This window comes from Bos indicus, chromosome 4 (genome assembly GCF_029378745.1).
Source record: "Bos indicus isolate NIAB-ARS_2022 breed Sahiwal x Tharparkar chromosome 4, NIAB-ARS_B.indTharparkar_mat_pri_1.0, whole genome shotgun sequence".
Classification (NCBI taxonomy): domain Eukaryota; kingdom Metazoa; phylum Chordata; class Mammalia; order Artiodactyla; family Bovidae; genus Bos; species Bos indicus.
This window is the reverse complement of record NC_091763.1, coordinates 109,751,831-109,823,919: the sequence shown is the minus strand read 5'-3', so window position 1 is coordinate 109,823,919 and position 72,089 is coordinate 109,751,831.

The window sequence follows — 72,089 nt, the reverse complement described above, 5'->3', positions numbered from 1 at the left end:
TTTCACCCATCAGTTCAGTTCAGTTGCTCAATTTTGTCTGACTCTTTGCGACCCCATGGACTGCAGCATGCCAGGCCTTCCTGTCCATCACCAACTCCTGGAGTTTATTCAAACTCATGTCCATTGAGTCGGTGATGCCATCCAACCATCTTATCCTCTGTCATCCCCTTCTCCTCTCGCCTTCAATCTTTCCCAGCATCAGGGTCTGAAACTTACTTTCATCAGTATGATGCTTTTCATCATAACCGACAGCCAAATAAAACTTCTTCACCAAATAGTAACACCCATGCATACTAATTTCTATTAGTACTAAACTAATTTTTTGAACTGTGGTATTGGAGAAGACTCTTGAGAGTCCCTTGGACTGCAAGGAGATCCACCCAGTCCATCCTAAAGCAGATCAGTCCTGGGCGTTCATTGGAAGGACTGATATTGAAGCTGAAACTCCAATACTTTGGCCACCTCACGCGAAGAGTTGACTCACTGGAAAAGACCCTGATCCTGGGAGGGATTAGGGGTAGGAGGAGAATGGGATGACAGAGGATGAGATGGCTGGATGGCATCACCGACTCGATGGACAGGGTTTGGGTGAACTCCGGGAGTTGGTGATGGACAGGGAGGCCTGGCGTGCTGTGATTCATGGGGTCGCAAAAAGTCGGACACAACTGAGCAACTGAACTGAACTGAACTGAATTTCTAAATAGTACTAAATTAGTACTAAAGATAATTTTTATTAGAAATTATCATTTCTTGTTCTTGAACTTCGTGTAAATATATATATATATATATGACTGTCCATCTTTGCTCATATTTCATATTTGATAATACCTTCTGTTGTAAACATGAGTAGTTGTTTATAATGGTGAGTTGTATTATTTTATATGAATTCAGTGCTATTGGGTTATCCACTCTCTTGTTGATAGAATCTTGTGTTGTTTCTATTTAATGTTTCTCTGAAAAATGTTGTTACAAAGATATTTTCACATTTTGTGAACACATGCTTTTATTTCTACTGAATATATACTTAGAAGTGAAATTGACAGGTAAGAGGGTAACTGAATACTTGTTGGTAAAAGACCATAAGCTTGTAGTTATAAGATGAGTAAGTTGTGGGATCTAACATAGAGCGTAATGAATATAGTTAACACTACTGTATCATATACTTCAAAGTTGACAAGAAAATAGATCTTGAATGTTCTCACTACAAAAAAATAGTAGTTATGTGAGATGACAGATGTGTTAACTACCCTTATTATGGTAATTGTTTTACAATTGATATGTGTGTCAAATTATCATACTGTATATCTTTAAACTTACATAATGTCATAGGTCAATTATATATCAACAAACCTGGGGTAAACTAAACTAAAAAAAAAAAATATATATATATATATATATGAAACAACCCAAAAGATTTGCACATTTTCTGTACCATTTTTTTTTATCCCCACCAGCAAACTGTGTGAATTCAGCTTGCCACATCCTCAACACTTGGTATTATTAGCCTTTATAATTTTAGCAATTCTAGTGTGTAGTTGCATTGCTTTTTGTTTTAATTTACATATACCCAATGAGTTATGATACTGAGTAGTCTTTAAATGCCTATGGGCCATTTGTTAACCTTTGTAAACTGCCCAAGTCTTCTGCTCATCTTACTTATGCTATCTTCTTATAATTGATTTGTAGGAGTTCTTTACATGGCCCAGATAAAAGTCCTTTGTCAAATATATGCCATGTGATCATTTTCTCCCATGGCTTACTCTTTTCATGCTCTTAATGGATTTTTCTGAGGAGCATAGTGTTTTTCTTTATTGAAATATACTTTATGTTTTTTAAAAATGTTATGGCTAATGCTATCTGGGCCTTTGCTTTGAAATCTTTCCCTAGTCCAAGGCCCAGAAAATAATTTCTTACATTTTCTTCTAACTGAGGATAAGGTTTTATATTTGGTCTATATGCTATTGAAGATTTTCTTTTCAATATAGATATCCAGCTTTCTAAGTATAGTGGCAATATCTGTTGGATCATAGAAAAAGCAAGAAAATTCGAAAAAAATATCCATTTCTATTGATTTTGCTAAAGCCTTTGACTGTGTGATCACAACAAACTGTGTAAAATTCTGAAAGAGATGGGAATACCAGATCATTTTACTTGCTCCTGAAAAACCTGTATGCAGGTCAAGAAGCATCAGTTAGAAATGGACATGGAACAATGTACTGGTTCAAAATTGGGAAAGGAGTACATCAAGGCTGTATATTGTCACCCTGCTTATTTAACTTATATGCAGAGTACATCATGCAAAATGCCAGGCTGGATGAAGTACAAACTGGAAACAAGATTGCCAGGAGAAATATCAATAACCTCAGATATGCACCACCCTTATGGCAAAAAGCAAAGAGGAATTACAGTCTCTTGATGAAGGTGAAAGAGGAGAGTGAAAAAGCCAGCTTAAAACTCAACATTCAAAAAACTAAGATCATGGCATCTGGACCAATTGCTTCATGGCAAATAATGGGGAAACAATAGAAACAGTGACAGACCTTATTTTCTTTGGCTCCAAAATACTGTGGATGGTGACTATAGCCATGAAATTAAAAGAAGCTTGCTTCTTGAAAGAAAAGCTATGACAAAACTAAACAGCATACTAAAAAGCAGACACATTACTTTGCCTACAAAGCTCCAAATAGTCAAAGCTATGGTTTTTCCAGCAGTCATGTATGGATGTGAGAGTTAAGACCATAAAAAAGGCTGAGCGCAAAAGAATTGATGCTTTCAAACTGTGGTGCTGGAGAAGACTCTTGAGAGTTTCTTGGACTGCAAGGAGATCCAACCAGTCCATCTTAAAGGAAATCAGCCCTGAATAGTCATTGGAAGGACTGATGCAGAAGCTGAAGCTCCAATACTTTGGCCACCTGATCCAAAGAGCCGACTCACTGGAAAAGATCCTAATTCTGGGAAACACTGAAGGCAAGAGGAGAAGGGGACGACAGAGGATGAGATGGTTGGATGGCATTGATGGACATGAATTTGAGCAAACTTCAGGAGATGGTGAAGGACAGGGAAGCCGGGCATGCTGCAGTCCACGTCGTCATAGAGAATTGGACACGATGGAGCAACTGAATAATAATGAGCAATAAAGGTACAGTGGCTGATATAATTTTCCTTTGATCATTAAATTACATTTGTACCTCTGCAGAAAATCAATTAACCATATATGTGGGGGGTCTAGTTCTGGACTCTCTTCCGTTGTCTTGGTCTATTTGTTTATACTCACACCTATACTTGGCTTCTCAAGGTGGGGAAATGGTGAAGAATCCACCTCCAATGAAGGAGATGCAAGAGACAAGTGTTAGATCCCTGGGTTGGGAAGATCACCTGGAGTAGTAAATGGCACCCCACTCCAGTATTCTTGCATGAAAAATTCCATGGACAGAGGAACTACAGTCCATGGGGCTACAGTCCATGGGGTCACGAAAGAGACAGACATGACTGAGCACACTCACCCCTAGTATATACTGCCCTAAAATAATGTAGTTCTACAGTCTAACACTGTGCCATTGTATGAGGCATGGTCCACCCAGGATGATGAACACATTTAGATGGAAAATGGTTCTCCCTCTGAACTTTCAAGCCTCTTTGATATAAAGTTCAATATATACGAACTGGGGCTTCCCTGGCAGCTCAGCTGGTAAAGAATCCACCTGCAATGCAGAAGACACTGGTTCAATTCCTGGGTGGGGAAGATCCCCTGGAGAAGGGAATGGCTACCCACTCCAGTATGCTTGCCTGGAGAATCGCATGTACAGAGGAGCCTGGCGGGCTACAGTCCATGGGGTCACAGAGTTGGACAGGACTGAGTGACTAAGCACACAGCGCTCACACACACACACATATGAACTGACATCGTTGACAGCAAGGGACAGTGAATGAGAACCAAGCCTCTTCAGACAAACAGATGTGAATTTGAATTCGGTCACACAAGAAATATTTTGTTATTTATATGCCATTTTCCTCACCTAATTAAATAGGGATCATACTACTCATCTCATAAAATTTTTGAAAGGTTTAATTAGAAGATATCATGAGTAAAGTATCCAGTGAATTATTTGATATATACGGAGTAAACCAACAATAACACTAGCTGTATTAACACTGTATTCACAGAAAGTACGTGCAAATCATTCCTTGTAGAAATTCAAAACATGGAGATAGTTTTGGGTGACTGCCATATTTTTTTTCAAGATTAGTGATTTCTTTCTTTGGAATACGTTATCAGTTACTTATAATGAACTACTTTGTCCTTTGTTTGTAAACTACTTTATGACAGATTATTACACTTTTATGCATTACTAACGGTTGCTTCTGTAATACAATAATTATACACATTCATTGTTTTTTTTCAAGGTGTTGACAAAAGATAAGAACTTCACTGGTTGTGCACATACCTTTTCAGTATTTTCTCTTAGTCCTGAATTTCCCAGAATAGAAAATGAAACAAGCATGCACATCTTTATCAGGAGAAATCACAGCAATGTTACTCAGAGCATTTTCCCAATAGTTTACTTTTTCATTACTGTGTAATTAACCCCACATTGAGAATTCTATTGTGAATTCTTTTGCAGCAGCAAATTAAACATTTGACTTGCAGACTATTATGTTTCTGTGAAAGTGACTATCATGTCATTAGAAAACAGGCAAGCAATATTGTGAGTAATGAAGAGTTTTCTGGGAAGCTTTCAATGAAGCTAGAAGATTTGCCCTGGGAGAAAATACTCCATATATTTCTCAGGCCTCACCACAATCTTCAGCACAAAATCCATCAAAATCTAATAAAAAAGCTTCATTAGCATGATTGTCATTTTATTAATAATTTATTGGCTGGCAAAGGTACTGATGGGATTATAATGCATCATTTTAGGCAGAAAAGAACATTATTGTGCTGCTCATCAAGGTGAGCACAAGAGAGTCAAATCTGCAGTAAACAAATTTGGTATCTTTAAAAATTATACCTAGGTGTTCTCTGACTGGCTCAGATGGTCAAGAATCCACCTGCAATGCAGGTGAACTGGGTTCGATTCCTGGGTTAGGAAGATCCCCTGGAGAATGGAATGGCTACCCACTCTATTATTCTTGCCTGGAGAATTCCATGGACAGAGGAGCCTGGATGGCTACAGTCCATGGGTTACAGAGTCAGATACGACTAAGTAATTAACACTTTCCTACAATGATGCATATTTTTTGAAAAACTCATATCTAAAAATATGAATTTCAAAGCAATCTCTTTGACGTCTTGGAAATATGTTTTCCTGATCAAAAGTCCACATTGAAGAATTTTCATAAAATGACCTGTTTTAGGGAGACAACCCCAAACAAGCAGCATCAGCATCTCATCCACAGAAAATGAGACTTCCATGGGCATTAGAATACTTATAATGCCCACTGTGTATTCATAATTCATTGTGTACACTGTATATGGAAGTCAACAGAACAGAACAGAACGTCTAGTCATAGTCAATGACATTTGAGGCACTGAATGACTGTTGAAAACTAATACTGTCTGGCTAAAGGGACTGACATGGAATACAGTGCAGAAAGTACCTGTGTCAGTAACTGAAGTGTGAACATGGAAAGTGCCTGGGGAAAAATGGGACTTCCTACTCTAATCACCTTGACAAAAGCCATTTTCTTCTGGATAAGGGTGTCCTTCCCCTTCTAACATTATGCTGCTACAGCTTGAAAAGACAGGCAAAATCCAGCTGTCCACCTAGAACAGCCTTTCACAAGATATGCTTTATAAAACCCTCGCCTTTGTTCCAGTGAGTCTCCTCTTAACAGGATGCCCTGCAACTTGGCTCCAATGGGCTGCGCCATCTCCTAATTGACAGTCTTAATTTATGAACTCAAACAACAAGAGGTGCTTCCTTCCCAATTAAACATGATTCAGTCCCTAGAGACACAGCTCCATTTCAGTGCTGTGGTGTTTCAATGCTCAACTATGGCATTTTGAAAAGGAATGAGAACAATTGGATTTAAGCAAAGTAGCAGTTCCTGGCAATTTGAATCACTTGGTCTTCAGCAGGATTTTGATGAGAAATGAGAAACAGGTCATTTCAGAGTTGTCATCTGACTGAAATAAAAGCCTGTAGTCAAAGGCTATATATTTATTTATATGTATTATTTAGGAAACAAAGTAAAGTGCTCAGAACCCAACTAGGGAAATTGTGTGTTAATTACACACAAGATTTCACTTCCTTCACGTACCATTCACTAATACAACTGCTTATCCTAGAAATGGAAATACAGATTCCATGACCTTTTCTTAATCAAAAAGCTCTCAGATGCATACAAAGGACTGCGGATTATACTAACACTGAGAAACTACTTAAAAGAAATTATTCCATCCTCAGGAAAAGTTTCATAAATTGCTTAGCTTTTAACGCAGGCTTAAGTTACATGCTTCAGAAATTTCATGTAACGTTTTTAACAGTGAAATCTTTTAAAACTCTCTAGCTCATTAGTTTTTCAATATTACCTGTCCAGTTAATTATTCAGTATCTTATCAGAGTGATCTGGGGGTTTCCACAAAGATAAAAACATATGTTAAAGTACAGAGATATCTACTAAAGAGGATTCCCTTTGGAACGAATAACATCAAGGCAAAAATACGGACAAATATTAAAAAGAACAAAGTATCTTAACAGTGATCTATATTCTTGATTTAATGGAGTGGACTAAAGGAAAAGAGAAAAAAAATTAATCAAGCATATGCCTGTCGCCAGGTTTCCCCGGTAGCTCAGACAGTAAAGAATCTGCCTGCAATGCAGGAGACTCGAATTTGATCCCTAGTCTGGAAGATCCCTTGGAAAAGGGAATGGCTACCCACTTGAGTATTCTTGCTTGGAGAATCCTATGGACAGAGAAGACTGGGGGACTACAGTCCATGGGGTCACAAAGAGTTGGAGACAACTGAGTGACTAACTTTATTTTTCTGGGCTCCCAAATCACCAGAGATGGTGACTGCAGCCATGAAATTAAAAGATTCTTGCTCCTTGGAAGGTAAGTTATGACCAACCTAGACAGCATATTAAAAAGCAGAGACATTACTTTGCCAACAAAGGTTCATCTAGTCAAGGCTATGGTTTTTCCAGTAGTCATGTATGGATGTGAGAGTTGGACTGTGAAGAAAGCTGAGTGCCGAAGAATTGATGCTTTTGAACTGTGGTGTTGGAGAAGACTCTTGAGAGTCCCTTGGGCTGCAAGGAGATCCAACCAGTCAATCCTAAAGGAAGCCAGTCCTGAATATTCACTCAAAGGACTGATGCTGAAGCTGATGCTCCAATACTCTGGCCACCTGATGTGAAGAACTGACTCTCATTGGAAAAGACCCTGATGCTGGGAAAGACTGGAGGTAGGAAGAGAAGGGGACAACAGAGGATGAGACGGTTGGATGCCATCACCAACTTGACAGACATGAGTTTGAGTAGGCTCTGGGACTTCGTGATGGACAGGGTAGCCTGATGTGCTGAAGTCCATGGGGTCACCAAGAGTCAGACACAACTGAGTGACTGAACTGAACTGAGTGACTAATACTTTCACTTTCGATGCTTATCTTACCAATAAATTCTAAAATTCCTATGGTTGCTGACATAATTTAAATATTCTATGATCTTAGTTTATCCCACTTTGTAATAGCTGGTTGGCTGTTATTAACTGTTTGCTTTTGCAATAGAACCTTAAAATGTGTCCTTAACAATATATGAAATTTGCATAATGAAAAGAATCTGAACATTTTGCCCAAGTGTGAAATAGATTTATAACTTTTTAAATTCTACAATATTCTTAATTCCCTTTTTAAAATAAGTAAATCCACATGAAATCTTAAAAGGTCTGATATAAGTAAAATATTCTTACAACTGATTGCAGTTTCATGGTGCTCTCTATTAATCTGCTGCTCTTGCAGTAAATAATATTCCTAAATGTGCATGCTCAATTGCTTCAGTCATGTCTGACTCTGCAATCCCATGAAATATAGCCCACCAGGCTCCTCCGTCCATGGGATTCTCCAGGCAAAAGTACCGGAGTGGGGTGCCATTGCCTTCTCCATCCTGCATTATAGGCAAACGCTTTTACCATCTGAGCCACCAGGGAATACAAACAAGGGACTACACCAGCGAATTCCATTTCAGTATTGAAAGAGGATTAAAAACGCATGGCTTCTCTTGTAGGTAAAAACCTGCTTTTTTTGCCCTGTTTGGACAGTTGGGCTCATATTTACTTGCCTTCAAGAAATGGGACACCAAAGCACTCTATTTTTGTAGAGCCTGTGAGGCACTTCCACTTTATACACTGATTTTCAGAAGTAGAAACCAGTCTTGGAGCCTCTCCTCTCTGAGATTTTTTGTTGTTGTTAGCTTATTGCTAAAAGTAGAACTGCTCTGCTGAGGGACCATGGTCATTGCTAGGTGAGCATGGACGACATATTTGAGAGCTGCTTAGCATGCAGAGGGGAATGATTCTTGTTTCTCTATGAAACTCCACTGGGAAACACAGCACACAGGCAATTTTTCTCACTGTACTCGTTCTATAGCAAGGACACAAAAAGACTTCTGTTCCTTTCCAAATATAGAATGTCTCCCTTTCTTTCAAAGATTGCTGCCAAGATTTCTAGTTGCCCAATGTCAATTCTCTTTTTCTTTCTTACTAGAGCACCTTAATTTTGTTTGGGATAGCAAAGTGCCCAGCTGAAATCCAATATTTTCATTTGGAAATAAAAGAGGGGCATGTGACACCATTTCTGGTCAAAAGGATGTAAGTAGAAGTCACTGGGTGGCGTTTTCAGGAATGTTCCTTAGGGAGACTCAGCTGGCAATGCTGGTCAAAAGGATGTAAGTAGAAGTCACTGGGTGGCATTTTCAGGAATGTTCCTTAGGGAGACTCAGCTGGCAATGCTGGTCAAAAGGATGTAAGTAGAAGTCACTGGGTGGCGTTTTCAGGAATGTTCCTTAGGGAGACTCAGCTGGCAATGCTGGTCAAAAGGATGTAAGTAGAAGTCACTGGGTGGCGTTTTCTGGAATGTTCCTTAGGGAGACTCAGCTGGCAATGCTGGTCAAAAGGATGTAAGTAGAAGTCACTGGGTGGCGTTTTCAGGAATGTTCCTTAGGGAGACTCAGCTGGCAATGCTTTGCCCTTCACCCTTGGTTCTTTCCCTGGCTTTGATCTTGGACATGGAGGTGAGAGCTCCAGCCACTCTCTTTCAACCATGAACCATCACCAAGAGCACCTCAGCATCTGAGTGTTACCTATCTGTGGATTTACTTGCTAGGGTCAATGTTTGGGAGCTTTCCATGATGTATGATCAGTACAAATTCTAACTTACATGGAAAACATGTATCAATCTACTGAGTTAATCTTCCAGTCCCTACGTGCCTCCAGCCCCGGAGGCTTTAAAATGTCATCTGGAGACTTTGATTATATCCTTTTCTTCCTTCTGATCCAAAGTCTTTTATTCATTCTTTCACTCTTCCTCTGTGATCCTACCTGACTGAGTTTCACCACTCACAAGACTGCAGTTGTAATCAAAATGTTGCAAATGAGAAAGATGATGAAAATAATGAGTAACAGAACATCTTAAAAATTACAAGGAGCAGGAGGAAACAGAAAAAAATAAATGAGATAAATACTTTATCTTCACTATCTTCCCCTTACAATAAAATAATATGAGAGTATGACTCCAAATTCTTAAAAGGATATAGCTTAAGCACATAAATAACAGTGACTAATAATGGCCCTGACAACAGTCCACTCAACAACAGCAAAGTAAACTACAGTCTCACACACACACACACACACACACACAGAGTCATCCACTGACATTTCCCCCTCCCACAAATAAAGTCTGGAACCAGGAAGAGTAAAATAAAAACTATTTTTTTAAATATTTTAAAATAATTTAGTATAATTTAAAAAGCCTTTGTGCGGGGAAATATTGAGACACAGAGTAAAACAGATCAAGTTATGTATGATATAGATTGCTGGTATTACAAATAAGACTGTAAACTTCTTTTTTAAATGCTCTTAATCACTAAACACATTATTTTCATGAAATAATGCTTCATAAAAACAATATAGTTAGCTCGTAAGCTCTGTAGGAGACTGGGTATTATAAACACTGGAAAATAAAACATACAGGTATTCTTTATTTTGTAAGAGGGATGAGCTAAAATAACAGAAGCCAGTCTGAAGAGGGTTTCAAAATTATGTATTTCTGGAGGTTATGTCATTCGGATAAAAATAAGTTTATAGGAGTGGCAGTCATAAGACTCCACTGAATCCATTGAGGACTCAAATAAGACAGCATAATTTAAGGGTGACAAGATTTATAAATGAGAATTTTGCCCTCATTCATAAAAAACTAAAAATTTAATAACTCAGTACCTAATTTTAGGCATATCATTAACAAAGTAGAATCCATTATCTCTGTTTTCTCATTTGTGACTTCAGGGTAAAGTGAATTTAAGTTATTACTTTCAAAGACTTTGAATAAAGAGAAAGTAAAATTTGAAGAAATTTTCATAAGTTTTTAATGTTTATTCTGAAGAAATTTGAAAGAATATAGCAATAGTGAAATCATTCTCTACCAAAAGCCATATAAGAGGGACCTCTAGTCTGATAAACCAAGAGATTTATTATTTCATATAGAATTAGAAGAGAAACCCCAGTGAAAATAATATGAAGTCAAAGTTTATATAGAATCAGATCAGATCAGTCGTGTCCGACTCTTTGCGACCCCATGAATCCCAGCATGCCAGGCCTCCCTGTCCATCACCATCTCCCCGAGTTCACTGAGACTCACGTCCATCGAGTCAGTGATGCCATCCAGCCATCTCATCCTCTGTCGTCCCCTTCTTCTCCTGCCCCCAGTCCCTCCCAGCATCAGAGTCTTTTCCAATGAGTCAACTCTTCACATGAGGTGGCCAAAGTACTGGAGTTTCAGCTTTAGCATCATTCCCTCCAAAGAAATCCCAGGGCTGATCTCCTTCAGAATGGACTGGTTGGATCTCCTTGCAGTCCAAGGGACTCTCAAGAGTCTTCTCCAACACCACAGTTCAAAAGCATCAATTCTTCGGTGCTCAGCCTTCTTCACAGTCCAACTCTCACATCCATACATGACCACAGGAAAAACCATAGCCTTGACTAGACGGACCTTTGTTGGCAAAGAAATGTCTCTGCTTTTGAATATGCTATCTAGGTTGGTCATAACTTTCCTTCCAAGGAGTAAGTGTCTTTTAATTTCATGGCTGCAGTCATAATCTGCAGTCATTTCTGAGCCCAGAAAAATAAAGTCTGACACTATTTCCACTGTTTCCCCATCTATTTGCCATGAAGTGCTGGGACCAGATGCCATGATCTTCGTTTTCTGAATGTTGAGCTTTAAGCCAAGTTTTTCACTCTCCACTTTCACTTTCATCAAGAGGCTTTTTAGTTCCTCTTCACTTTCTGCCATAAGGGTGGTGTCATCTGCATGAATATAATCATTTAATTTATGGGGTGATGCTTATTTTCTGTCCATAAGTAGTAAAGTGGGTCAGCCCTGAATATTAAAAAAGAAAATTGATAGAGGAGATTAGACTGACCATGGCCAGATTTTGCTAACTTTCATTTCTCCCTTTCAACTGTTTCCTTCTTGTTTTCTTATAAAAGCTTCTTCTATTCCCTTGTAACTATTTCACTGGTACTTAGAAATTTTGTAGTTCTCTCTTTCCTTCCACAGCCAAAATCATGCTGAGGACTGCCATGACTGTGTATACACTCTGTACTCTGCACAAAGGCTCTCAGCTGAAGGGGCAAATCCCTGGCTGAAATTGAGCTCACAAACTGCCCACAAAGCTGTGAAAGGCCTTGCCTCTCTAGAGGAAGGAAAGGAGATGGGAATGGACTTGTTCACTCACCAGACACTGCACTTTGAGGCTACATTTGCCAAGGGTCAACTTTTTTCGAATTCATACTGACATCCCACAGCCTAGAAGCCTAGTCTTCAAAAGCGCTACTCCCACCGCAAAGGTTTCTAACATTTCCAAGGGAGTGGCACCTACAAAAGTCAGTTGTAACCCAGGAAGGTGTGGGTCAATAGTGACAGACTGATGAAATTCAGTATGTGTAGAACTGAGAAACACAGAAGCTGGAGACCCAGCACCAGTCAGTATCTCTGAACTATGCACAATCAACGATGATTCCTGTTTGAGGTCATCTTTTCCAGTAAACCATATACTATTGAGGAACAGTACTTTTGAGACTGTGCACGCTTCATAATTTCTGCTAAGCTACTTTTGTAACTTCACCTAGAGTTTACCTTACTGGGACTATTCATTTACCTGTAGAAAACGATACATATGTCTCACGTGAATTTTTAAGAAAGCAACATTAGTGACATTTTAATAATGACTAAAAGTTAGAAGAGCTTCCAAGGTGGCAATAGTGGTAAAGAACCCATCTGCCAGTACAGGAGACATAAAAGATGCAGGTTCGATCCCTGGTTTGGGAAGACCCCCTGGGGGAGGGCATGGCAACCCACTCCAGTATTCTTGCCTGGAGAATCCCATAGGCAGAGGAACCTGGTGGGCTACAGTCCATAGGGCTGCAAACAGTTGAACACAACGGAAGCGACTTAGCATGCATACAACAAAGTATAAAATAAAGGGAAAAATCAGATTACGTAAATTCACTACTAGTACTCAACAGAGTACTTTGCATGCTGAAAGAAAACCATGTAATGTGGCCAAGAAACATTGCCGTTGTATTTTCTTGAGATGTATAATCTTACAATGAAAAAAAAAATAACTCACAAATGAATCTACAGTTTTTAATGATACAACTGCTACTGAAATATACAGTGCACACAAATGTGAACTTCCTAAGCAAATGAAAGAAATATTTCTCATAGTGTTTCACAACTAACTTAGCTTGCCTCTGGCCAGCCAGAGGGCAGATGGCTCTCCTTTTACAACATCCAGGTGAGCCATTTTGCAGAAAGGAGATGATGGGCAGAATAACCCTATATTCCATTGCAAATTGACTAGGCGGCTATTTCCTTTTGTAATGAGAGTTATACCTTTTCGTTCAAAAAAAGACTATGTCAGAAAATCCTGTTCCTCAGCCTGGAGATAAGAAGCCAGTGCACAAAAGGGAAACAGAAAAAGTGATGGCAATTCCTAAAACAATGCTTCTCAATTTGGTCAAATCCAGTGTCAAATCTGTAATGTTTGTATGGATAAACATTTAACTCCCTTTTTACAAACCTGAAATAAAATGCACTACATTCTAATCTATGCACAAAATTCAAACATAAAACATCCTAATATAATAAAGGGAAAGTGATTTATATGGACAATGCATATTTCAATATGGAAAAATCCAAGTTCTCTCACACTAGAAGACATGGTAGTGGATGTTTTACTCCCTGGTGGCTCAGAGGTTAAAGCATCTGCCTGGAATGCGGGAGACCCAGGTTCAATCCCTGGGTCGGGAAGATCCCCTGGAGAAGGAAATGGCAACCCACTCCAGTACTCTTGCCTGGAGAATCCCATGGAGGGAGGAGCCTGGTAGGCTACAGTCCATGGGGTTGCAAAGAGTCGGACACGACTGAGCAACCTCACTCACTCAGTATCACAGTGAATATAATAGCTATAAATACAGACTGAGGCAAATGTGCTGTGTTTGCCACTAGGACTAACATTGTTATGTGTGATTTTTTGAAGTGCTTGAAAACTCATATTGATGATTGGAAAGAATACAAAGTTTCCTAAACTTACACAGTTGTTGTATCTAGACAATTAATGCATATTAAAAAAACACCTCTGTAATATATTTCAAATTTGTATTCCAATTCTAGTTAAGTTCTAGAGTTGGACATTTCTAAACAGACTTTGTTCGCTTGAATCTTACATGCGCTGAGTGGTGAGAGATTCTTTCTGGGGCAGGCTTGACATGCAGACGGTCAGACCTCCTAGCAGTCCTGGTCTCCCACCCTTAATGCCAATATCCCTACTTCATTATAATCAAGAAAAACAGCACAGCCAGTTTCCAAAATGCTCTCTTTGGTTCTATATTGTTTGAGATGCTCTCATCATGGGGAGGAGAAAGAGAGCATATTTTTCTTCCTTCTCCTCACAATTATTGCTACATAGAGAATAAACTATATGAGGTGATTTAAGTGAAAGGTCCCTTATCAACAAAATTCAGCTTAACCCTGAGAAGAGCTGAAATGACATCTTTTTTAAACCACCCAAAAGAAACAATGGGAGATGCTGGGGTTGCTCTAGATTTCCCAACTTCAAGTCAAAACAGCTTAAAGAATGGATATTTTCAGCCATAGAAATGATGAGAGTTAATCCAGGAGAATCAAATGAATACATCACCACAGAAAGTAGACACGTCAAGACAGCGAAACATGTGACAACAAAGTGAGGTAATATGGGGATGGGATTAGTAGTAGTAGGTAATTAAAAGGTTGAGTAAGGACACTGGAAATAATTTTACAAATGAGTTTCAGGAGACAAAAACGAGGAAAGGAAGGGAGTAGGAGGTTTCAGTATGTCAAAGCACACTGGTGCGTTTTGTCCAAGAATTCAATACCGTTGTCACTTTTTCTCTGCCAAATCTCTTTCTTAATATTTTTCCCCTTTTCCACACAGTATCAAAGTTCATGTCAGTTTCTTGAGTCACTGAACAGGAAGTGGTCGCCACCATTGATCGTGGACCTGTGGATCTATTCAAGAACGCTCTGCTTCTGTTCCTATCCTTTTAGATCATAGAAAATGTCTCATCTTCTTTCCTGCTTCATCTGCCAAAGTGAGCTGTCCACAAACTGAATTTTTGAAATGGGATTTGCTTCAGCAGATGAAGCTGAATCTATTTAGGCAAATTCTGAGAATCAGCAGGCAGCCCACCAAATTAAACAGGGGTAGGAAGACAGGCTTGGAAGTGTTACACTTGATGAGGAAGACTCTTGTAGCTGCCCAGACATCAGAACAACGAGCTAACAGGAAGAGAGCTAATAGGGGCTGCTTGAGCCCTAAAACCATGTATGAATTACATGTAAATTTTACACAAAGATAATGAAAAGAAAACTGACATTTATGAAATACCCACACTGTGCCATTCACTAAGGTATGCACTTTAATGCATGTCACCTCACAGTCACCTCAACAGATATTACTATTCCAATTATTTCACAAATGATAAAACTGATGTTCGTGGATAATAAAATACTTGTATTTCCACAGACTTCTTTACGGAGTAAGTTGACTCTGGGGTGTCCAATACAAAAATCTATCACATTCAAACAACAAATAAATATTTTTAAAAGGAGGGACAGACCAGTTGAAGGAATGAGTGTTTTGATAAAAATGAATGAAAAAACTCAAATGTCCCACACATAATTTTATGGAAAATTAACCATAAGCACAGAAGAAACTCCAAGGCATCCAGAGGTCTGTTGCAATGGAAGTTTAATATATCTTCTAATACAAATAGATCTACTATAATCTTACCTAATGGTTTCAGAAGTCCTTTTTAATTTTAAATGTCAGTAGTCAAAAGAGAATTTTGACATCAATAGGATGAAAGAGCAAAGCATGGTGGCCTAAAGCCATTTAGTGGTGGAAAAAGAAGCTCAAAAGACCTGATTGGCCACTGAAATAATAATCAAAATAATATATTTAATAAATATTTATATCCATATCCCTAAGCACTCTGGATAATTTTATATTGTATTTGAGCCAAGAAAGTATGATAGATGCAAGTCATTTGCAAATGTTTTTAATATTTTTTTTAATTTATGTCACTTCAATGAGGTGAGTTTCATTTATAAAAAAATTTCAACTATGCGAGCAACAAATTACCTCATAATGTAGGCTAAATAAACGGACACCCCATCACACACACACACACACACACACACACACACATAGACACAAATGTGTATCTTAGAGAGAAATACTGAGAATTAGACATGTTTTGCCAAAATGAAAATGGACTCCAAGACTTGGGTGTTCAAAGGTTGTATTTCTTACTCATATACTGTAATTTCCCTTAAAATGTGTGAATGGTATTATCTGTATTGTTCAAGACCTAAACTCATTTCATGGATATTTTCAGTATTTCCTTATTTATATTTTTAGTAGCATAATTAAAAGATCACTTGTATGAAAACTGCACAGTAACATATCAACATCTCAGTATTAACAAAAACAAAACAATAAACTGCAAATGTCAAGTGATTAAAATTTTTGAGATAAAAATGTGAATATATCTAGTAAGTCAATGGTGGACTACCAACAATTCTACTCTTCAGACCTTCCATACCATTTCAAAATTCAGTGCACAAAATACATTATATTTTTCACAGAGTAAAGAAAGTTGGAAAATATTATTTCACACCTATTTCTTCATAGAATTCCCAGAAGAAAAATGCTAAAATGACAGTGTGACATTCGTCATCAATTTACAGCTAAAGTTTTATAGTTTTAGAACTTGAGAATGTTTATTCTCTTAGGATGCTTTTCTTACATTATGCCACACATCTGGCTCTAGTTTCATAATTTACAAGAAATAATACTTTGTAAAAACAAAATATAACTGAAGAAAATGTAAGCATAAGCTGCAAAAAAAATTCTCACTATTAATTATGATGTTCTTGAAGAAACAGCTTGGTAATCCTTCAGTAATCCTTTAAATAATTATATATTTAGGTAGAATGTGTTTTTTTTTCCTGCCTTAATCTTTATAATTTATTTTTTAATTTCAATTTTACTTATAATTCTTTCATTTAACTGGTAATTATATGACATTAACAAAATGTATCCTTGGTCCTATCTTTTGGCAAATTACTAAGTTCAGACAAAAAAAATACATGTTTTTTTTTTTTTTCATAAAAATCTCTTTCACAAATGTTTCTATGAAATTTGAGGCTTTGCTTTAACAAAATTACATATCTATTTCATTTTTTAGACTCTTAATGGGAGAAGGCAATGGCACCCCACTCCAATACTCTTGCCTGGAAAATCCCATGGACGGAGGAGCCTGGTAGGCTGCAGTCCATGGGGCCGCAAAGAGTCGGACACGACTGAATGACTTCATTTTCACTTTTTCACTTTCCTGCATTGGAGAAGGAAATGGCAACCCACTCCAGTGTTCTTGCCTGGAGAATCCCAGGGACAGGGGAGCCTGGTGGGCTGCCGTCTACGGGGTCACACAGAGTCGGACACGACTGAAGCGACTTAGCCTAGCTTAGACTCTTAATGACAATTTAGGAAGATCTTTATATATATTTTAATAGTCAAATTAAGAATAAACAAGAGACTCATGTTCTTCTTTCAAGTACTGTTTCTTTATGTGTGACAGAAGAGGAAAAAGAAAAAAAAAGTGCCAACTACATTCAAAAGAAACAAATATCCCACTATGCCCTTAAAAATGGATGAAACATTCCTATCTTCCATGTGGCAGGTAAGTGGGTATTTAAATAATGCATTACCTTCTCTAGAAGTATATATTAGGCTCTAATAGAATGCTTAAAATTATACTTTTAGAGCAATTTCATGATTAAAAATAGTAACTGATTATTTATTAGTTCTAAAGATAAGGTTTCCAAGCAAGTCAAAATGCAATATTCAGACTGTAGACTGCCAACATGCATCAGTTCTGTTTTAAAGAGACTTGACAAAGGGTGTTCCACGGCAGAAGTCCACAGAAAAGTTAAAAAGTAACTAACATACCGCGGTCTTCAGTATAGGTCACTGGGCTTATATCTTAAATTTTCCCCATTTCAAGGTTTGAAAGATTTTTGTTTTTCTTCCCCTATAGTAATCACCTGTAAATCCCAACATGAGAAATAGCCATGTATTGTTTTTGCAAATCACCCAACTTGGTGTGAAAATGCTTCACCTGCTCACTGTGCTCAGACTTATGTCAATTCATCATGAGCAGTGACCCTATTGTGACATTTCAATCAAACCATGGCCATGTAACCCAAGAGACACCCAACAGTGGAGACTGAACCACTGGATACTGAAGGCAAGTGCTGCTTGACGGGAAAAACAGGTGGGACACTCTCAACAGCCTCCACCTGCTCCCAAGTTTTGAGAAGGAGCCCAGGTGGACATTATTAACATTCCTCAGGAGACTTTGCCTGCTAAAGAACTAAACCAGACCAAAGGAACCAAAAACCGACTTACAATTCTGCAAGATGAAATCCCTTGGGAGAGCACAACCTGACCCTCCTTAATACCCCTTCCTGGGAACCACACTAATGTCCCCTAAACTTTGAAATGCAAGACTTACAGCCACTGACCCTAACTTTCCCACTGTAGTCAGTTCCTGGCATTCAGCAATATTGAGGGTAACAAGACATAAAATATGTTCATAACAATGCTTTGTGGTCCCTTGTAAGTCAATTACATAGGAAAGACTGACCCTGATTGTTGTTTTTAAATGGAAAAACTCACCATATTGGCATAAATCCCACATAATTTATGGGAGGATATCTAGACTATTGGTAGGCATCCATCATGTCCTATATAGTGATTCTTGGTTGTCTACAATGTAAAAACCACACTCAATTAGCATTATGAAGGACACAGAACACCTTGATCAATATTATTGTTTTTCTATACATCTATTCACATAGAGAAATATTTCTATATTTATAAAGTTGACATAATATAAAGTAATAATAATTGCATGTCAGTAGATGAATATGTGCTTTACAAGCATGACATCACTTGGAGTTGTTTGCATACCAGTAAACAGTATCTTTATTAAATATTAGAACAAAAAAGTACATACACACATTTTATCAAACATGAGAAAAGTAATCTGGTAAAGGACATTAGATTAATTTTGGTAGGATTCTACCAGTTTTAACAGAAAAAGGCATACATTCTTTCTTCCTTTGTGATAATCTGTTTCTAATGAATAGATTTACTTAGAAAGCATTATCTCTAGTATATTATCAACTATACAGATACTTTGTTACTATTGTTTTGTTTAGCACATCTCCAGAAATCTCTGTGACCTGAAACAAGTTACTTCACTTTCTTGGTTTTGATCTTCCTAATGGCGCCCCACTCCAGTACTCTTGCCTGGAAAGTCCCATGGACGGAGGAGCCTGGTAGGCTGCAGTCCATGGGGTCGCTAAGAGTCCAGCACTACTGAGCGACTTCACTTTCACTTTTTGCTTTCATGCATTGGAGAAGGAAATGGCAACCCACTCCAGTGTTCTTGCCCAGAGAATCCCAGGGACAGGGGAGCCTGGTGGGCTGCCGTTTATGGGGTCGCACAGAGTCGGACACGACTGAAGCGACTTAGCAGCAGCAGTAGCAGGAGCAATCTTTGTAATAATATTACTAATATGTAACATTACTTTAGCATTTGTCTTTGGTAAAGCAATTTGTTAAGCATTTTAAATGAATAATACCACTTAAACTATAAGAGCCTTGCGATTCTATCCGCAAGCTCCTGTTAGAGACAAAAGCAAGACTGAGGTTTGGAAAGACACTCCATTCTGCTTTTACTTTGGAAACTAGAATTATATATTTTTAAAAATTGTAATGGGCTCTAGAGGTAACCTAGTTCAATTCTTTAAAGTTATAAATGTAAAACTAAAAATTAGAGAGATTATAAAACTGAGCAAGACTATCCAACTAACCCACTTACTTACACTTTTTGCATGTTTTATCCCCAAACTATAACACTGACTACAAGTGTGAACGTGAAAGAAAGTGAAAGTGAAGTCGCTCAGTCATGTCCGACTCTTTGCAACCCCATGGACTGTAGCCCACCAGGCTCCTCCGTTCATGGGATTCTCCAGGTAAGAATACTGGAGTGGGTTGCCATTTCCTTCTCCAGGGGATCTTCCCGACCCAGGGATTGAACCCAGGTCTCCCACATTGCAGGCAGAGATTTAACCTCTGAGCCACCAGGGAAGCCCTATTAACACAAAAAATATTTAATAATGTGACATAATGAATGTACATTTTTTCCAATTTTCCCCATTTAGGTGTGCTTCTTAATTTCAGAATTAGTGAGAAGGTTGTTATAGCATCCTTCCTTACAGATTTCAAGTTCAAAACCTGGCTGCTCAATATGTTGTTCACGGACTGCTCAGCTTCAGTATTACATGGGAGGGAGCCTGTGAGAAATGCCGCGTCTGAGGTCCCACCTCAGGCAACTACATCCAAGTCTGCCAGGGGGTTCATGTGCGTCTAAACGGTAAGAAGTGCTACTTTCTCAAGTTCCTTCTCTCACATCAAATTCCTCAGCACCAGCTCCTGTAATGGCCAGTGTTGCCGAGTCCTCAATGCCCAACAAGCATTCTTGTATAACCTCTTGCTGGCAAGCATTTTAAGTAAACCAGTCATCTGCTTAAGAGCATTTTTTTGCATAGACTAAAATCTAAGATAAAGATTATAACCTAAGATATAGACACTATTTGCATTTGTTTCAGATACACAGTCATCCAGCACTTGGAGGCTGTGCTTTATTTTATGTCAAAAGTGAAGGCCTCTGATGTGTGGTCAACACTGAAAAGTTAAGCTGCAAAGATACTAACAGTATAAAAACATATCAAGTTCTATATTGCCCTTTGTGGAATTGGTGCATTACTCAAATTCTGAAATAACCTTTTTTTAATACTACATTCCTTAAAAACAAACAATTTGTATGGAATCAAATGTAATAAGAATACAAGATGTATTTTCTAACAATCCTTTGACTTGCTAGCATTTATGCATACATAGCCTAATGTAAAATGCATACAATTCAACCATTATCTTCCCAAAGTATATCACAATCAACTAAATCTTACTAAAGTGAGAAAAATTTTGAAGTATATACATAGCACAGTAATGCCAGTGGGATGTATTAATACTTAAAAATATGAGGCATATAACCATTAATCACATTAAAAATAACTGCAAATACCCTGTAACTACTGAGTTAAAATATCAATAAGATACTATTATGTGAAAGTATATCATAATTACATTCAATATTATATACTTCTTCAAAGTCAGCTATAAACAATACATTTTGAAAACATATTATTTAGGAACTTGCCTCTTATTCAATGAGTAAGTGCTGCTTCAATCATATACATCCATGTATTAAATGATCAAAGTTATTTCTCTCCTTACCTAAATTCTCTAAGCTAAATATCATTGAATTACTGCAAATATTAGTATTGATGTTTCTGAGTCTGAAATGATCTCTCATGTAGACGATATTGTCCAGGAACAAAATAATATTTTTGCATAATGAAACAAATATTCCTTTTGATACTAAAATCTTTTAGGCAATTCATACTGACTAGAATGTAATTATAAAAACTGATACACATTTCTGAAAATTGTACACATATAACTATATGTTAAAGCATTTAGTTCACTTAACATTTCCACTCCTTCCTCAACTCTGGATGTACTATTTTTCAACTGTCCATGATTTCTTTCAGATTTAAATGTGTTTTGTGTCAATATATTAAATAATGAATTTAATTTTCAAAGAGAAAGCAGCATTTAACTTCTTTATGCCTAATATCCTGGTGTTTGGTGAGAAACAAGTCATTTGATACAAAACACTCGTGAATATTTTCTCTTATTGCTCATTTTTATTACCTGACAGATGAAGATCAGTGATTTTTCTTTCACTATTATAACCCAGTTTCCTTCCACCTCAACTTATCTATCTTCCTGTTTGATAAGAGTAGGCAGAAGAAAAAGAGACACACAGGTAATAAAAAGCCATGAGAGGTAACTCCGGACTTGCTTTAAATTTCCCGGAGGTAAAAGGAGAGTGTTAATCTTTTTCACTCTCTCCTTTGTCCTTCTGTTTCTATAAATTAAATTATAAATCCACCTCCTTTTACTGAAAAGAGTATTCAAAATTTGAGGAAGCGAAGGAACAAATATTTTCCAAGATGGTTGACGATATCCTATGGCCAGGAAGTTGGAAATTGAAAAAATAAATATCTAATATATATACTCTACCACTGTCAGACAGAAAATGATAGATACCATCACCTGGCGTGACTCAGGCTGGCTGCAAGGTAAGGGCCAGTCATGGCCTCAGGGCTCATCTGAGTCACAGAGAAAAATTGACATATTCACTAGGAAATATTGACAGGATCTCAGACTATGTCACATAGTATAATTTTCTAGTGACTAACTCTCCATCAGTTTTATGATCCTCTCATTTCAATTCATACCTTAATGTAGCAAAACATAATTGTTAATTTGGCCTGGGCCTTTGCAAAGAAATTACATAGCTTTTAGTATAGGCAAAGTTGCTTATTTAAAAAGTTAAACTATAAGTTTTTTCTACCTTCATAGAGAGTATAAAACCCTTCAGGACAGAGACACTGTCTCCAAAGTTTTCATAATCTCCAGAGCTTACCACAGTGATCTTTTTTTAATAGACACTCAGATGTTTCCATTAATAATGAAAACATGTCTATAAACAATTTCAGCTGAGTGCTGAACCTCCAAAAATCCTGGGCACTGATTTTCAGGGTCTTAAAATAATACCACTGATTTCCCAGCTTTCTAGCTATTTGGATAGTCAAATTCAAAAATGAAAAAAAAAATTGTCAAATTTCTTTTTATACTTTCCATCACATTTCAGAAAACAAGCTTTATACCATCTGCCCATATGGCTGACAAGTTACAGTAAAAATGTTTATGCTTTTGGATATGCTCCTCATGCCCACAAGCTCTCTAATTTGCACATGTTGTGGGTTTTCAGAAACATTTGTGAGTAAGGTAATGGAATGCCTGCTACCCTGTAAAATGGGCTCTCCTAAATAGATTAATTATTTTATACTGCTTGAGCAATTTCTCCCTTACTTTTTAACAAGAGTATACTTTAAAAACAAATGACTTTTAAGTACTAACATCGTTGTGTGTATAGCTCCACTTATATTGCCACCTATAACAAATTATAAATTCAATTAATATAGATGATATATGCACAATTTCCTTCAGTTAATTCTTTCATTAAGAAAATGAGATATTACCTCCCTTGTTGACCATTTACATGTGGTATTACATGAAAATTAAATAATAAATACTGGTCTTACCTTTGCTAATCATTCCAAATGTAAGTGTCAGCTTCCCAACTAAATTATGAAACAAATGTCTGCAACAATCACACATAATTTTGCAATATCTACATAGTCTAGCATTATAAACACTGTATAATAAATATCAAATGCATTAAAAAATAACAAAATTATTAAAATTAATCTACCATGATGTGCCACTCACTACACATTTTGTCCTTAATCCTTATAGCAAGCCTTTCATGAAGGTACTCTTATTTCATCGTTGTAAATATCAGAAATCTGAGGCTCAAATTTTAGATAATTTGTCCATGGTCACTGAGAAACAGAACTAACAACCACATCCAGCCTTTCTTACATGAAAGTCTGTGCTAATAAGCATTAACTGATACTTTTCCAAAATAATATGTAAATTATTTATAAAAAATTCAGACTTTCACCAAATTAATGTCAACACATTTGAGCAGGTGTCCAGTAGAAAAATAATTTTCAGCAATGACTATAGAACATTATGGGACAGTGATCTTTATTTTAGGAGATTCTAGGATGAGATATCCTTTCACAGTAAAGGATATTATTTCACATATTTAAGGATATTATTTCACATATTTAAGGAATTCAGCTTTGACAGTGGAGAAATCTTGCCACAGATAATAACAGAGTTATGAATGCTGACACGGAGACAACCCCTTGAATCTAAGATTCATAGGTGGTGAATAAATGAACAAATACATACATAAATAAATTGCATACATACAAACATAAAACACTTATAGATTATTCTGATTTTTGTTTACTTCAGTGAAGTTCACCTAGCCAAATTTACTGTTTCAGATTAAAACCAAAATAGATTTCAACTACTTTTCATTCAAAACTACAAAAAAAAGGCAAAGCAAAACAGAAACAGATCAAGTTTTCCAAAAATTTAGAAAATGGCATATATTTTTAAATGACAATGAAGAAACACCTTATTCCCACCTACCCTACACCCAAATCTATGCAGTAATAGTAATTTATGCAATAGTCTATGTATAGTAATATATATGCTTTTTATTCCAGACACCCAACTTGGATGATAGTGTAGCTCATTCATAGAGTGCAAGATGTTCTCTTTCTTTAAAAAAAAAATTAGGTATAAGTGACACATAACACTCTATGAGTTTCATGTATACAACAAAATGTTTAGATATTTGTAAATATTGTGAAACACTTACCACAACAAATCTAGTTAACCTTCATCACCAGAGTTACAAAAAATTCACCCTCTTAGCAACTTTCAAATATGTAATACAGTGTTACTAACTATGGTCACCATGTACATCACATCCCCATGATCTATTTATTCTATAACTGGAAGTGAGTACCTTGCGATCTAGCTCAGCATTCTGCCTATGCTGTCAACTCCCCACCTCTGGCACCACCAGTATAGTTTCTGTAACCACGTGCTTGATTTATTAGTATATTGATTTTTAGGTTTCACATATAAGTGAGATCACATGGTATTTCTCTTTCGCTGACTTATCACACTTAGCATAATATCCGTTAGGTCCTACCCTGAGTGGCAAAAAGGCAAGATTTCAGTATTTTTATGGCTAAGTAATATTCTACCATATATGTGATATATTAATATATCTTCTGTATCCACTCTCCTTTCAGTGAACACTCTGGTTGACTCCATATCTTGGCTGTTATAAATAATACTGCAGGGCATATGTCTTTTCAAGTTAGTCTTTTCATTTTCTTCAGGTAAATATCCAGAAGTAAAATTTCTAAATCATAGAGTAATTCAATTTTTAATTATTTGAAGAATGCCCATAATGGTTTCCATAGTAAATGCACAGATTTACACTCCTACCAACAGTGCACAAAGGTTCTCTTTTTTTGCTTCCTCACCGACAGCTTACTTCTTATATTTTTGATAACTATCGTCCTAACAGGTGTGAGGGAATTGCTCATCGTCCTCTTGATTTGTGTTTCCCTGATGGTTACTGTTGCTGAGCATCTTTTCATGTGCTTTCCAGCTCTCTGTCTTCTTCAGGAAAATATTCAGATCCTCTGTCCAGTCTTAATTAGATGATTTGTTTTTTTTTTTGCTCTTGAACTCCATGAGTTCTTTATATATTTTGATATTAACCCCTTACTGAAAACAGTAGCCCCCACTAATCTGCAGGGAATACATTCTAAGATTTCAGGTGGATGCCTCAAACCACAGACAGTACCAACCCTATACATACTATGCTTTTCCCCTATATATACCTATATAGGGAAGCTTTAATTTATAAATCAGGCATAGTAAGAGATTCACAGTAACTGATAATAGAAAATTATAACAATATACTGTAACAGAGGGTCCATAACTTTTGCAATTTGAGGTCCAGCATAAAAACCAGCATATATTTCCTTTTCCTTCTGTACAATTCTGTACGTACAGAAGACTTGTTCTTACTGTAGGTCTTAGCAACCTCAGTAAGTTGAACACAAGCACTGCCAGAATCAGTGCTGCAAACTGAATCCGGGACAGTTGATCTGATAGCGAGGTTGGCTACTAAGTATTTAAGGGGCAGGAGGTGCTGGACAAAGGAGCGATTCATGTCCTGGGTGGGACAGAGCCGGAAGGCATGGAAGATCATCAAGCTACTCAGAATGGTGCACTATTTAAAACTTACCACTTGCTTATCTTGGAATTTTGCATTTAATATTTTCAGACTGCAGCTGACCTCAGTAAAGCGAAACCTTGGAAAGAGAAACCGTGGATAAAGAGGAAATACTGCACAGGATTTTCAAACATTTTCTTCCATTCTGAAGGTTGCCTTTTCACTTTGTTGATGGGCTCCTTGGCTCCTTAATCTTTTTAGTTTGATGTCATCCTACTTCCTTTCTTTGCTTTTGGTGTCAGATCTAAAAATTCATCACCAAGACCAAAGTTAAGGAGCTTATCACTTACACTTTCTTCCAGGAGTTTTATAGCTTCAGGTGGCACATTCAAGTCTTTAACTCATTTGAAGGTGACTTTTGTGTATGTTGCTAAGATAGTGGCCCAGTTTCATCCTTTTGCATATGGCTGTCCAGTTTTCCAAACACCATTTATTGACGAGGCTATAATTTCCCCACTTATATTCTTGGTTGTCATAAATTAACTGACTTGGCTGATAGTCAATTTCATTCATAGATTGTAAGGTTTCTTAATGCTTATTTTTAACAACACTGGTAAAACATTATTCTCTTACTAAAGATAATACATGCATATTCTCTATTTTATCCAGCAAAAATGTATTTTCCCTCTATTTGTTGATAAACTATCAGGCCGTGTTATTTACTCTTGCAAAACTTTATTTTTTCTCATCTGTTTTGCAAAAGACTTATTCCAAAGTCATGAGCTACATCCCAATCAGAGGAACGTCCAAACTTGGCCAATGTGGTGACTGCATAGTTGTTCTCTTCTGCTTGGAACATTTCTCCTCTTCTCTTCCCTTATGTAGCTCCTTCTCATTCTTTAGGTTCCAACTATAAAGTTGTAACAGAGAGGATCTGGTTAACCACTTACTGACAAACTTGCCTCTGGAGTGACCGAGCAATTTTAATTGAAATTCTAACATACCTAATAAATAAAAGAGACTTAAGGTAACTTGCTAAGGTTGAATATTACAAAAAAGGATAGTGAAAACAATTTTGCAATGAGAGATAAAAAAACAAATAAAATGTATGACTTACAGAAGCATGCGGCTGGAGACTTTCAAGAATCCCTGGGACAGCACAGAGATCCAACAAGTCCATCCTAAAGGAAATCAACCCTGAATAGTCATTGGAAGGACTGACACTGAAAGTGAAGCTCCAGTACTTTGGCCACCTGATGCAAACAGCCAGTTCCTCTGGAAAAGACCCTGATGCTGGGAAAGATTGAAGGCAGGAGGAGGAGGGGGCAACAGAGGATGAGATGGTTGGATGGAATCACTGACTCAAGTGGTATTATATTATTATTAATCTTTCCCACTAAGATTAGCATGTTCATCTTATAAACATTCAGTTTATAAACCGAATGTGTTACATGAAAGATTAGTAAGAGTATAACAAATAAAAAAATGAGAAATAATTTTAGGTCCAGACCTAGGTCACTAATTTTCCAAAACAAGCTAATCTTCATGCATGTTTCTGAGTAGTTATTTTTTAATTATTCCTCAGGCGACATTGTCGCAGGCCACTTCCGCAGGCCAGTAACTCAGCTGCTAGCATGATTTGTCTTTGGCTCCACCATTAGTACATTTGTCATTTGAAAGTTCAATACGTAGAAACAAACACAGTGTGAGACGCTCTAAATACTATAATTATAGACATATAAAATGAACAAATAGATCTGAAAGCCTCTTACAGAAAGCTCCATTGAAGTCAATTTAATAGAAGAATGTGTCATTTTTATTTACACTATTTGAAATCTCTTTTAAATTTGGATATATTACTCTAATTTTTTCACATCTAAAAATGTGCAATAATGATGCACTTTAATAATGATATACTTTCTGTAAAACTGAAATGCTTCAGATCACTGTATACAATAATTATGTAACATTAAAGCATGTTTCCATGATATGAAGACTACTCGAATTGCAGTAATATTTTCTTAATATACTTTGGGCAAAGAACACACAATAAACTGAAATTCAAGACTATGTTGCCTTTCCATTTAAAAAAAATAAAAGATGTAAATTAGGCTTTAAAATAACTTTTAATACTCTGTTACTTTTTGCTGTTGTTATTGTTGTTCATACAGATGAGTCCATTTTAAGGCAGTATTTTATAAGACAAGAATGATTACTTACAGATAAACTTTATTGTAACTAATATATTAAAATTATACTACTGATTACATTGCATTTAGCTATAGAAATATCAGTAGAACTGATAAAAGAAATCTTTACATGTCATTACAATCTAGCTATTTGCATAATTTATATATAGAACTCATCTATCAGTTCAATCAGATTATATTTATTTATGTTTATGTACCCAGAAATGTGATAGGTCATTTGAGGGCTATAAGTAAATATAAATCAAAATGTTTTCTCTTAACAGCTATATTAATCTTTGATATGTTAATTGGCCATCTATAAAATGGTGACTTAAAATTTAATCAGACTTAATGATATCTGTCTTCAAATACTTTACAGCAATAGACTATAGAGTAGATACCAAGCTATTATTATCTTAAAGCCCAGGAGAACTAATGGCATGAATTTATGTAAATGTAGATTATGTATTAGTATATAGGATAACTTGATAAAAGTAAAATTGTATAAATGTGAAATCTGTGAGTTTTTAATTTTTTGAGCACTCTTATGCTTTGAGCATTCCAAAATAGAGGTAACTGTTTAATTTTATATGATAATTCAATGCAACTAGTACAGTACCATATACGGTAAAAGATATACACTGAAGTCTAGCTCTTTTGATACAATGGCACACATATATGTGCAGGCTGTGCCCATGCAGACCAGAGGTTAAACAGGAGTCACTTGTATTATCAGCAGGTAGTGCTGGAGAATCATTGTAAAGCTTACAAATTTTTAACCAGGTTTAGCTGGATGGCAGACTTTGAAAAGGCAAGGCTGGAGGATATTTTAAGGATGAGGTGCAGCATGTACAAAGTTTCAAATGTATGGACAGGAAGAGTAAATTCAAAATATAAACACATAGAATATAAGTGATTATTTTTTGTATTCATCAAAGAATATTCTTGTTCTGTTAAAGATCAAAATGAAATTCACTGAACATCCCACAGCAACTTTGATAATATCAACTAATATGCTGGATAATATACACTGCTGCTGCTGCTAAGTCACTTCAGTCGTGTCCGACTCTGTGCGACCCCATAGACAGCAGCCCACCAGGCTCCCCCATCCCTGGGATTCTCCAGGCAAGAACAGTGCAGTAGGTTGCCATTTCCTTCTCCAGTGCATGAAAGTGAAAAGTGAAAGTGAAGTCGCTCAGTTGTGTCCGACTCCCAGCAACCCCATGGACTGCAGCCTACCAGGCTCCTCCGTCCATGGGATTTTCCAGGCAAGAGTACTGGGATGGAGTGCCATGGCTAAATGTACGCAATTATCAAGTTTCTCTGCAACTACTCTATCATTTACAAGATTTTTTGACAACTTAGGCACTCTCTTTAAAGTACCTGTTAAGCACAATAATTATTTTGTTGACATCTGTCTTCAACTTACATGCAGATTACAGGTATTTCTTTGAAATAGCGTGTTTTGAAAAGGGCATTCATGCTTGTCTTTTAATGAGTCTGACCAACCATATGGCTTAAATGAAGTATAGAAAATGCTATAAAATAGGGCCATGTAGCAAAAGGGTTTGAGATATTGTAGACCTGACACAGCATGGTTTCTTTATTTCCCTTGATAGATTAATATTCATGTATAAATAATGATAAACAAGTATCTGTGCTTATCACTGCATGACAAGTGTCAGCAATTTGGGTAATTTCTCATTCTAACATTAGATAATTGAAGATAACTTGCATTATCTGTCATTGGTCTACCCCTTATATGTCCAAATAGCAAAGGAACTGCTTATCATCCTCTTGATATTTTGCCTGCAATTAGACCAAATCACCACAGGGAGGTGATGGCACCTCCAGTCTGCTCCAAAGTTCTGAGGTTTGGGCCATGTGTTAGATTTTTCTAATATCAGCATATACAAAATAGGAAAAGGCATTTCAGAAGGAGGGACCAGAATGTAAGACAGCATAAAAGAAATGTGATTAGAAGCAACATGTTATATTGAAGAAGTTGCAAGGATTGCAGTATGGCAAGGCTCTGGAGGGCAAATGTTGGGTTAGGGGAGATTACATCAAAGGGACAGACAAGAGCCAGAGAAGTGGAGCACATGACAAGATTTGTGTTTGGGGAAAGTATTTCTGGCATATGTATTAATGATAAACTAGAGGAGAATGATTAAGAGCAAGGAGACATACTAGGAGGCTGCTAAATTAATGTCTGGATGGAAATGCTGGAAATCTTAACTAGAACTGTGGTCACAGGGATGGACAAAGAGGAATAGGTACAAGAGGTTTTAAGCATTAGAACTGACAAATATTTTTGAGACAAATAATTTCCCATAGCCATTAAAGATAAAGAAGTTTTCCTCTTGACATGACTCTCAAGAAAAGTTTTATGATTAATTATCATTTGAAATTCATCCTCAAAACACTGGTTATAGATGACAGAGGTATCAACTTTTAACCTTTGGTAATGTCAATAATATTTGCAGTTCTGGACATACCGCAAAATTTCCTGAAGACCAGTTTTAAATAGCTTTTATTCCTATCTGACAAAACATTTTAACAAATATTTTCTGTACCTTTAAATAGTTTCACAAGATAGAATTCCATTGTAAAATCGGTTCATTATGAAGAGGTTTAAAATATAAATAACATTGTTTCCATTATTATCATTCAATGTTATCACTGACATAGAAACTTTATGATGACAGGTATTCTTTTCCCTACAACTCTACATAAGCAGGTAATTAATCCTTAAAATACTGCCTAGATGCAAGTTGAAACTCAGTTATAGAGAACTGGAAATCAATGACTTAATATTTCACCTAGCCAGTGGCGCCATCGTTAGGAGCACAGACTGTGTGGACAGATCATACAAGTGGCCTGGAAAGCTACTTTACTTCTCTGCCTTCACTGTCTTATCAGCAAGTTGGAGCACTGTTGTATTAAATGAGTTAATACTTCCCTGGTGGCTCAGACAGTAAAGAAATCGCTTGCAATGCAGGAGAATTCGCTGGAATGGAGTGTTTGATCCCTGAGTTGAGAAGATGCCCTGGAGAAGAGCATGGCGACTCACTCCTGTATTCTGGTCTGGAGAATCCCCATGGACTTAGGTGGCTGGGGTGCTACAGTCCATGGGATCTCAGACTCAGCCATGACTGAGTGACTAAGCACAGCACAGCAATACATCTAGAGAGTACCGCTCGACCTGAAGTACGCAATCAACAACTATCAGTATTCATGTCAACTGGAAAAAAATTTTAAGCATAATAATCTCTATTGATGCCTAGAGTTCTGGAAAAGAACACTAACTGATTGGTGCTGAAAAGGTAATTGTTATGAGTTTTTAGAACTCAATCAGGAAACATTTATTAGAGAAATGATATATACTTGTTGAACAAGCCTTCCAGTTTTGACATCAATTGCACACAAATACATCAGTATATAAATATTTGAAGGAGGCTATTTATATTTGTGGGGCTGCCCAGGTGGCGCTAGTGGTAAAGAATCTGCCTTCCAATGCAGGAGATAGTAGAAGCAATGTAAATACCCAATTATGACACACTGATATCTTTGACAGAATTATCTTTGTCAACTGACACAATAAAATGGTTATTCTTACTTCCATACTCCAGATAGCCAACAATGCTAGAATCTGCTTTAAACAAGCCATGAGAAACCGACATGCCTATGTTAAGATACTTGAGTAAATCTCACATATACTACAGACATGCATCAGGTACGATGAAATTGTACTCTTGAAGATTTCATCACCACCATTAACAACTTCTTCTACTGTATAAAACAGACATAAAAGTATTTTTTCCACATGATAACACTGAATATTAATCATGTGATTTAAGTAACGAGTATAGCTTCTCATTAATGAAAGTCAGCTGAAAAACCTCCAGTGATGATAACCTACATAAGTAAAAAATAAAGTTTTACTTTATAAATCAAATCTGATGAGATTTTATGTGGTTACCTGGTTGACTGTGTCCAGAAGGATTTGATTTTGTGGCCATATTCAAACTCACTGAGAAAAAAATGCCACAATAGGTTAGCAGCACTATCTTGATGATGGCATCAAGCTTATGTTTTATGGTGGCCATGAGTGTGCAGGGAGGAAAAAAAGTCTGGATCACATGTTCTTAGATCAGCTGACATTAAATTCATTAAACTAATAACATATTCATTTAATCATTTGAAAAACTGACATTCATAAATGATTTTCCAGATATATTTTTGCTTGAATCAAAAATGTTTCAAATATACCACAGGCATTATATACATTTCAAGCTTAAATTTATTAACAATTAAGTAATTTAATGAAGAAATTATTCATGTGTAATTACCAAATTTTAAACACATGCTATCCCTAAAATATGCTAAAATTACATAATTAGGCTGATTTTTTTTTTCATGTAGTCCTTCTGTTCACATATTTTGCACAATATGTATATCATCTACTGAGTATATGATATGGAAGTAAACATTTGCTTTTATAAGGTTGATTAATGACTTGATTCACATTAAGTAAGAGATGACTACCTAGTAAAATGAGTTGAGTGATGCATTTTAATCAATATACAATTTACCTTAGTTCACAATAACTGTGTGAGTCTGCATTTTTTACAAGTAACGATAAACACTTTCCATTTTAAAAGAATATTCTTACAGGTAAATGTATTCTTTGGCAAAGCATGGTACTATTTCACTCCAGAATAAGTTGTTTTGTTAATTCAGAGCACAGGTACTTACTTTGCCTGTGCATTCCTTTTTAAACAATCTCGTAATTGAATGACTTAGTTGACACTGTTAGAGTGGCTAAGAGAAAATTAGGAGTCAAGGCAAAAATTTGTCTTTTTATGTACTTTTTTCAACATGACATATAATGCATAGAAGTGAGCAAATACTTATTGAATTTAATTAAACTTTTTATAACTTGATTCCAGTGTAGACGCACCACACAAGACAGCGTCAGGGAGCCTGACTTTATGAAGGTTAACCTTCATTCACCCTCTTCTATGATACAAATGGATTAGTGAGACTGTGCACCCACCAAGGGGTGAACTGCAAACAGGAAGAAGAACCTTATATGTCTTTGGGGATCATTTTTCCTGATATGAAATATTCTCAGGAACTAATTTTACCTCCTTCCTAAATATAAAAACATTAAAGAATATATCACTATGTATGTTTACGAGAGTATTTCAAACAAACGTGAATCATAAGGAAAATGTTGACTACGGCCCTCGGGAGCTTGCCTGTATTTCTGCAGCATTTTTATAGTATACCAAAAATGTGATCTCTTCAGAAGCAAACTCAGAGCCAACGAATACATCTTTATTTCCAGATTTCCTACTATCAGGGGAGGTTTTAAAATCTGGAGTGCTATAAAAAATTCAGTTACTTCAAGCTGTTATTATGAATAGTCTACCCCCAAAATGAACTGAGTAAGAGTTTAACAAGCTCTTTTCGAAATTTACAATCAAGGAAATCAGTCAACTTTGTCTTCAAAGTCCAAATGTTTCTGTTTCTTTTGTAGAATAACTGATCCAAATCATCCAACTCTTCATGACTGTGTAGTAGGAACACAAATTAGGAAGAAACAACCGACTTAAGACACGTCAAATTAACCTGATGCTTAAATGGACAGCATGGAATTGAAATGTGGAGCTACTGAAGTCTATAACCAAGATGTGTGTGTTAAATGGTAATGTTAACCCCAGATAAACAAATGGTTTTCTTTTAAATGTCTCTATAAAATAAATATCACTAACAGAACCATGCAGATACGAAGGAATGAATAGAGGAGCTTGGAGATCACAGTTGCAGTAAGTCAATTCTCCAACTCAGCCTCCAGGAGGAAAAACAAGTCTTAAGTCACTGCTGGTTTTTAACCATGTTCATTTAATTCAGTACTATATAAGCTTATTACTGGCAATTTTAATATGTGGGGGCTTGATAGGGGACGATAAACATCACTCCTTTCTGTCTCTGAGTTCTAGATTAAAAAAGAAGTCGCAGATGGAGAGCAAATATCACCCTTTACGTAATAATTGTGGATACGGAAGAAAAGTGCTTCAGTATGTGGCAACCATGGGATGCATTAACCTTAATTCTGAAATTAAACAGGCCTTCTATCCATAGGAAGAGCTGACCATCATAAGACTCCTCATATTACCACAGAAATTACTGCAGAGGCATAGCCTACTCTGACACGTCTTTTAGTAGAACCTACTACACCTTTTGCAGAGAGCCTGGAAGAAAGCAGGTGGAAGGGCTCAACTAGGTTCTTCTCCCAAAGCCACCTAACAGGTTAAGTCACTCCGCCTAACCTGGAGTGGGATGAGTGAACAGCAGAGATAGACGCTAAGAAGGTTATAAGCGCAGTTTTCTCCACATAAAAGAAAACATTAGGACAGAGAAAGAGGGGGCACTTCCAAATACCAACAATCTCTTTAGTTGGTCAGAACTAAAACAGGCAGGTTCTAAAGATCCCAGGAGATGGGAAGATGCAGTTTTAACTGATCATTCTGTTGAGAAGTATTCTCTTGTATCAGTCTCATTTGAAAAGCTAAAGCCTATACAAAGATCACTTTATCATTATTCTTACATATTAACATGGAAAAACTACACACATAATTTCTTCCATGACCAAATAGGAGATGATTATAGAAATATATCTTAGTTTTCGACAACCTACTTATCTTATAATATGTATTTATCTAGAAACATTCAAACACTCAACTTCAGACACTGATTATAAATATAGCATTCCCTTTATTTCCTTAATGTAGACTTTGAGGCTTAAATTATTATGCACTCTATTGTTTAACTTAGCACACAGGGATAAATGATAAACTAAAACACTTCTCAAATCAATGAGATAAGGGAAAACTTTGAAATTACCCATTTGCTTCTTTATTCCATTAAAATCAATCACTACAGAGACAATATACAGAAGTGGTTCTCTCTGTGTTTAATATTTTTAAGATAATCACCCACTAGATTTGAAGTAAGAATCTCTCCTTATTCTTCACCACATTTACAACAAATAAAATCTCCTTTAAAAAAGAGAAGCAAGCCAAGGGGCGGTACATCGAATTCTTTTTATGTTTCAATCATGAAAAGGATACATCAAACAAGATGACTTACTAGTTCACTTTTAAAGACTTATTAAGATTTTCTCTGGAAGAATTTATAATTAAGGGAAGTGATTTAAAATCTCAAAGAAGTTATAGACCGTGAAATGTCCTGCCAATTAGAATAGAAAAAATATTAGAAATGTGATTTTAAAATATATATGATATACATCAAACAACTTTGGTGTTATTTGTCTAAAGATGATGTGTTGTATGCTTATACTTGTTTAAAAGTTAATGAAAACTATATTGAATCTGTGGATTGCTTTTTTTACTCATTTTTTCCATGTATCGATATTAAAAGAGAAAATTTAGACAAAGATCCCAATTTCCTGAACAATGAAATCAGGATCATATATTTATCTCTAATGAGTGAATAATATTTTTCTTTTCATTGGTTTGGATTAAATAAATAATGTTAGGTTTTCAATCAATGAACTTTACTGACCTAAAGCACTTTTTAAATTAAATTCATTTAATTAAGACAAATTTATTACTACGTTCAAGCTCAGTATAACTAATAGTATTTGCTTTCACGTTTACTTATATATTTTACATTTAATTCAACTTTTTAAAAGATACCATTTTAAGGTTGGCATGTGAACTAAACAGAGAAAAAAGACAAATTTCCTACTGTTTTAATATTGTTTATTTAGTTACTTGAAATAATTGCACATGAAAAGATCTATCTATAAATGTGCAAGCAACTTAAACCCCTTGAGAGACTTGTTAGAAAACATATAAATACACATATATTTTAGATATAATAAATATATAATATTATCTATATTAAATAATATTGTATCCCTATACATTTTATATCACACATATTATATAAAATGTATTTAAAGGATTTTAACATATGTATATATAAATATCTATATACATTTGTGCTTATATAAGTAAAAACATGTTTGCTACAAAGTATTTGATCAATTGAACCCACACTTTTCAAATACTCCAGTCAGTGAAATTATAGTTTAATGGCTATATAAAATAATGCAAAGCAACTTTTATTAGAAAGCACTATTTAAGTCAAAATTTAATATACTTTAAGAATAAACTAAATTCACTAAATGCTAGCTCAAGCTTCTCATCATTTAGAACTGTACTGCCAGGGTCTTTCAAATGTGTTCAAATAAATGCAATTCCCTAAGAGTAAAATATTCAACTTAAACTTTACATATGTGCCCTGTGCACATACATTCACAAGAAGCAAGGTTCTCTGATGCCATTGGCTCAGCAGCAGCTCATTTCCACTATCTGCCAAGAAATTAAAATCCATTTCTACTTAATCCTAGAGATAAGCTTCTTTAAAGTTTATTTTAGTTTAGTTATAAAAAAGACAGTATTAACAGGAACAGCCTTCGTATATACAGTTCAATAATAGGGAAGAAGAAATAAGCCAGAAGCCAATGCATATCTGAAACGATGTTGTTATGAAATTTTAAAATATTAACCATATCTTCCAAAAAAACATCCATCATATTAGAAAGTTATCTGGGAACCATAAGTTTTAGCATAGTCATCATATTTTTTAAATGGGTACCAAATAAAAACATTACTTTTAGGTTTTCAGACTACTTTTTGTCTTGTGATGACCTCTCCTGGTTGAGTTGTTCATTATCTTAGATTCATGTAGTTAACCATTTTTTCTCTCTTTTGGGTATTGGCTTTTAGTATTAAGAATTTAACTCTCAAACTTCTTCAGAGCTGCATATATTATATAAACAAAACTTTTCATTAAGGGTAGAAGTATAGATTTAAAGTACTGAGTATGTGACACTCGTTCTAATCAGTAAAATTGAAATCACTCTTATTGTTTAATTCATTTCTAGAATGGGGGCAACTCTGAGTTTGGTCCCACAACTCAGATTCAAACAAAAGAAAACATCATATTATTTAAACCATTACACATTTTTTTTCAAAAATGAGGAATAAGAGTTAAATAAATAAACCTGAATAATTGAACAAAACTATTATCTATCTTAAAAGTAATGGTCTCTCTTCTTCCCTGTAGCCAAATTCTAAGTTATAAGAACTAAGAATGTATGTAGGAAATGACAACTTTTCGGTTCTTAAAATATAGTAACCCAATGACTGCATGTAAGCCATTCTTGACACATGAATTTTTCAGATGGATCCATTATAATTAAAGTATACAGAAAAATGAAGTACAGAACTCAGGAAAAAAGTCTGGCTCTAAGGGCCTTGAGTCTGTGAACACAACAAATTTCATGTATAATGAGCTTATTTTCTTTTTTTTTAAATTTTTTTATTTTTTATTTTTTTTGGTAATGAGCTTATTTTCTGAGAAAAGTGGCAACTAGTTCTATATAACCAGACCTTGACATGGAAACTGAAATTTCATCAGAATAGTTTTCTCAGTAGCTGGTTACATATTTATGGAATACTGAGCATTAACGCTGCATAAGTTATATTTAAATCTATAAAACTGGCATTCAATATTAATAACATATCACATTTTTATGTCTAATCTATTTTGTGAAAAAACTGTAAAACTTTTTTTCAAGTTCATTACAAACTTAGATTACCATTTAGTGGCTTCTCTATCTTGAAATGATATCTTGAAATGTAAGGGAATCAAATACTGTACTTGGGAAAATTTGTCAAAACAGTAAATCTGGATCATCATATGATATTACTACTTAGTAGGTTTTTTAGCACAACTTATAAAGTCAGTTTTCAATGTTTTTTCTTATTAATATTTATACACTGGAATAAGAGCATTAATATTAACATATGGATGAAGATATTTTAACGGATCCTAGGATCTGATAGAGATACTTCACATATGAATTCTGGAAAACACTAAACTTTTCTTCCTACATGGAAAACACTTATTTTTCAAAACCTAAAATCTCCATGATGACTCTTTAACAACTCATTCATTTTCAGAAACAAGTATTTCTTATGAATATCACCCTATCATCCTACAGGCAATCTTTCTGGTGCTTAACTCTTTCTGAGCCAAAGGAGCGCTCATGCATTTCCTCTCTAGATGCACAATACGCACTTCTAAAGCAATGCAGAGAAGATGGGCTGGAATCTTCCACTGCTTCCTACTCTTTCTAACCTCACGAACAAATGAACAATCTTTTTCAGAAAAAGCTAGCTAAAACACACAGAGATAAACATACTGAAGAGCATCATTTTTTTTTTCAGAAAACTCTCAAGAAATCTGTTCACTACTGCATTAGAGATATTTTGCATTGCCTGTCCCAAGTTCCAGACTGCGTTACACTCCATTGCCAGGAAATTAAAGCGATTTCTGTTACAATACTATATTCACTGTGTTTCATTTTAATAAACAAGTAGTAAACGGTCGTTAACTTGGGGTGGGGGTGACAAGCAGAAGTCCATAGGTGCCCAACCTGCTCAAAATAAGCTCCTTTCCCACTCCCGAAGCCGTGCTCATTTAAAGTTAAAACCATAAATAAACTTATTTTTGCCAAGGTTTCACTTTTCATCTTCCCTTGACCTATCTAAGCCCAAGGCAATGAACTCCGTCTACACAAATAGACCGAAGTGGAGAGAGAACTCCTAAGCAGCCGTCACCGACACTGTATCACTCTAACCAAGCGGCCGCCAACCCATCTCCATGACCACAAACAACTTTCTAGAAACATCACCAGCATCAACCACCCTCTCTCTCCCTGCAGCCCGGAGCGCGGGGTTTGGAGTTTTCCCCTGCTGCAGCGGCCGCCAAGTGCGTGACAACCTAACCACACACACACACACACACGCATCAGCCGGGCGAGACCTGCGAAGGCACCTCCTCGGAGTTGGTACCCGGGGCGGGTGGAACATCAATGCGGCACTGAAACTGCTCCAGCGCAGAGCGAGGCGGCGGAAGGGCTACTTACGGGACGTGGCGGGAGCCGTCCAGGCTCTGCAGAAGATGCCGCCGAGCAGGCCGAGCCACAGCGCTGCCCCGCAGCGGGCTCCCCGAGCCCCGGGCATCCTTCGCCTCCCGGCTCGCGGTACTCCAAAGGCTCGCTGCAGAGAGGCGCCGTCCGTCCGTCAGTCTCTCGGAGGGCGATGGGCCGTGCTCGGGCACCACGGAAAAAACCAAGACCCTCCTGCGTCCTTCTTCTTCTGCGCTCACCCGGTCCGGGCTCCAGTCCGGAGCAGCAGGGCGATCGCAGCCTGCCTTTTCCCTCCGCGCGTGTTGTCTCGCCTCTTGCTCTGCGAACCAATGTCAGGGGGAAAGAATTCAAACCGAGAAGGAAAAAAAAAAAAAAAAAAGGAGGCGGGGGGGGGGGGAGCGGGAGGCGGGGGGAGGAACAGAGGAGGGGACTCCTACCCCGCCCTCTCCTTCTCAGGGAAAAAAAAAGAAAAATCACCAGGGGACGAGGCGGAAAATCAGAAGAACGGAGGATGCAGGAGATGGGGGGAGCGCGCGCGCGGGGACGGCGGCGGTGCTAATGCTGCCGCTGCGGGCGAGCGCTCCCCAGCCGGCCGCTGGGCAGCGGGACTCGGAGGGCTTCCCGGGCGCCCGGCAGCTCACATGGAGGGACTGTGTTTGCGCGCACGGAGCACGCAGCCCCGCGGCCACGGGCGGGCGCACGCACGGCCTCAGCGCGGCGCGGCGCGGGGCAGCATCTCCCCGCGGCCGGAGGGCTGGAGACGCCGCCGCCGCCGGCAGCGCCAGGGAAGCGGGGCGGCGGGCGAGGCAGGGGGCGGCGGTGGGGTGGGGGGGCAAGCCCTCCCCTCTCTCTCTCCCCGCGGCTCCAGGCCCCTCCCCGGCTCCTCCTTCGCCGCCGCCGCCTCCTCCTCCTCCTTACCGTACCCCTCTGGCTGTCACAGCCCTTCTGCCCTGCCCTCGCCTCGCGGGGAAACAGCCGCGAGAAGGAGCCCACGGGCCCGGGTCCATCGGCTGGGGCGGGGGCGAGGAGCGGGGCGCGCGCCTCTCCCCCACCCCGGGCTGGAGGCGGGGCCGAAGTTGGGAATTCGCGGGGTGATCGCGGAACCCGGTTCCAACCCTGGCGCCCCTCACCTCCCCCCCCACCCCTCAGCTGCAGAAAACACCACCCCTGCGCTCGGGTGCCTTCTCTCAGCCGCCTCTCCTCCCCTCCAGACAAGAGATGGTACAGGCTCCGGGAGCTCCGGCCCCCCTTGGGAACCAGAATCAGGAGTCCGACAGGCAGGTCTTCCGAGTGGTCCTAACACCAAGGGACAGAGCCGAGCATCCCGACAGGAGCAGCGCGAACTGCAGACGCTACTAATGCAGATGTTTTCAATATGTAATTAATTCCTCCTGGTACATATGTACGCGTACACCCAACCCACGCTGCGGGCCAGGAGAACTCCATCTGGGCGAACGCGCACACAAACAGACCCAAACACAAAACTGAAACAAGCGGGCATAAGGATAACTACTTTAGGGTGTCGGATGCGTTGCAAGTACTGAGAATTGCGAATATTTGGGGAGACCCAGATTTTCTGCTCACACTCAGATCATTTCAGTCATAAATTTCAGGCTCTTCTCCCCAGCTCACACCTCTCCACACCCCATCCTCCATACAGTTTCCTTCCAGCCAGTCTACAAATAGTACTGGGATGCTTATGTCTCTGCAGAACCAATCCTTTCACTGACTCTACTGACACCGTTAAGAATTATTGGTCATCTAACTATCTAACGATGTTTAGGGAGGAAAAAAGAGGAGGAACCATGTCTTTGGGTGTTATGCAATGAATAAGCATTCACCTTTCAAGATAAATAAACATTTTATGGAGACTTGGCTACTCCTGGAATAGACTCTGAGTTGAATATTATGGTTAGGTCTCAGAAAGGTGCACTGTAAACAGTACAGTGGGTTCGCTGCATAATTAGTATGGTGGTAACGGGGCTGAATCAGCGTTCTTTAATAGAGCTTTGTTTCTTATTGATTTAAAGGGCTGTTTTTGTCCTAGTAAGAACTGCAGATTGGGTACAATCTGGGAAATGAAGACACACAACAGATGACAAACATGGGAAACTGCATCCTCATGCTAAAAACCTCGCCTCCTATCAAGGGATACAGGAAAGGCATTCTTATGGACTATAAAACGCTCCTTTTCTGTTTTAATTTCCGCAGACGGTCAGACTTCAGTGAACACTTGCAAAGATGCTGTAGTGGGGAGCTGTTGTCAATCATTTGTAAGAACCCAAAGAAACTCGTCATAGGGGAAAAAAAAAAAAAAAACATGAGGGAGCACAACTTTTCAGAAGTCAATGTTTAAACAATGTATGTCTATTTTAGCTGTTGCCCTAAATGCCACGAAAGTCATGTTATAGAAGACTAGAAGTGAAAACAATTGAAAATATGGCCATTTCAGTATCTCAGTGGATGCTATTCAGTGGGTATCTATCTCAGGTGGGTTTGAACTGAATCCGTTTCTTAGGGTACTGAGCAAAAAGAGCTGGCTGTAGATTTCTTTTTTTTTTTAATATAAATTTATTTATTTTAATTGGAGGCTAATTACTTTACAATATTGTATTGGTTTTGCCATACATCAACATGAATCTGCCACAGGTATACACATGTTCCCCCATCCTGAACCCCTCCCCCAACTCCCTCCCCATCCCATCCCTCTGGGTTGTCCCAGTGCACCAGCCCCAAGCATCCAGTATCATGCATCGAACCTGGACTGGCGATTCGTTTCATATGTGATATTATACATGTTTCAATGCCTTTCTCCCAAATCATCCCACCCTCTCCCTCTCCCACAGAGTCCAAAAGACTGTTCTATATATCTGTGTCTCTTTTGCTGTCTCGCGCACAGGATAATCCTTACCATCTTTCTAAATTCCATATATATGCGTTAGTATACTGTATTGGTGCTTTTCTTTCTGGCTTACTTCACTCTGTATAATCGGCTCCAGTTTCATCCACCTCATTAGAACTAATTCAAATGTATTCTTTTTAATGGCTGAGTATTTCTACTTAATTGTTTTGTAATAGAAAATAACATACCTGGGGGTATTTTTATCCTCCAAAAAGCATTCTGACAAGTTTGAAAGCATTTCTCTCAAGGAGTAAAAACAAACAAAACATAACATTTTTTAATGACACACATGTAACCCTGCAACACCACTGTGCTGTATGTTTCCTGTCAGAGTGAGCTAAGAATCTGCCTTCATTCATGCTCAATGACTTCACCATGTTTGAAAGTTAACAATGTCACATTCTTTGTAATGCAACTACTTTTGTTTCAAATTTCTGTTAACTTGATCTGGACATTGGGATTCATAATTATACTTAAAGAAATAAGACTTTAATAGTTTTGGGATCACACATTCTTTAGATTCTAATGCTACCATCTCTGCATCAGTTCATCTTTTGCATTGTTAGTTATTAAGAAGCTTCTTATTGACTTTAATTAAGACTATTAATGAGAAGGTAGGAACTACTAAGCCTGTTTGGCCTGGTCAGCCTTCAAGAACCTGTAAAACTGACAAGCCAAACAGTAGATTCAGGATAGTTCCACCAGAAGGCAATTAGATATGGTAAACATGGATTATCTTATGTGTATTACATTGTCTTTGCAAATAAAGACAGTATATAATCAAACAAAATGTTTCTTCCATTTGATATAAGGTCAATCAAAGTTTGAGAAGAGTAAAACTAAATAGGCTGAACTATCAGAAAGAAAAAACAAAAACATGCTGAGGAAAATAGATGGTCAAGGGGCATTATTTTGGAAGTAAAGTAATAGAGAGTATGATCTGATAGATGATCCCGGTTTCCCATCACCCAAGTCCTCTTCTCTTCTTCTACAGAAATTATTGGGCTCATTTTATATTAACATCACCCCATAATTTGAACAAGTTATTGCTTCACCAGCAATATATTTATTATTCATTTATGTCTTAATATTTGTTGAGTTTTTACTATTGTGGACATTGTGTTAGATACTGTGATTATATCTCTGAGTAAGCAGATAACACTTTGTCCTCAAAGTTGGTAACTGTAATCCATGGGATTGCAAACAGGCATGACTGAGTATACACACACGCACCTAAAGTGGCTGTTGAATGAAACAATGAAAATATTCAGGACTTTTCAATAAGTAGAGAAACAATTGGCATATTTCTGGGTGTGGCCTTTGGAGTGTAATTTCCCAGAAATCAAGTTGTACAACTGTGCCCAGAAATCAGTCAATTCCCCCAGAAAAATGTGTCTCACTTGCCACTCTGATGGTATACTCCAAGAATTGAGTACCTGGATGTATAGGCTTTGTCTGGGATGCATTTTCTAGTAAGGAGGAACAGAATGAGGTCAAGTCTTATAGGAAAGCCTCCGCTGTACAGAAAATCACCTGGAGTCTGGGCCTTTGACGATGCTAATTGGCCTTAGGCACAGTGAGATACTGCCTATCATAATCAAATATTAATTGCAAGAAAGCCTGTTTGAGGAAAATAGCATAAACTAAAAGTAGCTTTCAAATTTCCAATCTATCTTAAAGGTCTCAGAGAAATGTGCGACAGCTAGTGTTATTTAGATTATACTCTCTGAAGATATTGGTTTAGTAAACAATTCATCATTAATGATTTATCATTTTAATATTAATGGAAAGTTGTGAAAAGGTGGTCTTAATGTATGTGTAAAACATTTTTGCAATCAATGATCAGGGTTAGGAAACTGGGAGGAAAATGACTAAACCAGTAAGTAATATTTAGAATATAAGATCTGATCTTAATCTTTACTGCATTCTTCACTTTCTGGACACTAGCTTTCAATTGATTATGGTCTAATATGTATGAATCGCATAACCTAGAATAAATATCCTTCCAGAATTTCAATTAAAAATTACCTTTTTCTATGGCATTTTAGTGCTTTAGCTCTGACAAATCCAACTCACAGTTTATGTAGTGGTTACTTTAAAAAAATCTCCCGTTACTTGATGATCTCACAATTTAAGGAAAACATAATTTCAAATGAGCATCCTCAGAAAAATACCATATCTTTGAAAAGTAAAATGCAATATTTATTTTCACACAGGAATTACCAAATACCGGACATGAATAAAAATACATATCCTTTGAATATCAATTTGTATGGTCATTTCTTATTAATATTATGGATTTAAAGAAGGAAGAAGAAAGCTATTAGAATTGACATATGTTTTTATTGTCTTATTTATCTTTAAAGTGTTGTGATGTCAAAGCTAATCATAATTATAGACAAGAAAGAGGAGGATCAAAGAAAAAAAGTGAGCAAAAGAGAGATAGAGAAGAAGAGTTAGTCCACATCTATGACTTCCTAGTGCTAAACACCTATGCCTGTCTGTGCTCAGTCGCTCAGTCATGTCTGACTCTTTGTGACCCCATGGACGGTAGCCCTCTAGGCTCCCCGGGCCATGACGATTCTCCAGACAAGAATATGGAGTGAGTTGCCACTTCCTTCTCCAGGGGATCTTCCCAACGCATGGATCAAACCCAGGAATCCCACATTGCAGGCAGATTCTTTACTGCTGAGCTATGAGGGAAGTAAAAAGCACAACTTCCCAAAACACCTATAAAAGTACCTAATTACTCAAAGGAATGATGGCTAAACTATAATTATTTAGCAGTGAGTGTGATTTTTATTTTTCTGTAGATTCAAAAACTTTTAAAGCAAGTTCAATATTTGTAATGTCTCAGTTTGATTTTAAAATTAGAGTTTTATTAACATAAGAGATTAACGACCCAATCAAAAAATGGGCCAAAGAACTAAATAGACATTTGTCCAAAGAAGACATACAGATGGCTAACAAACACATGAAAAGATGCTCAACATCACTTATTATCAGAGACTTGCAAATCAAAACCAAAATGAGGTACCATTTCACGCCAGACAGAATGGCTGCGATCCAAAAGTCTACAAGCAAGAAATGCTGGAGAGGGTGTGGAGAAAAGGGAACCCTCTTACACTGTTGGTGGAAATGCAAACTAGTACAGCCACTATGGAGAACAGTGTGGAGATTCCTTAAAAAATTGGAAGTAGAACTGTCTTATGACCCAGCAATCCCACTGCTGGGCATACACACCAAGGAAACCAGAAGGGAAAGAGACACGTGTACCCCAATGTTCATCGCAGCACTGTTTATAATAGCCAGGACATGGAAACAACCTAGATGTCCATCAGCAGATGAATGCATAAGAAAGCAGTGGTACATATACACAATGGAGTATTACTCGGCCATTAAAAAAAATACATTTGAATCAGTTCTAAAGAGGTGGATGAAACTGGAGCCTATTATACAAAGTGAAGTAAGCCAGAAAGAAAAACACCAATACAGTATACTATCGCATATATATGGAATTTAGAAAGATGGTAATGATAACCCTGTATGCGAGACAGCAAAAGAGACACAGATATATAGAACAGTCTTTTGGACTCTGTGGGAGAGGGAGAGTGTGGGATGATTTGGGAGAATGGCATTGAAACATGTATAATATCATATATGAAATGAATCGCCAGTCCAGGTTCGATGCATGGTATAGGATGCTCAGCGCTGGTGCACTGGGATGACCCAGAGGGATGGTATGGGGAGGGAGGAGGGAGGGGGGTTCAGGATGGTGAACGCATGTATACCTGTGGTGGATTCATGTTGATGTATGACAAAACCAATACAAAAAAAATTTTTTTTTAAAAATGAGAGATTAAAACTAGCTAAAAAAATAGGTTACCAAAAAATACCTCAAGAAACAAAAGTTATATTCAAGGCACAATAACATTAAAAAGAAAAAACTACCACACCCAAAACACAATAATATTAAGTGAATTACTTTTGAGTGTTATAATCACACAGAAAGGAGAGTCAGGTGATCCTCCAGGAATCCATTTATAGGATGATTGTTGAATCTGGTCTCTGGGTCTTTGTTTCAGCTCTGCAACCCTCTGTGACATACTCACAAAATACATGCTTCATTTCCTCATTTATAAGATTAGATTTGTATTTATACCAATTACATTATTCTAAGAATTACAAATAATTTATATAATACGCCTGGTTCATATAGAGTGTTATTATTATCAATGATACAAATGAATGATACAAAATTCTATACTGAAGTCCAGTTCATTCCTCCATATATTTACACTACAAATTTCATTCAAAAATTTTTGGATTAAAAAAATAAGACTTCAATCAGGGAAAAAAAATATTTCTTTAAATGCTATACTATGTAATGCCTACCTTTTGAATGCCCAAACATCTAAGATCTCCAAATTTTTCCTTAAGTATTTCTTGGTCTTTCAACTTCCATTTTCCTCCTATCAATTTTTGATAATGCCAGGCCCACTGAGAAAGTTGAATGGCATCAAGAGCATTTAAAACACAATACAAGCATTACATTAAACTAGTAGCCTAGTTAGACCAGGGAGCATAATAAAGCAAACAGGGTACATTGTTCTGACAATCTGGACATTTTAAGAACAAAGCAAATAAACCAACAAAAGAACAATGAGTGTTCTAACTGTAGGAGTTACCATCACTGATTTGAAACTACACATTGCTGAGAACATTCTTTTCACTCCATCCAGGAAGCTGAGTTGACTTAAATCTCTGTACAATTTATTTATTATGTCCTCAGTTTGCAGTGGGGAAGGTATTGAGTGGAGCAGGCGTGGAGGTGATAATTACTGCCTAAACGTTTTCAGCTAGTTTGCAGAGTTACTGCCAAACATTTAAAGCTAGATTCCATAGTTTATGGTGTTCCTAATTCCCGTGAGGTTGCAGTGCCTTATCAGGCAATAGGAAATGGTCTGGCCTCTTTTGCTTATGCAGAGTTGAAGAAAATCACAGGACCTATCGTGGTGCTTTATATCATCTAAAGGAAACCAAGAATAAATTCTATTTCACTCTAATCTGTGTGATAATTGTTAAATGAATTTCAGAGATGGCTTTAACTACATGCTTCAGTGTAAACATGGTTCTTTCTTCTAAAAAATGTTTTCTCTGTTATGTATTTATGTTCTCCTAGGATAGCAATTCTATCAACACCTAAATAACTATGGTATTATAATTAAACAATATGTAAGGTATTTATGTAATAATCTAATATTTAATGATTTCTTGGTCTATTGAACTTTCTGCTTGATAAGCATTTAGTCAAGAATGGGGAGGAGAGAAGGAAAATGGCTTTTCCATTTGTGTCTTATTTAACAGTATCTCTCATGTATAATTAGCTCATATATACCTGCTTTAGTATGTTGAGTAGATAGACATAATTGAAATTTTCTTTAATAATTCATAAATTTGGTAATGTAATCTTTCATTTTAACTGCTTATGTTATAATTGATGGTGTGAGGTCAGATTTTGTTTTTCTGATCTCAGAATTAGTGCGATATCTTTCAAATTTGCTTTTTTCTAATCTTCTCTGCATCTTCTTCAAGTCCTAAGGGCCCGCCCAAGCAGCAAGTTGGAACTGAACTTACCCCTTGAAAGATGACTGTTCACTCTCTTAAAAGACTTGATGGAAATGAGGTCATGATGAGGGGCAAAATGCACAGAAGTGGATGATCTTTGAGATACGCTGAAGTTTTAATCTGGTCTATTCTTTTTTTTTCCTTTGTCAGAGTGACATAACTGCTGTAGCTAAGAAATAGTATGAGATGGTTCAGTTCAGTGGCTCAGTCGTGTCTGACTCTTTGCGACCCAATGGACTGCAGCAGACCAGGCTTCCCCATCCATCACCAACTCCCGGAGTTTACTCAAACTCATGTCCATTGAGTCAGTGATGCCATCCAACCATCTCATCCTCTGTTGTCCCATTCTCCTCCTGCCTTCAATCTTTCCCAGCATCAGAGTCTTTTCAAACAAGATCGTAGTAAACAACTATTTGACTATTTAAGGTTCTGTGTGTTCATATCTCTCTGGGACCATGGTTATAACTTTTCTGGATGAAAAGACTGTCTTTCATAAGTAACTTCAAGTCATATTGTATATAGGCCAGTTCTCATATTTTCAATGTATGCCATCTTCCTAAATGCTAAATACCGGAGATAATGCCGGTCTACTGTAAGTTCCAGTCACTAACATTAAGCTAATAATTGGTGGTTACTATAAAGGTTATAGACTGACCTGTTGGTATTTTCATTCCACAGAAGGTTCTGCATCCTTTGTCCCTCACCCCAAAACTCCCATTAGAGACTAAAAGTCATGTACAGACGTCTGCATTGGGAGTCACTGAAATAAATTAGCTAAAACTTTCATTTCCTGAGATAATTTAAATTGTGTGTGGAGGAGGATGAGAGGGACAAAATACACATGGATCAGATTGTTATAAGCCTATGCATATTATTCTCAGTTTAGGTATAATCTTGATAAATATACTGATATACTTTGCATTTAATAAATCATGAGTAATACCATATGCCAACTCTTAAGTACTCTCCAACATGTAGCATACTTCATGAAAGTGAAAGTGAAGTCGCTCAGTCGTGCCTGACTCTCTGCGACCCCATGGATAGTAGCCTGCACCAAGCTCCTCCGTCCATGGGATTTTCAAGGCAAGAAGTACTGGAGTGGGTTGCCATTTCCTTTTCCAGGGAATCTTCCCAACCCAGGGATCGAACCCAGGTCTCTCACATTGTAGACAGACGCTTTACCATCTGAGCCACGAGGGAAGTCCATACTTCATAGTCACTCAATTTGAGAGTGAAAGCCACTATCATCTACTTTGAAAATATTTGAAATATGACAGTGTTCATTTTTACAATGTATTAATATCTAGCAGTGTTCATTTTTACAATGCATGATATCTAGAGTTAGGGAGAAATGCTTTCACCACATTGCTTCTTTAAAGTCATATGTTTGTGTAACTGTTGCTTACATTGCCATTGGGGTGAGTTACCAAAAGAATGGGCTCAAGGGAGACTTTTCTGTTCTTTCTTCTGCCAGAGTCCAGGACTTAAATTCCACCAGAGGCAGGAAAAGTTGGGAATGGCTTAAACTTGACATTTAGTAGCCACGCAGTAAAGTATTCTCGATTGATTAAAATGTGACTCTTGTTCAGTCATTTGAGTTATTGGTTTATATGTGTTATCAGAAAAACATCTTAAGAATTCTCTCAATTTTATTGATGAAAAAACTTCGACACCTTTTCTTGTGTTTGCTCTCCTCCTTAATGTTAGTATTCTGGTAGGGAAAGTCCTAGGGTAATTTCACCCTAAGATAATTAACTTCACCCCACAAAGATCTTCTGGGCTAAGATCGTCAATTCTGATGATTGTCCACTGACTCCTTAGAAAGGAGGATGAACGCATACACAAAAATAAACTGAAATAGTAAGACAAAATCTGACGACTTCACAAATATGCTTGGAAAGATCCAAAGCTATTGTATGAAATCATTCTGTGACCTCAGCCTCACTCTCTCAACCTGCCTTCTCAAGTCATCATCCCTAAAGCAAACAAATAAGTATGTTCCATCCTTTCCTCCTCATCCAATTTGACATCCTAGAGGAGAATTGGTAAGCAGTTTATGACTCAGAAAAAAATAATAAGGACAAGTGGAGGAGTGGGTAAAAATATAAAGCTTAACGACACATGGTGAAGTTTGTCCTGGGGAAATGGCATTGGAACCATTCCTACTTAAATAAATTTCAGAATCTCTTGGACTTCAAGGAGATCCAACCAATTGGTCCTAAAGGCAATCAACCCTGAATAGTCATTGGAAGGACTGATTCTGAGCTGAAGCTCCAATATTTTGGCCACCTGATGTGAAGAGCCAACTCCTTGGAGAATACCGGGATACTGCAAAAGAATGAAGGCAGGAGGAGAAGAGGGCAACAGAGGATGAGATGGTTGGATGGCATCACCAACTCAATGGACGTGAGTTTCAGCAGACTATGGGAGATAGCAACAGGCAAGCCTGGCGTGCTGCAGTCCATGGGATCTCAAAGAATCGGATGCGACTTAGCAACTAAATAACAACAACAAACTGTGAATTGGGGGTTCAAATCCTTATGGATTCACAAAAATCCATGCTTTTATACACACAACTAGCCAGAATGTTCCCAGTGTGCCCATTTGAAAGTAAAATGGGATTGCACAAAACAAAACTCAAAATTTCAAAACAGAATCAAACTTTACTGCCTTCAGTGGTAGAAGTGAGAAATGCAGTTGTATTCCCATGCTTTGAGGAAGACCTTTTAAATAAATATTTAGTTAAAGCAGATACCACATAGATTCAGAATTCTCTGGGTAAAGCGTTCTCATTAACTCATTTCTCAAATGAATTCTCCTCTCATCACTACATTTGAGGATTATTAAAGAACTGATAAAATTGTGATATAATAATTAACAAACTAATTATCTACTCCAGACTACTTTGGAAAGAATATCTACAGAAAAAAATAAGTAACTTTTCCCCCTTATTTAACTTCAAAGATCACATAGCATATGGTTCTTATTTTCAGGAAAAAAAAAAAAAAAAGAGCGTGTGTATGAAAGAGAGAGAGAAACAAAACAGAGATATTTTAGCTTCTCCAAGCAAAGTAAAGAGGGAAATTATCTACATAATTACAGCTATCAACCGAAGTTGCTTATAGTGTAGAAAAAAATTTAAAGATGGCCATATTCCATTCTCATTTTAGGGTAAATAATAATAATTAAAACAGAAATCAAAACCAAATAAACAGACTATTATCAGAGCATGAAATAGCTTGCAAAGGTCTAAGTCTTGAAACATCTATCCCTGAATTGAGACCATTAGCTCATATTCTATAGTGTCTGTAATGTTAACTATGTAAAATCAATGGAATAAAACTGAATGAAGGAACATGTAGTCTGTAACAGGTTACTTTCGATTCCCCCAAAATAACAATATTGATTTTTAAACGTAATCAGAAATGTGATAAATTCAAATATTATCTCAACTACTGTACTATTTTTTCTCATAGTTCTTAAAATACAGAGTGATCATGTAAATTCAATAAAACACTTATTAAAACATTAAAGGAAAGATTTTGAAGATCTTAATATTTAAAGCAATCCCCTAATTACAGTTTTGAATAGCACTTATAATTACTTTTAAAAAATCCTTAGAGAAGATGTCAAGGTAGAAGAGAAAAGAAGTTAAAACTAAAAGCAAAGCAAAACAAAACTGTAATTTACTGTTTATAGTCCTATAGCAGGCAGAGTGTGAGATGAAGTGTGACCAAGGTGATATGATTTGTTTTAGATTAAAAAATAGTGTAGAAGTACTTTCTCTTTTGTTTTAACTGAAAGACTGCTAAAGAACATGGGTATTTCCATACACCAAGGAAAGAAAATGCCTGATTAATCTAAAAGTTGTGATTAACCTACTGTTCACTCAAATTTTGTACCTTCTGTTTCACCAGGAAATAATCTCTAATTACCCCCACACTCCAGGAAAAATACAAATATTTATAAGGTGCTCTGTTTATATTCAAAATAAAAATAAATTTAATTGATGCCAAGAAAAATAATTTTATGATTTAGATAAGATTTATTGACTGGAATATCACAAAGAAAACTGACACATCTTTTCAACCATTAAATGTTAATATCTGGGCATTTTCAGAACTGGCAACAAGGAAGGTGTTTCCTTTTTTCAACAAGTACATTTGTCTAGCATTTCAAAGACCACAAGATACATTGAATTTCATCTCATTTCATCCTTGAAACACTATTTCTATTTTCTTTCTACTGTTTGGGGGAAAAGAGTATCAGATAAAATGAGAGAGAGATGCAAATATCTCAAAGTTTTATTCTCTCACTCATTCATTTTATGCCACAGAGTCTGTGACTGGTCAGGCCTTGTTCTAGGTGTTGAGTATAGAGCAATAAACAAGATCATTAAGATACCTGATATTCTAGGTCTTTCATCATATTAGGATGGGATGAAATATTATGCAGTGATAAGTGATTGATTACAATTAAAATGAATGTGATTTAATGATTGTTGTTGTTCAATTGTTCAGTCATGTCTGACTCTTTGCCACCTCATGGACTGCAGCATGCCAGGCTTCCCTGTCCTTCACCATCTCCCAGAGCCTGCTCAAACCCATGTCCATTTAGAATGGTGATGCCATCCAACCAGCTCATCTTCTGTCATCCCCTTTTCCTCCTGCCTTCAATCTTTCCCAGGATCAGGGTCTTTTCTAATGAGTCAGCTCTTCACATCAGGTGGCCAAAGTATTGAAGCTTCAGCATCAGTCCTTCAGTGAATATTCAGGATTGATTTTTTTTTTTTTTTTTTTAGGACTGACTGGTTTAATTTCCTTGCAGTCCAAGGATTAAGAAGGACTTCTTGTGGAAGTGAAGTTTTTTCTTGCTGAGATCCAAAGAATAAATCAATCCTATGAAAATATAAAGGAGAAGCATTTCATCTTCTTCTTTTTCTTCTCCTTCTCCTTCCCCTCCCACTCCTCCTTCTCTTTATTCTTCTTCTTTGCAAAAGGGATATCTTTTTCAAAGCTATAAAGAGGCAATGCATTTAATATAATCACAATGTGGTAGCTTAGTTTGGTAAGAGGCCAGTGAACAAGGGGGAAGCAAGTAGCTGATGACGTGTTCAAAACAGATCAGGACCAGGACAGGAAGCAGAGACGCCAATTAGCAAAGTCAGGCCAGATAATGGTAGCTTAAACTGCTATAATTCCAAAGGAGATGGAGAGAAATGGATATATTAGGTAAAATTTTGAAGTAAGGTCAAATGACCTATTAATGGATTATAAGTGAACAGAAGAAATCCAGTATGCCTACTATTTTTGTGCATTTATGTATCTATTTTTAATTTTTAATCAGTAACTGTATGTGTAATGATACCACTTACCAAAAAGAGAAGGGTGAGGGCAGAAGAATATTTGGCATGAAAAGAATTATTTTCTTTCAGATAATTAAAATTTTGTAGTGCTCCTGAGAAATTCAATTACGGATGTCCAGTGTGTCGATAGATGTCTGGTCTGGAGTTTGAGATAATAATTGGGGATGGAAATAAATTATATAAGACCGTCTGAAAATGAATGTGAAGATATGGAAGGGAAGGAATGTAACAAGCGTCTTAGAGCATTCAAATATTCAGAAGTTCAGCTGGGCAAGGAGAAGAAGCAGAGGTGACCGAGATAGCATTATCAGTGGCTGGGAAGAAAAACCAAAAGATTTTGTGTTACAAAAATTAAGAAAAGCAAGAGATTTGAATATTGAGATAGAATGAAATGAATTATTTCTGAGTAACATTCATGAGCCCTTTTAAATTAATTTTATTTCCCCCCTCCTCCTCTTTTACCCCCACCACTTTTTTTTTTTTTTTTCATTTTTTTCTTTTTTTGTCCCCACTGCATAGCATGTGAGATCTTAAGTTCCCTGACCAGGGATCGAACCAGAACCCCCTGCAGTGAGAGCATGAAGCCTTAACAACTGGAACCCACTGGACCCCACCATTTTTTAACACATACTAATGCTTCCATGTTTCTGGAGTGAACAAAGAAACTGCCTTTTCTAATTTGGACAGAGAAAGGTCTGGAATAAAGATCACATGAGGACAACACAGGGAGAAGATGGCCATGTACAAGCCAAGAAGAGGACACCTTGAGCTTAGACTTAGCCTTCAGGACAGGAAGAAAATGAACTTCTCTTGTTCATACTGTCCAAGCTTTGGGACTTTGTCATGGCAGCCCAAGCAAACTAACACAGGGAGAAAATAGTTTTCTACCTGACACAGTTAAGGTGGAGAGTTACACAAGATCAATCCTGAGTCCTAAAGACAGTTTCTTTGAATTCTCTTTTCCACCTTTTATGTTTCTCTTGATGTATAAGAATGAGAATTGAATGAAACAAGAGCTAAGCTATGTCACTTAGTTGAGTAGTCAGGCATGGTAGCCACAGCCGGTAGCTCCACTGCCTTTCCTGCAATCTGTCATATTTGGTTAAGTGTTCAATGAAGCTGCTCCTTATTACAGATTGTACCAGAATGCTGGCGTAGAACTATGGAAATGAAGTTAACCCATCTTCAGTCTCTAGAGTAAATTGTAGAGCCCTGGTTCCATCCAATTCCCTTCATGGCATGGGAATCATCTGTCAAAACAAGTCAATATAAAGCTTCTTCGTTCAAAAAATTTTACCATTCTCAGAGCTTCAACAATCAACTGTTTCCTTTTTAGATTTATAAATAGAACAGGATCTTCCCAAAATGAAACTTTGGGGATTAATAGAATAACCTTTGCAGGATTCCCATCTTGCCTGTGTGTGTAGTTCACAAAACCATAGGGACTTTGAATAGGGTGAGCTCTACAAACTGCTTGATGTTTTCCAATCTCATTGTACTTGAGTTTTCTTTTTTTAGCCATGATGGCCGGCATGCAGGATCTTCGTTCCCCAAACACGGATTGAACCTGAGCCCCCTGGATTGAGAGCACAAAGTCTGCCAGGGTAGTCCCATGTGCTTGAGTATTAATATACAGAAATGCATATGCTGCTGCTGCTGCTGCTAAGTCGCTTCAGTCGTGTCCAACTCTATGCGACCCCATAGAGGGCAGCCTACCAGGCTCCTCCGTCCATGGGATTCTCCAGGCAAGAGTTCTGGAGTGGGGTGCCATTGCCTTCTCCGAGAAATGCATATAAGTTACTATAAACTATTTTTCTTATCATTTCCATTTGTACTAAAGTTAAAACATTGAATTGATTTTTTTTCTGGGAATTGTGGTTTTTAGTAGGTTCTATGACCTTTGATTTGAAAAATGTTCTAAGATCTTTATTTAAAGTAGTGTTGTGCCTTCTGGGAATGATTTCTCATCATCATGACGGTGGATTTGCATGGTCGTCTTCTAGCAGTTATGCATTTCCAAAACACGAGACCCCAAAGACAAGATTCTCCTGCTTCTTCAGTCTCCAAATTATTTTAATTTTAAAGTGATTACAAAGGAAGAAAATACTTATTAGATGGCAGCCAAAGGGTGCCATCTTTTATTTAGATGTGCAACCACTTCAACAGTTTTTGAAGAACAGAATGAAGGCCATCTCTTCAGTGATGTGACTCTCAATATCCTCTAACTGGCAAGCATATTTTTTCATTCTTTCTACCTTAGACCTGAAATTCAGCATAATTAGTCATATCTATCTGGGCTGCTCAGAAGCGGGCTTGCCCCCAAGCTCAATTTTGTGACAGTAATCTGGTTTTTGACATATTATTTAGCATATACATATAACATTTCCTAAGTGCCAGAAACCATTCTAAAACTTCACAAATCTTAGCTCATTTTAATCTTTACATCCACTATTCTATCCCCATTTCAGAGAACAGACTGAGGCACTGACAAGTTGATTTGCTCAAGGTCAGTTGCCTGGAGCCGGCATATTGCATATTGAGTGCATATTGCATATTGAGTGCAGCACTTTCCACAGCATCATCTTTCAGGATCTGGAATAGCTCAACTGGAATTCTATCACTGCTGGGAGCCAGCGTGAGGAACTCCGCCCATGACAAAGGTCATGAGGAAGGAGGCTCGGCATACGCAAAGGCGGGATCAAGCCTCAGGAGTCCTCCATCTACCCCCAAAACCAGAGTCTGCCTACTTTCTGCTTTGTGCTTTCACCTACACCTCTGATTTTACGGGGGGCTGTCCCCCACTACCTCTCTGAAAAAATAGTTAGCTTACAGCTCCAGTTAATAATTCCTGGGTGTGACAGTGTTTCAACCTACAAACTCCTTTGGAAATCCTCTAGCCTGCCTGAATAGGTTTTTCTAGCCACATGTGATTGTTCAGAGCCTCCCAACTGTGAGAGGCAGGAGATGTTCTAAACTGTCTAAACACAGATTCTTTTGAGTAGTTAAAAGATTGATTAGAAATTGTATTGGTGAAGGGATTTTCACTTGTTGGGCCAATGTTTGCTGCTAAGTTTCCATATCCTTTACCTGCTGTGTCCCTGGCAGTGTATTGATTAATATAATTGGTGTAAGTAGTAGCTTTAATGTTTGTAACCTGGGACCCTTGAGTTAATTCTTTTTCTTGTTATAGCCCACCACACCTTTGCTCTGTAGGAATGCAACTTTATCTAATGCTTTTTGGAGGCTGGCGCCTGACTTTAGAATAATCACCTTTAGAGAAAAATAAGTTTCTTAAAATGTTAACAGGCCTCTGGGCCAGAAGATGATGCAAATCACCTAAGCTTTTGCATATGATAAGTTTGCAGGAAGAAAGCCTGGCTTACTGCATGACTCTACCCCTTCCCCCATTATCCTCTATGCATAACTTAAGGTATAAAAACTACTTTGGAAAATAAAGTGCGGGCCTTGTTCACTGAAACTTGGTCTCCCCATGTCGTTCTTTCTCTTACCTTCTGGCTGAATTATTCAGCCTCTTTTCTTCACTGAATTTTCCTACTGAGCTATCCTTATTTCAACCTCTTTTCTCCACTGAATTTCCTCACTGAGCTATCCTTACTCTATTACTCTTTATATCCTTAATTAACATTTAATTAAGCAATTGTTTCCTGATCCTCGCCGACGCCGTCCCCGCTTCAAATTCCCTGGATCCACCGGGGCTGGACCCCGGCAGTCAGTAATATCCAGTAAGTCACAGAGCCTGGATATCATTCTTTGAAAGTTGCCATTCAACAAGTGGAGGAAAATTCTGCGCTAAAAAGTGATGAGCAAAAAGATTTAGGTTCCCTTGCTTTTTTTCATAGAAGGATCTTTAGGTTTCCACTTCAGTTAGATAAGATTGATCATCCTGTATCAGATATGAATAATCGACTGAAGATTGTATTCAGATAAAGATCAATTTAACTGTTGGAAATACATGGTAAATTACATGAAAGTTGCAATTGCAGTTTTCCTGTAATGGAAGAGTAGGAAATAAAAGACACAATAGGTATTATTAACTTACTATGACAATTTGAGAAAGGGAGTGAAGGAGGGAAGAAGGGAGGGAGCGGGGAAGAAAGAAAAAGAGACAGAGAGAGGGACAGGGGAATTTAGAGTAAAAAGCAGAAGAAGAAAATGTGAGGAGACCAATGACTGATGAAAAACAAAGGTGAGCATTTCTTGTTCATCGGTTCCCAGCAAATTTCTAGAGTCTGATATTATTTGTTTTTCTCATTCAAAGATTTGTTTAAAACAGTATCCTTCTTTGAGGCCAGCTCAAGCCTCCCCAATTTCCAGGATTGTTTGTCCTGGAAAAACTGAACCAGTCCTGATTTCTCCCTTTCTGGATGGATTTCTGGTTTACACTTGGTCTTGCATTTTGTTTCTGTGGCTTCCTCCATTTGACCATACTGCTGCTGCTGCTAAGTCATTTCAGTCGTGTCCGACTCTGTGCGACCCCATAAACGGCAGCCCACCAGGCTCCACCGTTCCTGGGATTCTCCAGGCAAGGACATTGGAGTGGGTTGCCATTTCCTTCTCCAATGCATGAAAGTGAAAAGTGAAAGTGAAGTCGCTCAGTCGTGTCCGATTCTTCGCAACCCCACGGACTGCAGCCTACCAGGCTCCTCCGTCCATGGGATTTTCCAGGCAAGAGGACTGGAGTGGGGTGCCAGTGCCTTCTCTCCATTTGACCATAGAAGGCAGTGTAGAGCTTTGTTCACATGGTTTCTATTTTCTAAATGTGCACAGACCATTTTAGTCTTTGAAGTAATTAGAACATCATGTAAACACTTAAGACAATGATCCAGGGTCTATGTATTGACGGCTTTTTATGAATGGATGTTGTTGCTAGGGGAGGAAAGCTGCTTATATATAAACTAATAAAACTATTGTGAGAAGATTCTGGTGAAATGGAAATAGTAGAAGATGAATGATAAATAAAAATACCTACTGGATGAAAACATTATTATTGTTATTGATTTTGCAGTTCCAAGTTTCGTTTATTTGTTTTTATTTTTTAAAATTTCTCAATATTTTAGCATTTCCTGCTATCCTTTGTTGACTTCCAAATATTACGGTTGGTTCAATATTTACATTTGGTCTCATTTTCTTTCCTTTAATAAGAATTCTTTTTGAATATGAGAGACATTAGAGTTTTGCTTGATTTCTCTGAGCACTTAGAGTTTGGGATCTGTGTCACATATTTTTCTGTTTGTTACAGTATTCATATTTCCTGTTACTGTCTCACGTTTCTGATGGTCATGCTCAACTGAAAATTTGCACTAAAGAAATCGATGCCTGCAGAATAAATGTCTAATCTATATGTGGGTTTTGAGGAGATCTGAGAAACTGGGTAATGAAATTCTTCTGATGCTGAATATATGGCATTTCATTGTAGAGAACATACATTTTTTCAGTGCATAATCACTTAATATCCTAATTTAATCATAGTTATCAGTAGGAAAGGTTGCAATATGTTTTTCAATTTAAATTCATACAAATGAAGAGGAAAACAAGGAAGATAGAAATTAGAAATTACAGAACCAATGTATTATAATTATGAGTAATCATAAATCTGAACTGCAAAATGTTCGCTGGCCTATACTGATTTTATTTCACAATAGTCAACAACATTTTTAAAAAATATATTGCATTTGAAAAATACATTTTATTTAAAAATACATCATATTTTATAAAATACAAGGTACATTGCAAATACTGACTTTCACCTAGAGAAATCTACTTTTTATCTTAATAGTTTTATGTTTGTGAAAGAAATGTATTTAGTGTTTGTGAAATCATAATGTCTCATCAATTTCAAAGCAAAGTCCCTATGCCTCACTCTGCCCCATGATTCTAGTCGAACTTAAAAGAGAACAAACATTATTGTTCATCCTAATGTCAATATAATTAAAACTCTCCATTTTATGCCTCTCAAATCAATTTAGGTTTTATATAAATGTCAATATAAATATGTAGTTATACATATATGTTCATATTCATACAGAGGTACATGTATATAAAAACATGTACTTGCTTATAGCCTTCTGATTTGACTTAGAACACAGATATGCCTATTTCAATAAATATTCTTTAGATAATGCTTTTAATCACCTCATAATTTTCAACTGAAAAGTTATGAGTCACATCTAGAATTGATTTCTCCAGTAATTTACTATCAATGATTTATGTTCTTTTCAATATACCTTTATAAATAATACCTTTATACCTTTATAAATAATATTGTACTTAACATTGTATGCATACACTTTTGCACAAAGTTCAGCTAACTTCTTCAGCCATCGTTTGGTGAGCGTGCTGGCTATTCTGTTTTTCTTGAGTGTCTCCTCAGATCCATCGCCTGCCTTTCTCTTTGGGGTTTGATCCCCAGGAAGAGCCACCTTCATAAGTCTCATCACTTAGGACCTTGACTTTCCGTTGGTTTCCCTTGTCCAACTGGAGACACTGGCCGATTAGCTGGTGGGAGAAGAGAGGAGTTGGGATATTAATTCTACACTGACCCCCATCTCCTAATTATCTCTGGTCTAACAGGGGCTGAGTCCTGTGATTTAATCTCCTCCCCCTGCCCCCTTTCCTTCACACTTGGCTGTCATCATTCTTGACCTACCCTCTTGTCTGAGAGGTGAGGATGGTCTCCCCACGTGACCAGTCTCAAATGTTTTACCACTCCTTGGCTACACCTCTGTAAGTAGCACATTCATTCATTTTCATCATTTTTATCCTTTGGGTGAGTCCACCTATGCACAGCATAATACACAGTATCCATTGATTACTAATAAGGATACATACTAAGAGTGTCTGTGTGTGTATGTTTATAGATCAAATATTAGATAGTAAAGTGTCAAAAAAGTACTAGCTTTGCACTAGTGTTCACATTTCAACTCAAGCACAAATTAGCTATGACAATTGAGGCAAACCCCCCTCTTCTTTTAATGAAAAAGAATATGCTTAAGCTTTTTTTTTTTATCATATATGTGATAGACATAACAGGAGTATTCTAAGTAAAGTGATTGGATGTGCTATCTCTGATCCCTCCTAACTTTAATCCTCTGATCTTATGTCTCCAACAGTAACAAGACAGATTTATTTGATAATACATGAGTGATAAAGTGAATCACACTTCATGTGTTTAGTTACTGACACATTTGTATGGCAACTTTTTTTTTTCATTTTATTTTCTCCAAAGACTGATACATATTATGATTTTTTTAAACCATGCCACATGGAGTAAACTTAATATTTTACCATGTTAAAAGTCAGATCCCATTAACCAAAAGCAGTCAAGCTAATAAGAGAAATGGAATCCCACATCTCTATCAAGTCACATTTAATGATTTATTGCTTTTTCTGAACTACTTGGTTAGCAAATTTCATTTTGCTATCCTTACGTTATCCAGAAAGGGCTAGAATCGCTATCTGAAATTAAACACTTCACTTAATCTAATGCTATAGATCACATTATTTCTCTTAGCAGCGGGAACTTCCTAGGAATTTTAAAAGGCCGGGGGTCTTCAGGTGCATGGAGGAAATGGAATATTTCTTGGAAGATGAGAAATATGAACCCCAGAAGGAGCTCATTTGTACTGGAGGTAATGGTGTGAGAAAAAGGTAACTCAGAGCCTTTGAGAGATTCAATGGAGTGGAAAAGATGGAGAGAGCTTACAATATTTCCTGCAAATACCTAAGATTTGCATTACTAGGACTAAGCTGGGTAGAACATATAGTATGGATGTACTTACTGCATTTGGGTTTCATGTTATTGATTCACCATTAAACAGGTCTTGTGCTTTGAGTTGTTGGGGTGATGGATTTGCCCTATTTCTCCTGCCAGTCCTCCACAAGCACAGGCTGGGTTTGTGAGACATCTGCGTAGGGTTAGGAGGGCAGCAAAAGCTGTTGGACAGGATGGAATGAATAGGCTTGTGCACAAATTCAGCTTGGAAGCGTGGAGTCATCTGTGCTCTGCCGAAATGCTGAGCAACCATCACTGAGGGAGAAAGAGAGAAGTCCTTAGCAAGGTGATTTGGAGAGATGAAGGGATGCTTGGGTGGATGAGAAATTCATCAGTGAGATTTCTGAGTCCTTTGCAAGAAAAATAATGTACAGGAGCATCATAACATTGCTCAAAAGTACATGTAGATGCCTAAATACCCATTTAGGCTTCTATGTTTAGCAAACTTGATTTTTAAATGTTTTTAATCCAACATATAACAACATATCTGGCATCCAAGCAGGCTATCACTGAAACAGAAACAGCAAAAGCCTTCTCCTACCTCCTTCCAAAAGAGGAGAAGGGCTGTGGCACCAGAAGCCTCAGGTGAGTGGAAGGGAAGGCAAACAGCAGGTCCTAGGCTTGCTGGCAGCCGGCCAGCTTGGCCAGAGTTGGCAGGGGCTTCACGACCCTTCCGCTCTCATGGGAGAGTGTAAAGTTCTGTCAGCTCATCCGTTTGGATAATTAGCCAAAGATATTATTTCTCTGCTCCATCTGCTTGCCTTTTTGCTAATAATTGGAACACTGAATAATGTTCCCAAGTCCTTCAGCTCTCTGTCACCACCTCTGCACACATACATCTCTAGGAAAAGGCTAGGCACTGACAACACTGAGGCTCGTCTCCTTTGGGAGGGACGACCATGAAACCCTGAGTCTGTCACCACCATCTAGAGACGTGTCAGGGCTCCTTGGTCATGGAGTTGACTATGGTCAGGGTGGCAGAGACTACTCCACTGGGGAATCCACAGCTGACACCCTTAAGCGCAGACAGCTGTCTGGTAACTGCAGGGCTTAGTGAATAGGAGCTGACCAAAAGGGAAGATGTAAGACCATTGACTCAGAGATTGACTTGAAGAAATTGCCTCTGAATGGTGAGTGGGTTGGAAGTGTGTGTGCTCGTGCTCGGGGGCTCTGCTGTGTCTGACTCTTTGCAGGCCATGGACTGTAGTCTCCCAGGCCCCTTTGTTCGTGGAATTTTCCAGGCAAAAGTACTGGGGTGGGTTGCCATTTCCTCCTCTACGGGATCTTCCCAACCCAGAGATCAAACCTGGGTCTCCTGCATGGGCAGACAGATTCTTTACCACTGTGCCACTTGGGAAGCCCGGGTGGGAAGTATACTCTATTTTTATATTTTAAAAAATCCTATAGCAGCTCTCTTATGGATATGAGATTATTAATGTCTCCAGATGGGGACCTGGCCTCCTCCTTTTCTCTGCATGGTAACTCATGGCTGTACATGATGGCATCCTCGATTGAGTCCAGCTGGCTGGCTGACCGAGAGCACTTCCAACCACTCAAGAACTAACTGAATAGAAGCAGGAAGAACAAATCATTGCATTTTGAAATGAGTATTACATTACCTTTTCCACTGTAAAGCCCTTCTCACATTTATTTTTCATGAATCTGTGACTTTAACCTCAAAAGGCTAAAATATTTCATATCCACCTAAGCATTCATTCACTCATTGTTTCACTGAGTATCTACTATGAGCCAGAGGTCTTGGTGAGGACTGGAGAGGCCTGGTGGACCATTTTCTGCAAGACAACCACTATATTTTTGCAGGGTCAAGAGCTCTAATGTATCACCAAGATAGTTATATTCAAGTTGAAGTTAGTAGTAATTAACATTTTTGCTGCTCGATTCTATGGCATTTAGAAGATTTTATAATAAATAAATTATGAGAGGAAGTAGTTATTTAAAAACTAAATTCATTCTACTAATGATGCATATTTTTCCTGAGAATTCATTCTACTGAAAATATGTGATTTTTTTTTTTTTTTTTAATTCAAAGGGCTAAGTAATAGAATGAGGACCAGAAAAGACATACTGGTAAATGTTTTTACTTTTTTCTTTCTCCTTTGACATAAGAATGGTGCTACTACTATTTACTTCAAAAAAAAAAAAGTAATTACAGTTTTTTAAAATAGATTTTCTTAGGCAATGTTTTCATATCACAATTAGAATAGAGAGATCCTTATACTGCAAAGCAAAGTTGCTCTTGTCTGTAACCGAAATGAAATTAAATATGATCAATGCATTTCAATGTTCAATTTAAATAATGTATTTCCATAATGTTTAATACATTTGAACTACTTGTAGGAAAAACACAATTTGAAGATTTGCATTTTGATTTTTAACTTTTCTAGAACTTTAAATGCCACAGAATAAGTGGATTTTCATTATAGGATAAAACTGATTAGATGCAGTTGTTACATATTTTACAATATATAATCTGCTTGTTGATCAAGTTATCTGGAATTTTTCCTGAACATCTCTCTCCCTCTCTCTTTTTTTAAAAATAAAACTCCTGACAATGAAGTTGATGCATTATTGAGATAAATTATATGTCATTTTAAAATAAATTATGTTTTTCTGTGTGAGTGCTAAATTAATGTGACTGCTTTATGCTACATTTCTGCTCATTAGATAGCAAAGCTGGATTCTACTTTAAAATTCAGTGTTTTTACAAAGACCACCCATTCCCAAAACTTCATTTTGTAAGTTTGTGTATAATGAAGCTTAAAAGCTTAACAAACTGGCCAATGTCACAGATCTATGCCTGAGCTGAGTCTTGCAGGCCCATATTATGGTTTCATCCATTGATACCCTGCAAACAGCTCCCTGGAGAAAAAATTCAGATAACTTGATCAACACATTGAAATGTAGCATGTACTAATATCCAAGGTGTATGGAGCTAACTCCCATTAGGGCTGATTTCAAGACACCAACATGATGTCACTCAGGAGGAGCTACAGAGAGGTGTGGTAGCTCAGTGTTTTACATCATTTCTAAAACAGGAATTTGTATTCATGTTTTTGGTGTGTATGACAAAATACAGATTAAATAAATGTAAATAACTCAAAGAGCAGAAATAACAGTAAAGTATATTGATATAATCAGGAACTGATGAGTATTTATTATCTTTCTTTTCAATATAGTTTACTCAACTGTAATATTTATAATATTGTATATAATTATATAATTTAATACTAATAGTTCAGTTCAGTCGCTCAGTCATGTCCGACTCTGGGACCCCATGAATCGCAGCACGCCAGGCCTCCCTGTCCATCACAATCTCCCGGAGTTCACTCAGACTCACGTCCACTGAGTCAGTGATGCCATCCAGCCATCTCATCCTCTGTCGTCCCCTTCTCCTCCTGCCCCCAATCCCTCCCAGCATCAGAGTCTTTTCCAATGAGTCAACTCTTCGCATGAGGTGGCCAAAGTACTGGAGTTTCAGCTTTAGCATCATTCCTTCCAAAGAAATCCCAGGGCTGATCTCCTTCACAATGGACTGGTTGGATCTCCTTGCAGTCCAAGGGACTCTCAAGAGTCTTCTCCAACATCACAGTCCAAAAGCATCAATTCTTCAGCACTCAGCCTTCTTCACAGTCCAACTCTCACATCCATACATGACCACAGGAAAAACCATAGCCTTGACTAGATGGACCTTTGTTGGCAAAGTCAACAAAATGTGCTTTTGAATATGCTATCTAGGTTGGACATAACTTTCCTTCCAAGGAGTAAGCGTCTTTTAATTTCATGGCTGCAGTCACCATCTGCAATGATTTTGGAGCCCCCAAAAATAAAGTCTGACACTGTTTCCATTGTTTCCCCATCTATTTCCCATAAAGTGATGGGACTGGATGCCATGATCTTCATTTTCTGAACGTTGAGCTTTAAGCCAACTTTTTCACTCTCCACTTTCACTTTATACTACTACTAATACTAATAGTAGGTTTGTTTAACAACTGGCTCACTAAATCCCTGAATTTTTAACAGTTGACTCTTGCAAGTTGGGACAAGAAGTTTTTAACCCAGCACTAGATCACAAAGAAAGTCATTCTGGTTGATTGAAAGGTTTTCAACATATCTCCTCTCCTTAATTTTCTCTTGTTGTTGTGTATGTGTGTGTATGTAATATGTCATGAAATTGTTCTATGCCGGTCTCAAATCTGAGACAAGTGATGGCATAAACTGCAAAACTATTGATGTTAAAATGCATATCATTGCATAAAATTCCTGAAAGATCACCATTTTCTTAACAATATTTTAGCTCCTGTGCTTAAAAAACTAAATATAATATTCCTTCCTCTTGACTCTGGAAATTTCCAATCCTGCTTACTGCAGATAAACATCTGCTAAGAGTGAACCCTAGATTTTTCATGTGAAACGTTTTTGCCAATTAAACATAACACTTGCAACACAGAATTATTGCCCTACTAGCATGTACAAGAAAACTTGATTATGTTTAATAGCAAATCTGTAACCATATTGTCATTGTACTAGCTACGTATTAATGCTGCTTCATGTTATGAGCTGCATTGCTTTTCTAGATTCTATTTTGTTGTGACCATTTTGTGTTGAGTGAAAACATTTATTATATGGGCTGAGGTTTGATTTACGTGGTTGAAAATTCATAGTAGGTAAACTGATAATGATAGAAACGATTGAATACATGCTTCTGACACCAAAGTGGAAAAAAAAAATTTGGAGTGATGAAAAAAGGCCCTTAGAATGATAGCAACAACAAAGCCACCCATTAAAGACAGGCCTTCAGTACAGGTACATAGAAAGGACTTTTACACAGGATGTGGCAATAGTGTGAGAGCTGGACAATAAAAATGGCTGAGCGCCAGAGAATTGATGCTTTTTGACTATGGTGGTGGAGAAGACTCTTAAAAGTCCCTGGACTGCAAGGAGATCCAACAAGTCAATCCTGAAGAAAGCCAGTCCTGAATATTCACTCGAAGGACTTATGCTGACGCTGATGCTCCAATACTTTGGCCGCCTGATACAAACAGCCAACTGATTGGAAACAATCCTGAGACTGGGAAAGACTGAAGGCAGGAGGACAAGGGGACAACAGAGGATGAGATGGTTGGATGGCATCACCAACTCAATGGACATGAGTTTGGGCAAGCTCTGGGAGTTGGTGAAGGACAGGGAAGCCAGGCATGCTGCAGTCTATGGGATTGCAGAGTTGGACAGAACTGAGCAGCTCAACAAGAAGATACTTCTAGTAACTCTTCTCTGCTTAGTATGGAATGGTTGAGGGGATCACTAGAGAACTATGTGTAAGTATATATCATGAATCTAGCTGGTTCATGAGCAAAGTACAACAATGTAGAGATAGTTTAATTAGTCATCAGATGGAGAGTTGGGAATTCCCAACTAATTAAACTACTATTATCTCTACATTCCCTAATGGTAAAGAAATCTGCCTGCCAGTGCCTGAGATGCGAGAGACTCAGGTTTGATCCCTGAGTCGGGAAGATCCCCTGGAGAAGGAAGTGGCAACCCACTCCAGTATTCTTGCCTTGAAAATTCCATGGACAGAAGAACTTGGTGGACTATGGTCCATGAGGTTGCAAACAGGTGGACATGACTGAACCACTCAGCACATAGATAGGGGGTTATTGAGGAGACAAGTACATCAACCATTCTTGAAACTCTGGTAGCAAACACTAAACCTTTTAGAATCTGCTATAATTCTCCAACTCTAATTTCACTATATGGCTATTGGGATGATGATTACTATCTGGGGAGGCACTCCTAATGGGCCAGATGGTAAAAGGAAACTGCATGCCCATGACTATGTGTGTGTGCATGCATGTGTGCTCAGTCAGGTCCGACTCTTTAGCATTATGAAAAGGCAGATTGACAGCTCTCTCAGGGTCTCACAGGATTCTGCAAGGCCTGGAAAATCTAACAGCTGCACTTGGTGTGCTATCAAGCTTAAATTCCAAACATGAGAGATTTCTTTGTTTTGGCCTTGAAAGTGTATCCTAATAAAGATGCGGTAGAGAGTGGCAGGAAAGGAAAAGAGAAAGCTACATTAGTTATTCTCAACTAATAGCAGAGGGGAACTTTCCCTCCAAACCAGACAGTTATAGCAAAGAGAGCAAATCTCTTAACCCCTCAGCCTATATGGGTACTGGGTAGAAATGTGGTGAATGGCCCAGCATAGACAATGCATTTTAAGTGGATCCAGGGGTTGTCAGTCACTCCGTCATGTACAACTCTTTGAGACCCCATGGACTGCAGCACACGAGGCTTCCCCATCCTTCACCATTCCCCAGAGTTTCTCAAACTCATGTCCATTGAGTCAGTGATGCCATCCAACCATCTCATCCTCTGTCGTCCCTTCTCCTCCTGCCTTCAATCTTTCCTAGCATCAGGGTCTTTTCCAGTGAGGCAGCTATTCACATCAGGTGGCCAAAGTATTAGAGCTTCAGCTTCAGCATTAGTCCTTCCAATGAATGTTCAGGGCTGATTTCCTTCAAGATTGACTGGTTTGATCTTCTTGCTGTCCAAATGATTCTTAAGAGTCTTCTCAGCACCACAGTTCAAAAGCCTCAGTTCTTTGGTGCTCAGCCTTCTTTGTGGTTCAACTCTCACATCCATACATGACTACTGGAAAAACCATAGCTTGGACTAGATGGGACTTTATCAGCAAAGTTATGTCTCTGCTTTTTACTATGTTACCTAGGTTTGTTATAGCTTTTCTTCCAAGGAGAAGGCATATTTTAATTTTATGGCTTCAGTCACCATCTGCAGTGACTTTTGAGCCCAAGAAAATAAAGTCTGTCACTGTTTCCATTTTTTCCCCATCTATTTGCCATGAAGTCATGGGACTGGATGCCATGATCTTCGTGTTTTGAATGTTGAGTTTTAAGCCAGCTCTTTCACTCTAGTGGTAGATAATGGTCATATGGAATAAGGACTCATGATGCAGACTTTGACAAAGGGCTGGTCCTTTTTACAGGCGTTGATTAATTTGGTATCGCCAAAGAGATTTTCTTTAAATTTGTTCAGAGGAGTTTTTTGTGTGTCTCACAAAGTATTCAGATGGCAAAATGCATCTAGAAACTTTCTGACTACAGTATCAATAAGCACAAACAGTGTACACTTTATATTATGAAATGTAATGGATGATTTACATCCTTTGCAGAACAGATTCATACAAAATAAAAAGGAAAATTATACTAAATGTCCACGAGGTGGCGAGTTTGCTATGTAGTGTTCAGAGCACCTAGTTAAGGTGAAGCTGTTTCATCTCACACATCAAGGGGATCCTATCAGATTGTTTTGGGGCCAAACAGATGTCTGAAGTAGATTTTAGAAGCCAGATAAGAGTTTCCAATTATTATAGAGTAACTTGCTTTGTGAATTAAATGTCTTCCCTAAGCACTAAGCTGCATGAAGGGGCTGCTTCTTAGATCCTAGGTGTTTTAATACCATTGGTCACTACTAAGATGCTTTTGTATCTGAATTCTCTGTTCCAGTTACTGTCCTAATACGGTGAAATCAAGGGTTAAGAACTCCTTCCTGGGCTTCGGTTTCTTTCCTGCAATTTGCTATGTGATAAGCATTGTTAATCAACCAAATAGACCTGAGAGCCTCTTCCTCCAGCACTTTACAAGTCTTTGTTCTCTCTTTATAGCCTTCTTCTGTGAAGGACCACAATTTAAACACTACACACTGAGGATTAATAATTGCAGGGTTGGAAGAGAAGATGAAATGATCTGGGGAAGTGCAATAATCAAGGTTACTCTACAGTGAGGCTTCTCTCTCAGAAAACCTCTCGTTTATGAACCCTTTCTTGTGAAGGGGGAGTGATTTGCATTAAGTTGATAAGCCAATACAGGTCAATCTTTAGACTTTCTAAAGTGCATTTTCTTCCAATTTGACTGGCCTAACAAAAGTTGTTTTCTTCCCATCTTACAATGAACTCTAATAATGAATCTTATATCCTTTATTTTTTTATGTCTGATTTATTATTGTTTAATTATAGAAAAAATACACAAATATCATAATTCTCATCTAATAGTGCTGAACTCTTTTTTCAAATGTTTCGACTGTACTATTGATCTTGATTCAAGTTATTCATATCTCCCTTTCCAAAGTTCATTAGGATTTTGCGTATTTGTGATTTCTAATACAAACTTTAATTTGTATCAAGCATTACATAAAAGTCAAAACATGAAAAATAAAAGATCATTTGGAAAATCAAGGTAGAAAAATAGCCACAATCTTACATAAGTCAATTATTAACTTAAATTTATGTCTGCATACATTTCATGAACCATGAATAGATAAAAATAATTTTTAGTCTTAAATCAGTTTTTCTAAACGTCTATTCTTCCTTGTAATTGGCTCTTATTTACTGGCCTTTTCTTCTCCGATAATATTTCCACTTTACGAGGATAGTGATGGATTCTTTCAGTTCGAAAGTAATGTGATAATCTACATTAATTTATTAATAGCTCATAATCTCATATTATTGCCCTTAATAATATCTACTTAAGAATAAAGAAAACACCTTAGTCCCCTAAATTTTTTTTCATCCATTGCATCTCTGACAACAATTAGAATATTCTTTCACAGCTTGATCGGTCTTACCATCCCAGCAAGTCAAGATGCAAGCAAGCTCTTTTAGTGATAGATTTTCTCCGGTGGCTCAGTAGTAAAGAATCTGCCTGCAAAGCCGAAGACCTGGGTTCAAGCCCTGGGTTGGGAAGATCCCCTGGAGAAGGGCATGGCAACTCAGTTTCTTGCCTGCAGAATCCCATGGACAGAGGAGCCTGGTGGGATACAGTCCATGGGGTCACAAAGAGTCGGCCATGACTGAAGCAACTTAGCACGCATGCACAGGAGGCTTAGACCAGTGTGATAAAGTTGATTAGTTAGAATCTTTGTGCCATTATTTATTAGCTGAGTGATTTTGTACAAGATCCTTAATCTCTCTGAACCTCTGCTTCCTACTCTATTAAAACACAGATGACGAAGGGGGAGATAATAATGACTAATACATAGGATTGTATATGTATTAGTATATGTATGTATATGATGGGGTTTGAAATGAGATAATACTTGCATTTAATACTTTGTTTGGTACAGAATAAGTTCTGAAGCAACAGTTGCATGACGCATTTTTCCTCCAGTGATGGAAGATGGCTCAGATGAAATGCTAAGAGGCAGGTTTATTATCATTGTGATTTAAAAAATTGATATTTATTCATCATGTGTTTGGCTGTGCTGGGTCTTATTTGCTACATGTGAGCTCTTAGTTGCGGCATGTGGGATCTATTAACAATTCCCTGACCAGGGATGGAACCCAGGCCCCCCTGGATTAGGAGCTCATAGTCTTAGCCACTGTACCACCAGGGAAGTCCCAACATTGTAATTTGTTTACCAAATTTTCAAGGAAAATACATTTAAAACACTTCTAAACCTGTATTTTTTTAATTACTTACCTTGCAATGTAGACACGATGTACACAGTTTTTGTGATATTTTCATCTCAATTGAGCAGAGAGTCTTGTCATCAAACCACTGGATAACTAAAGACTGCCCTTTAGGCCTCATTTAGAGATATTAATTTCCCCAATATTCCCCACTACATCCCTTTATAGTCATTTAAGGCTTCTCTAAATATATCAAAAGCAATATGAAGAAAGTCTAATTTAAATAGTAACTGAATATATTTGAAGAAATGTATAATTTAACATTATATCTGAAAAACACAGAAAATGTTTTCATTATTGTGGATGATAAACTAATTCTGTACGTTTTTTAAGAAGTTATAATCTAATAACATTGAATATGTTATTGAAAATAAACTTTATGTTTTAATAATACATATTGTAAAAAGTTTAATATTTTTAAGTAATATTTATTAGAAAGTAAACATACATCTAAAAATACATTCTAGAGATAAATAAATTGTAGGCATAAAGTCATCATGAAATTCATTATATAAATAAGTGTGCTGAATGATTATAAATTTTAAAATACTTGAGATTTATTTGGATTTGCCTTCCTGGACTTAGCAACAGTTTGCTTAATGAATGCTACTTAAACAACATGTCATGTTTTGATTTTAAAGTTTTTTCAGTGATATTTTCATACTTTAATAATATTTCACTTTTGAAAAAGACCACAAATTATTATGGAAATAATTTGTTAAAAAATATGTTGTTCAAATATCCATACAAATATAATGGCTTATTGAACTTCGTATTTTTATGAAATTTTTATTGAAAAATTTGTGATTATTACAAAGAAACATTATCTGGTATACATGTTCAGAATTAAAAATAAGAAACTTCAGCTTACATATCTGATCCATCTCTCTCTACTTTATCTCCTAGGCTCTGTTTAAGCATTTGCCTCTCTCTGTTTCTCCCTAGGAACAAGAGTATCCTGTCATGTGATCTCCATGACAAATCACATGCATCTGCTGTGATCCAGATACATAGCCATCGGACCCCAACAAAATGCCATGCAAACAAAATGCTGATGGCTGCAATCAAAAAGCTTGGCCTTTCAGAAATGCACCCACATACACACATAGTTCAATGTGAAATGACGTGGGATGATTCTCGAACTGTGATGATTGTTCTGTGTGCAAAGATAAGAAGCAAAAACCAGTGTGCTAGGAGAAAAAAGTGAAGGTGAGACAGAAGTCCAAAAATAAAAACGTTTACAGTCTTATTTCCAGGCTTTCTGAAGCTTGTATAGTCCCCTTTTCCTTTGATTCCATGAGTACTCAGTATATTCCAATAGCAAATTTCTCTATTTTTGCTTTAGCTAACTCAAAGTGGGTTTCTTGTATATATACATTAGCAAATAATATTTCTTAGGAGTACATTGTCACATTGGAAGTGCACAACATCCCTAAAATAAACTATATAAAAATATATTTTACTAAGCTAATCATACATGAAACTCCTTTAAAAATGATGCTACAACATGACTAAAGTACTGAAAATAAATTTTCTTAGATGTCAAAATTGTACAGGTATAACTTTTTTTTCCCCAAGTAATTACGTACCACAAAATGGTAAAGTACAAATCATTGCTGAAGGAATTGTTTAATGAATATAATCAAATTAACCCAAGAATATCATTTGTTTCAGATTTTTCTGTGTAATTAGGTACTCATTTTATATAAACAGGGACTAGCTTTTCTTAAATTTCGTATCAGAAAAAAGACTTATGAAAGACTAACGCTTAATATACCCTCTTAAATGATGGATGATTTTATTGATCACGCTGAATATTGAGATCCATATGCATTAATTATTATAGAATAGGAACTAAAATCGGAATTAAATAATCAACATTAAATAATATTTTACATGCTTCCTGGATCAAAGAAATTCATTTTCACCTAGTAGGTGTAGCCAATAATTTTGGCAACAAAGTGGA